General features: G+C 33.2%; 2 protein-coding genes across 2 annotated transcripts; both read left to right on the plus strand.

Annotated features, from left to right (window-relative positions):
• Window positions 1-23,909: 23,909 nt before the first annotated feature.
• On the plus strand, window positions 23,910-26,145 carry LOC127835480 (complement C1q and tumor necrosis factor-related protein 9A-like). The gene is made up of 2 exons (XM_052361925.1): window positions 23,910-23,991; window positions 25,736-26,145. Exons 1-2 carry the CDS (start codon window positions 23,910-23,912, stop codon window positions 26,143-26,145), a joined length of 492 nt encoding a protein of 163 aa, XP_052217885.1.
• Window positions 26,146-37,657: 11,512 nt separating this feature from the next.
• On the plus strand, window positions 37,658-51,973 carry LOC127835481 (uncharacterized). The gene is made up of 4 exons (XM_052361926.1): window positions 37,658-38,155; window positions 40,750-41,081; window positions 50,595-50,808; window positions 51,921-51,973. Exons 1-4 carry the CDS (start codon window positions 37,729-37,731, stop codon window positions 51,971-51,973), a joined length of 1,026 nt encoding a protein of 341 aa, XP_052217886.1. The 5' UTR covers window positions 37,658-37,728.
• The last annotated feature ends 20,116 nt before the right edge of the window (window positions 51,974-72,089 follow it).

Below are 72,089 nucleotides of genomic sequence, written 5' to 3' on the forward strand. Positions count from 1 at the left end.
TAAGCATGCGGATTAAAACATTTCGATTCAGTTTGCATTCATTCTTCCGATGATTCACATCTTTTATTCATAAGTACTAGTTGAAGTTCCTGTATTTTTGGAATAATAATTGGTTTATGTGTGCAAATATTAACAATGAAGCTCCAGAAAAAAGGATTGTTGCTGTTACTAAATTTGATAGTCGCCGCGGGTGCACGAGAGCCTCTGAGCCCAACATGCATGTTATACGAATACGAGGAACGTCTGTTGGAGAGGGTCCTAAGAAACGAAATCGGTCTGGAAAACACGCTGAAAGACATCATGAAAACGCACGCTAAAGTTATTGATGCATTGCAACATTTAGAAGATGGAAAAGTACTCATAAAATCTACGTTGAAAGCCATAGAAGAAAAACAAGCTACAATGGAATCAACACTGCGTGAGTTCATAGAAAATGTCATGCAACATGTTAATTCAAAAGTGAACACTACTTTGAGTACTTTAGAGAATAAACATGAAGCTATGGTGGTCAAATCGAGGAGTCTGGTCGCTAATGTTATTGTTGATTTGACGGAAAACGTAACGGCGACGATCCAAAGGGTTGAAAATGTACAAGAGGCACTAAAAGGTTAGTGTAGTTATTGCATGTTGTATATCGCCCGATTGTTGCAAAAAATGTACTATGTGACATTCAATTTTAATGCAGATTGTACCTTTTTTTGCTTTAATGGGGCAAATGATTGCAATTAAACAAACTCGTTAAATGTGTTTAACCAAGAATTAAACAAGATATGCACATGATTCTTTATATAAGTAAATTATAAGAATATCACGCATTAACCGGCAAATATCGTGCAACGAGTAAGATCAACTTTACTTTTTTCCAGCTCAATCGATCATCCCTACAATTTACTTCCGCTCTCGCATAACTAACTCGGTGACCCCATCTTCTGGACAGGATGTAATCTTCACAACCGTGGATGTCAACGAAGGACAAGGTTATAATCCTTCAACTGGAAGATTCAATGCTTCCGTTTCTGGAATGTACCTCTTCTCAGTGCAGTATTGTTGTCAAAATTCTCAATATTCGTATTTGCAAATACTGCACACAGGCAATATTGTACAGGCGTCATCCTTCTATGGCAGCAGTTATCCATGCGTGACCATGCAGGCACCAGTACGTCTTGCTATTGGAGACCAAGTGTGGGTGCGAGTCTACTCTACGAGCTATTTGTATACTGATACTGCAAGATATACATCCTTTTCGGGAACATTAATCCACGTGTAAATATGATTGATTTTACAAAACAAAACACAAACAACAAGGCGAGTAATAATACTGATATGATGGACTGCTTACCGTTTAGCATAAACTGTTACAAAAAAACTATTAATATATACGTAATTTGTGCTAGTATTTTCCTTGTATGTTAATATTTTCATTGTGTTATATTACGAAAATTTCATTGTTATGCTCACTGTTTAATGGTTTTATTATATTTATACTGATAATTATTTTCAACGTAAAACACTTATATTACTCAATGAGGTGACAATGGAATTTAATTCCTAACATGACTTGATGCATGTTTCATATTTTAATGCATGTTTGCATGCATGATTCGAATATTACGATGCTTCTGTCCGGATAATGTTACCTTATTGCATATTTATAATAGTTGATGGACAGACTATGACGTTTTCTAATTAGATTGAAGTAGTAGATTACTGTCTGTAATGCATTTTTGCGATTAGACACTGTTAATACATAAATCGTGATTTTCTGAGACATTTGCAAATTTATAACCAGATATATTATGAAAAATGTCATTTTTGTACTCATTGATTAATATTTAATAAAACACACTTAGAAATTGTTACATATAAACTGCATCCGTTTAGCGCAATAGTGATGAACAAAGTAAGTGAGAAACCTGCACGTATACGGTAGATGTAAATTCGTATGTACTGAAAGTTATATAAGTAAACATTTATCAAAAAGCGTCTGACACATTCACCATTAAACAAAGAAATAACAGCACTATATTAATAGTCGTACAGTGTTTAAACACTGTCCTTCCCAGCTCAATATTAGATGTAGATAATGTAGGTTCAAATAACTGATATATGTATATATATATATATATATATATATATATATATATATATATATATATATATATATATATATATATATATATATATATATATATATATATATATATATATATAAACATAAAACATTCGATAGCGGAAATAAAGTTCACAGATTGATGATAAAATAATATTAACAGTAATCATTGAAAGCCTACTTGCAAACGGATAGGAATTTCGGATACGATTGCGTTGGATGTATATGAACTATCGAATTCGAAAACAGAAAGAAAACCAATTATGGTTATATCTATTTTCGAACCAGCCGTGTGTTCGTTGAAATAGGAACTGCATAAATAAATAAGAGCACGTTGCGAAGCTCTTGCATAGCATGTAATGCGGTGCATTATCTGTTGGCGATGACTGCATAAACGAGAAGCTTAATCAAAAGCGCAACTGGGGTAGGGCTATCTTTAGGGCAGTACTTTCGGTCGCCTCAACGACATGCCTGTAGTGCCAGTTTAGAGCTGAGGTTGTAGTTATACTATTGTGCTATATTGCTATATTCCGCCATCTGGCCATTAAATTCCATTTATCTTTTTGTATGAAGATAAAAATGTGTTGACGCAATGTAACGCATGAAAAATTATAATAAAAAGTAACTGCTTTCGTAGTAGCTATTCATCAGTTGTTGCTTTTCGTTAATAAATATGTCGCCAAAGGATCATGGATCCTGTTGAAAAGTAGACGACTGTCACTGAACGTTCATGAGATATACACACGTTAAAATATGGTTGTATTTTGTAATCCGAATAACCGGATGAATGAATCGAATATTCGTTATAAAATGGGGTACTGAGCTGCTTCCTGAAAAATGTTGTTCATTATTGGTGCAATACTGAACATTTTACGGACATGCTTCATTTTTTTTTTAATTATAAAACAAAGGAGATAACACACTGTCGAACAAATAAGTTACAATATTGCGTTGATTCACGTTTTAGTGACACCTTAACCGACGACGATATCAAGTCGAACTTGCATGCAGACTTCTACGGAAGCGTATATGGTACACCACAATAATATGGTCATGCCGGATTAATTTATATCGACTTACGGTGAAATAACATGGTATGTCGACATAGTTTTGTAGCTTTTTCTATGAAAGCGTATATGGTACACCCTGATGCTGAGATGATGTCAACATTATATGACGGCATGATAGGAAAAAGGTTTCATGGCGTAAAAATAACTCATCGCGTCGACTAAAACTATGATGGCAAGTCATTTTCACATGAGCATGACGCCAAAAATTATGTTGATTTGTCGACTTAGATCATGTCGACCAAATACTTTTTCGGGCAAAGCCGGATAAATTTACGTCGAGACTTTAATTGAATGTCGTGATGGCGAGTGAAATTAAGAGGGCAAAATACGGAAGCGTATATGGTACACCCAAATAATATGGTCATGCCGGATTAATTTATGTCGACTAACTGTGATATAACAATATATGTCGACATAGTTTTGCAGCTTTTTCCCACTTAACTTTACTATCAAACGCTCAACTTACGGTGACAGCAGTAATGACTACCCATGTACTGCTATGCAGGTTAAAACATTGGTTGCCTTGGGAGACGAAACCTGGGTGCGGGTCGTATCTTATGTAATGTTACATTGATAAGGTCGTTCGCTGTGACATAGTGCCGGTGTATATCGTCGTTATACTTTTAATTGAAAAATTTACGGCGTTCGTCTCTGGATTTAATTTGATGTTCAAATATTTTTTCAATATGAAAACAATTCCTTTCTTGAAATACGGTATCAAGATTAAACCCTGAAACTCTCAAAAAACTATTATAGCAGTAACAATTATCAAGGTATGGCTATGCTGATTTAACACCGGCTGCCATAGGCGATGATGATAGGTCTTATGTTACAAATACTACGTCGTTGTTTACAGATTCGAACAGATATATTTCATTTTTGGGTACATTGTTCCATTCATATATATCTAATGCTGAAAATTATAATGCTTAAAATTGAAGTCATCGGATTAAAATAGCAACAACTTCTATACTCATTACCCGAAACGATGCTCTTCTTTAGAAATTTCATTTACATAATACCTTTATATAACATATCTTTACTATAAATAGTAAGAAAATCTCGTCATGGGCGCGCTTTTTTCGTATCCAGCGAGCCAATATGATCATATCTGTCCCGGATCGATTTATTTTATCTGAACAGAATCGGATCGCCTTGATCTTTTTGTTCAGACCAACAGAAATTCATCAAAATAAGCCAAATATCAACGAAATAATTGACAATGAAACTTAATATTAACAAAGTACTAACTTGGGATATTGAACATATCGATTGCATCTGAAACTGTTCTATATATTAGATAAATAATTTTGTTTGAGTTTTTAACAGGAGTCACCAAACTAAATTTAGTTAACAAAACGCTGCCTCAATAACACATATTTAATCAAAAGCTCGTAACAATGATATTACCTTGGTATAAAGCTCCATTTCATGATCTTCCCACCCTTTTTATACTTATTTTATACAATACTATTTTTTTACCTTTCGTATCGAATGTTTCTGACCAAAAACAGGATAAACGACATCGAATGACTTGTAGGAGTGATATATTTTATTCCTTTCAAAGTTTCCTATCATGCATTACAATCACACACTCCGAATAAATGTCTTGTGTTCGTTCGATGCTCTAAAAAAATATATTTCTGGAAAAAAAACATGACCGAATGATAGACCCTAAAACTAGCTTTAACAAGTGGGATTTGTAACAGACAAAAAATACGTCAAATGAGATACTTCATAAATATCGTTATCAGAGGAATGGAAAGCTGGTTCGGGAATGATTATGTAATATAAACGATAACACAATGAAGAGCTGGACCGAATGTCCATACATTATCAATTCTAGTCGTATAACGGCTCTTGGGTCAAATGCCCTCGGGCCGTTATATGGGAAGAGGGCTGATTATAGACAGCCGGACAAGCTCTGCCCTATGTTATTGTCTAAATATATCAGCTACTTTTTTGTGTCAAACAGAGATATCATAATACATACGAATAAAGAAGGTTGCAAGTTAGTATGAATGAATGCTAAATAAAGTAGGTCTTCTTTAAATATTACATGTATGTTTACCTTTCAATACATTTTAAAAGCCTTTAGCAATTTAGCAAGCAATACAGAAGCTCAAACGGTTAAAGGCCCTATCAAAAATAGAATGTATAAATGTAAATAAATGTAACGTGTCCTAGTGGATTCAGTATTACGAAATATAAACGTTCACAAAACGTGTGACCTCTGATAAAAAAAACGAATTGTACTATTTGACTCATAATGGCATTTAGTGTAATGAAATTAGTTTAGAGTCACCTTGCCCTTTACATCTTGGGTGCACATGTGTTATTTTAAACATGCACACGGGCAGATCTCCACCTGTGTACGCAAACATTTTAATAAGTTCACATAAGAATGTCCACTTATAGCATGGAATGAAGAAATTGTATTCACAGTCCGCAGTTATTTGAAAAAATTACCTCAGTTGTCCCAACCATGCCACAGTAAATTGATTAATTGATTGATTACTTTCTGAAAGAATTTCGTAGCACAAAGTAATGGTTGCAATGAGTGTATACAACAACGGATTTAAATGACAGTTCTATTGAGTGCCTGGTCGATATGATTTTTTCTCTGATTCACAGTTGTTGTGGAAAACGTTCGTATTTACTGAAATTCAACACTGAAATTCTCAATATGTATTGTGTCGATCAAAAGAAAAAACATCACGGCTCTGACTCTATTTCAATAATGGTTATCATCTTTGTACAACTAAATAAGATCCATATGTATAACAAGCTTGGTTGTTTTTCAAGGAGCTCTTTCAAACGAATACGCCAAAGGTCAAATATACTTCAACTGTATATATCATACTAACGAAAACATTGCATCCTGTCAAATTAAACGGAACCAAATTGGAAACATGGGTATGCGGCAAAACGGTTTTCACACGAACCACGCGCACATTAATTAGTGTACCACATCTCCGTGCAATCTTGAAGACATGAGTGGCCAAAATGTCCATCTTGTTTTAACTGCATGCTTCAGTGTCTGTTTTTATTTTTAAGAGAGAAGTCGAACACTTTGGATCAAAAGGAACCTTCGAATTTCATAGAGCACGGAAGTCAATGCGCAACAAAATGGATACTCAAAAGAGTTTATGTTTGCTATTGAACGTGATTGTTGCCTCTTGTGCACGAGGGCCATCTAGCCCGATATGCTTAAAATATGACTACGAAGAGCGCTTATTAGAAAGAGTCCTTAGAAACGGGCTGGCTCTGGAAACCACTCTTAGTGAAATCGTAAAAGCGAACTCAAAAGTGGTGGATACACGTAAACAGATAGAAGATGGAAAAGCAAAAGTTGAGTCGACGTTGGCAATAATGAAAAAGAAACAAATAGATATGGAATCTAGACTGAGTGATTATATTAACAATGCCCTTAACAATATGAACTCGACGTTGGCTGCAAATGTGGGCACAATGGCTAAAGCTGTTTTAGACATGAAAGCAAATTAAACTGTGACGGCGCAGCAACTCGTGAATCAAGTCCACATCCTCAAGGGTACGTATAACAATCAGGTTTATACCATATATGAGATGGGCTGGTTTTAATTCAAGATATTAATGACTATTGCTCTAAGATGGGTTATTTTTTTGTTAAGTTGCTTTCGGTGTATGATCAAATTTTATTTCACGAGTGGATATGTTAAACAATTGTTTGTAGTGAAAATAGATCCTTGTCTACAACTTAACTAAAACATTTATCGAATGCTTAAGCATAATAAAAAAGAAAATACGCGAGTGACTGTAAAACGTAACACGTTTTTTTCACGATGTTGTTTTTGAAAAATTATGCAACTTTTCTGATATTTTCGGTGTATCGGGGGTATTACCTGTATTTTCCGATATCGATTTTTAGTCCTAAAAATCAAAATGTGGGACAACCGGGAGTAAACAACTAGACCCTTCCCGCGTTGTGCTTAACTTTGGCCAAACCTTAAACCGCTCAACAATCAACATTTGCTTATTTATTCATCAAACGTAGTTTTATAACAAGATAATAGTTTTGAATGATTAGCTTTGTTTTCAACCAGCAGATAAGTGGTTTTTTCCGAACGCTAGTTCATTCCGGGATACTGCTATTCGATTCATTTTAGAGGCATGAATCAGCATATTGTTTAAGCAACGTATAATTGTTTTTATACAATTTTGTTTAGGTATTTGTCATTGAAACTTATTTAAAAAAAAATAATATATTCGTAAAAATATGAAATATGCGCTGTTTTAATATGTGTTCATATTTCATTTCGATATGACATTAAAAGTACCGGGTATATACATTATTTAATACTAATGTGCAAACCATTCTTCTCCGTTAGCCTGATTTAAATAAATTTATTGGGATTGGGTCATTAACAAATAAAGTGTGGTATTCGGGTCTATTCATTATATTTACTAATTAAAATATGCACACACATTTTTAGTCCCGTATAATAATAATACGTCGTATAGAAGGTCAATTTTGACATTTGTATTTGCATTTTTTTATCTTGATATAAAACTAATAAGCAATATATGTTTTTTTCAAAATTATTATTATATAATGAATTTCATTTACTTTAAAGCGAAACGGTACTTTACTGAACAAATTACAATGTTACATTCAAGAGCTCTGTTAAAATCCCATTTACAAAACTCATATGTACTTTTACATTTTTTAATAAAAATACATGTATTTTGTGTATTACAGATAGGTAAAAAGTCCCTACAATTTCCTTTCGTGCGCGCATAACGACCAGCCCCACAGACCTATCAAGTGGCCACGATGTTGTCTTCCCAACAGTAGAGGTCAACGAAGGTTATGATACTGCAACTGGAAAGTTCACTGCTGCCATCCCTGGAATGTATCTGTTCAGTGTTCAGTATTGTGTGAATAGCAAGGGAAACGTTCATCTTGAAATCGTGCACAAAGGGAAGATATTACAGAGGTAAACTTTCTTTGACCAACAAGGTCTTTATCCATGTGTTACTATGCAGGTATCATCATCGGTTGCCATGGGAGACATTTCTGGGTGCGCGCAAAAGGATCGAGTTCGTTGTACGCAGATCCGGACGAATATACTTCATTCTCTTGCACATTAATCCATGTTTAACAACACGATGAAGTAATTCAGATCCCTACACGTCGTGACTCTATTTAATTTTAATTTGTAAAATTAAGGTTTTCAAGCATATATGCAATAACAATTTTCCTTTGATAAAATAACAATATCAGTTAACAATAGTATACAACGCATGTATTATTCAATGCATTTTTCTTTGAAATAATATTGATATATATCGCTGGAAAAGGTGTTGCTATATATATCATTGTATTGTATTTCAATAGTTTAAGGTTATCGGTATTTCTCGTTTGGATATTTTTGCAGCAAAGTATAAAAAGCTTTTCACCAAATATCAATTAACAACGAATTATCAAATGAATACTCACTAAAAGGTAAAGTTATTCTTTTCTGTGCTTTAAAAAGACTGTTAAGTAATATTACATGTATATATGTTTATTATCTTATGATTTCTTTTCATGTTATTATTGTAGATATATTACTATTTTTCTTGTAGATATTCTGACTTAGTAATGTGTAAGCATTTATAGAAATGTCAAACCTATCTGAAAAACATGTTTGTTACAACACTCATATAATTCGTTTGTTTTGAATATGATATTTAGTTAGACTGTAATTATACAAGACCTGGTATTTGCAAACAAATTCTATTGGATTGTTTAATATACATATAATAATACCGTTATACAATGTCGGCATGTTAAGTTACCCACACTAAACTATAAATACCGAATCGGTGATACATCTTGCATGCAGACATTATATCTGAATAATATTGTTAAACCAAAGAACAAAAGTAAAAATATAGTAAAATATTGCTAATGTGAAATATATATAATGTTTGTTTCTCGCTTTGCTTGGTTGCATTATCATTTTCGTCAGATCATTTCTTTCAAAAATAAATTGTGTAGTGCAATACGAGTCTTCTTTTATGTGACCCACGTGATTGGAGTTGTGTAAGTACGGTCCTTCCAAGAGCTTTGTGGGCACGGTTTTGGGCGCGATTGAAGCTAAGGAATATAGGGGTCGCGATTGTGGTTGGGTCGGGACGGTTTCCCCTAATGATGAGATTTTGTTAATGTTGTTTTAATTCAAGGCTTTCCTGTAGTTTTTATACTGAACTTAACGATTAAGCAAACATTGTTTAAATTCAATATTTAAAATTTTAAACAATACAATAGCTGCATTTAAAAATTAATGGAAGAACATGTTATCCAGATTTTTCTCCGCGGATCGCCTTTGCTTGTCGGTGACGACACCACGTCTATAGTCATTGTTGTTAAGCGACATTACTAAATTACCAATCCGACGAGTCAAAAATGTAAAACAATAAGCTGTGAAGAAAGACCCTTATTTCAACAGAAAAGGATCACTTGCTTAAATAAGCCGATAATCGATAAGATAAGGGTTACTTGTTACCCAGAGCTAACTGATACCGTAGCTCAGATATTTCAGATAACTCAGAGTGTATTATGACGTCATATTTAAAAATGTGATTCTTTTTTTAAACCTCTTTATTTAAGCTCGATTGCATAACAAGCCTAAGCTTATATGAAACGCTTTCGAGTCCGTTTCCTTGGTGTCTATGGGGGAGATCGAAAGATGTAATACTTACTTTGTGTTATATGTTTACATAAGCATCATTCTGGCTTTATGATTAAACGAAAGTTAGTGAAAAAAACACAAAATCTTTTAAATGAGTAAAGTTAGAAATATTTCCATTTTACATGGTCGTGATGGAGTAACCTAGTGAAGTGTAGTAGATGGAAAATCGATGATAGTAAAGTTTTATCAGATGCTATGTTATTTTGTTTTTGAAGAAGAATAAACAAAATTATTTCGGGACTTGTTATTGATGTAAACGCCGTTTTTCTTGCGATAAGGCAAAACGGATAGCGTAAAAACACTTTAAATTGTACTCATATTTCACCATGAAGGTCTTAAAACGTGAAATTTGTAAATACCATTATCAGGGAACACCACCCCCAAGCTCATTCAATAGTAGCAGTGGCCTCAATCTAACTGAAACGGCGGTCATACTTTCGAAACAGCCACTGACCAGCGATAATGCCTCATAAGTTGATATTCGCTCAACTCAAACAAATGGAGACGGGGTCGCGACTCCTGCAGCCACTGATTCTACGCGCCTGTTATTATATGATATTCAAATGATATCCTTATAGACAAAAGACCGCAATTAGCGTTTAAAACCTATTTATACATTCAGAAATGAGTATTTGACTTAAACAAATTACACAATGTATAGTTTACATTTAAAGTGCACACAAGCTTATCAAATCATGTTAGTAGCGAGAATTTTTGTATTATCGTTATGTTTATTTCACGGCTTTTATGTTAAGTTGCTTTTTTACTAAAACTGTTGATTTTACACCATACAGAAACACTTGCAACATCATTTTAGCAAAAGAGTGTTTATACATGAAGGTACACACTTGCACAATCAAGTATATGTCGTGCAATTTTTGAAACCGATTTAAGATGGACTGTAGATAAAATATGATCGATGAACATTTCTACTCATCCTTTGACAAATCGAAGTTTTAGACGCCAATACTGATTTTCGAATAAAGGACAGGAGACAATATGCAAATACGTTTAGTATGTAAACAAATTCACTAAGTGGTTACGTGAGGATTACAAAACAGGACTATATACATATTCTCCGTATTGCAAATTAAAGAAAATAACAGTACTTGCCTTCGATGAATGAATAGTTGCGTTAAGTATTTGCCACGTGAGTTGTAGATGTGCTTGAAAATTTGAATGTTGGCAACCTCACAAGCTGTTAAATAGTGTTTGAAGCCAAAACAACAAATGATTGACGTTCATTCATTTTATTATTTTGTCAGACATTTAACACCCGGTGTATCAATGAAATGACACATACTTTTGTTTTTGGCATGTTTATATCGTTTGTTGTTCGTTTGTGAAACAGAAATGTAAAAAGAATAAAGTCGTTTTTTATATCACAATAACACGGTAATTCGGTTAACAGGTTTTAAATATAGGTGTTTGGGATATTGACACAACAAATAAACATGTTTAAATGATTTTTTGTATTTTCTAAGAATTTCCGTGGTCGGAAACTTCACTGCTTGTTGATTTGCTCGCAAGTTAAGCCCTATCAGCCAACGCCGTTACGGTGGGAAACTATAACTAAATAACATTTCTCAATATATTTAAACGATGATTCAAATATAAATTTGCTTTGTTTACATAAAGATAGATTATAAAGATTTAAAGGGTGCAATTGTAAGTTTTTAATGAATTTAATTTCGAGATAAAACCGTGGAAATGCATTTTTTTATCGAATCAAAATTTTAAAGACGTAAAATGTTAACATTATAGAACGTTGCAAACTGTGAGACTGACATTCATGTAAAAAGAGAATTTGAAATGTTTGCTTATTTCATTTCTACTCAAAAACACACTGTAAAAATTAAGAAATCGAAATAGCAAACAGACAACATGAGTTGAGCTTAAGTCATATCTGCACAACATTACCCGTAGTACCAAGCGGCTATACTCGCATGCGCTCATCGAGGAGTAATTGGGTCAGTCTGTTTGTTTGTATATCTGTTGTTTTAAAGAAATTTGAATCGCAATGCTTTCATATCTTTAAAAAAATAAATCTACAACCAAGAAGCTTTCAATGGAGTTTTAAGTGTTAAATTCTCTCTAAGCAGCGGTGCTTACCGATGATTTTAATCGCTCTGTCAGTGCCATTTTGGATATTTCTTTGATACAGATCTTTGTATTTCATATATGAAACGAAGAACAATTCTTCAATTGGCGTTTGGGCTGAGAGAACAGTGCGCCAAATGTCTCGAGTAAAATATTTGAGAAGTGTTTGTGAAACACTATGTAGCCCCCACCCATATATTTGACCTTTGACCATGAAGCATGACCTCGACCTTGACCGTTTACCACTTAAAATGTGCAGCTTCTTGAGATACACATGCATGCCAAATATCAAGTTGCTATAATCAATATTTCAAAAGCTATGGCCAATGTTAAAGTTTGACGCAAACAAACCAACAAAAAACAACAAACAGACAGCACAAAAAGAATATGTCCCCCAGTATAGACTGCGGGACATAAAAACGCAATCACTAAAAAAACTATCACGATAACACACACGTGTCATCCTATCAATATTTTTTGTATTAATAAATGTTGCATGGGTTGCAGTATCTATTCTTTAAATGAGGTTTTTTATCAGAGCCATGTAATTTATCCTGATTTTTCTATTTATTATAAGATATTTTGCTAGACTAAGAAGAGTTTACTTTTACTCTTATATACTTGTTCGTAGAAAATATATTATTTCATTTAAACCATTAATACATTAACATATGTGTTCAGTATAGTGATGTCAAAATGTTATTGATAAGTGAAAACATGTACAAATGTATATCTACTTTGATGAACACGTTACTCGTTTAAAAAAGTATTAAAGATAATACACGTTTGCCGTAACACATGCAACCTCTTGTTTATATTGTATTGGAAAGGCGTTATATATGATTGTGTTGAATCAACCAGTTTTGTATTACCTTTCCATTTAATTATTTAAGTTGTTACAGTTACACGAGTTTCTATATAAGAACAGTACAATACGAACAGTAAAATGTTAGATTCGTTAAGCCGGACGAGTATTGGAACATATATTGGTGTAATAATGCATGTCAGTGTGCTTATTATCTGAATGGATTATTTGTTAAGGATATAACTATTTTCAAAACTATTTACCACGATCTTCAATGAGCGCATGAAAACTTTTTTCAATGCAGACTCTGTTATTTCGGACACGATGTCGGATTTAGGAAAGTGTATTCAATGCTGATGTTGTTTATATATTGATGTCAAATGTAATAAGTTATTAAAATGAAAATACAGATCTGTATGTTATATACGTCGAAGTCATTTAATCGTATGCTGGTACTTACCTCAATGCATTGTGGTAAGAAATAATAAGTCTTCTATAGAAGGAAAATTGCTTACAATAGTGAAGAATATGTATGTGAGTGTTTATCATGTACGTCTTATTAAGATTATTTAAGTTATGTGGATGGACTGGGGAAATGGGAGGTAGAGTCGCCGAAAACATAATCAAATCCATAATTATTCAACATTTTCTTGACATTCAAGACACAAAATGTGTCACCTTTTTTGCACTTGTTTAAATCAATATTTTTGAATTTTAATGTCAACCTAATTATACAAAAAAAGCACCATTAATTTTTTTGTATTAACCCATATCAAAATGTTCAATGCGTACGTTTAATATCATCTAACTGTGTTTGCTTTTGAAGCATAATTCAATACAGAGAGTCAAACAATTGACTGTCAAATCTTTTTTAACAAGAATGTATGAATGACGCTATAGGCTTTATCAACCACATGTTCCTGGTTTGAATTAAATCTTCCGGTTAAATTCAACAATGCCCCCAAATAGTTAAAGATATAAACAACTTCAATATCGTTACCATTGTATGTCTATTGTATTTTCGATTTTACAGTGTTAACCAAGAAGACGGAGTCCCCAAGAATTGTCAAATTAACATAAATTATTGAAACGTGAATGAACATCAGCAGTCAACTAGCCTACAATAACAATTCTTTCCGCAAATAAAGGTACAATCAACACAATGTCATCTATATTAAAACTGTAGTAAATGTTATCTAGCATGTAATGTCTTCAACAAATAGAAAAAGCGAACATTGCCCGATACTTTTTTATTTGTGAGTTAAATATAAACTTTTGACAATTTTAAACAAGAGTGGTATAGTAAATTGAATAACAGTTCTGTATAAGATATGTAAAAACTTTTTAGAATATGAAATATTTTTATACTAATACTTCGCTCATTTTTGTAAGATTAAGAGTATCTGCACTCTCGTTGAATATCCAAACTGGAATATATGCTCATAATTACATTTCCCAAAATGATCGTGATTGATTATATTGTAATACATTTAACGAGTGCTTATTTATGAAAAAATATGATGACATATTTTATGTTAACCAATCTATATACAAATTCCAAAAGTTATAAGTTTAATGTGGCATATATCAATAATGCCTTATGCATGTAGCTATATCAAAGAAGCTTTTGTTATTAGAAAGACGATCCTAAATTAACATTATTTGGATACAATTTATTAACGCCTACATAGAACTTAACTTTTGTTGATATTGATCGTGTTGATTTGTATTCTTAAATGACTTGTTTATGTTTTAAATGCCTGTCTGTTTGTCTGTCTGTTTGCCTGTCTGTCTGTCTGTCTGTCTGTCTGTCTGTCTGTCTGTCTGTCTGTCTGTCTGTCTGTCTGTCTGTCTGTCTGTCATTATGGCTGCCAGCCTTCCTGACCGACCGCCCTCCCGCCCGCCCGCCCGCCCGCCCGCCGACCCGTGTCTTTATTAAAATTAAAGTTCTCCTCGATAGAGAGAGCGCAAGTTGTTTGCTACGCTGAAGGTTTGTCGTTGTAGGTCAATCGTGGCAAAACTTAAATTGAGATCGTGTGTATGAGGGATTCTTAATATTTATATAATGTTTTAATATATTTTCATTGTTTATGTCCGACCAATTATAACCTGTCAAAGTAATGTATTTAAACCTATTACAAGCTCATATTGAGATTTTTTTGTGGCCAAGGAGCTCTAGATCATGTTTAAAATTTTACTTACATTTACACTCTCGGTTTTCAATGTGATGGCTAAAAGTATGTTTGTATACATATATCTGAAAGACACCAGTCAGCAAAATTAATACTGGAAGATGATGGATAAATCCGGATTTGTCTGCCAATCTTACATCAATTTGTATTTTTTCTAATAGACACAATAAAACATTAAGATTTACATTGACCACTTCAAAGATGGAGCCTAAATGTGTTCTCCAAATGATATGACCATTATTGCATTTTAATACCTTTTTGTAGTCCATTTGTGACATGTGTAGGCGCAAAAATGCTGATGAATGCTTATCTGTTTAGGCACAGAATAACATAACTTTTTTATGTCACTAGCACGTTCGGGATTACATCGTTAATTAATTATAATTTCGACTCTAGATGAACAGATAATTCGAGGCATACATTAAATATGACAGCATTGTAGCCAAGCAGTAACGATAACGGTAATGCATGTTACATTACTGGACATTTCAAATCGCGTTGATCTACCCTTTTAAAATATATAAACCGAACTGCGTTTATTTGATACAATTTCACTGCGTATCAATGTACTTAATATTACCATATCACAATACAAAATACATGCGTGAAAGACTTTATAGATTCAAAACAAAGAACTTGAAATGATTTTGAATATGTCGCGAGAACGTTAGAACTGCTCAAATACACAGTACACAATTAAGTTTGTTTCATGGAAAAATGTCCGTTTGATATATCATTAAAAACATATTGCTTTTAATATTTTGACCTTATTTACTGAGGGGATAAGAGAAAAGTATTATATTAGTAGTTCTTTGCAGAGGTGCTATAATATCTCAACCTGTCCTACCTCATCAGCTATCCACGAGCACCTGGAGGCATGTATTTTGACGTGCGTTATCTCGTTTACTGTCAGATTTATCAAGCATCAGATCACATTACCTGGTGTATTAATGTCGTTGAATCTACATTAACTTAAGTCAAGAGTTATCGTGCGCATGTATACGTATGTGTTCTATCTGTATTATCTGGGCGTTGTTGACGTGTTCTTATCGGAATTATTTTCTGAAAATGAAGGCAAAAATCGGGCAGCATAAAACGACGTATGATGGTTAAAAAGCGTTGCACTTTGTGATAGATGTTTGCAATATTGCCAAGAAAACATCTGATGGTACTTTTTGTTTTACATTTTCCAGAAATTCTAATGTCGGTATTTTAGATGTGTGCTTTTTGTATACACACTTTGAATTGTACACGGTTCGACGGGTCATTCAACCAATTGAAATCCCAGGTGACCCCAGCTTTGATCATTTTTTATGTTGATGCATAGCCCTGCACTGTAATGGCATTTGATCTCATGCCAAAAGTTAAACTACATCGTGGTTAAAAGAATTTATCCCATGTTATGTTTCTGGAGTTTCATTATTCCTACATAATCAATGAGCTTGTGTATTTTTGTCTGAGTATTCCATTGCAGTAACTTAATAAGAAATGTACTCACGTTCGCTTTTTTCATGATAGATTTATGTTTCATTGCAGAGCGTTTAACTTTAGAATTTATACTGCTATTGGGAGGAAAATTATATAGCAGTTTATGTATTGTTACATCTATTTTTTGTCGGTTATTTTACATCAGTTAAAAGTCTCTTTATATCTGAATCTCGGTTCAATATTGTTCTTTGCACGCGATATATGCGCACTTTAAAATGTTGCATCGAGAAAAATCGTTACAACACTCAACCTTGTATCGAAAAAAATATTCGCTATCAATTTACTACTAAACAACAATCAGCACTACTTGCTTTGGAGTCTCATTAATGGCAAAAATAATGTTAACGAATATACATAATATTCTGTTACAATGATCCAAGTAAAACAGGCTGAATACTCGTTGCATTTCAATGCGCGTAGTATGAGAATTCTGAGTGTTTTCTACACGTTAAAGCTTTCTAAGGTACGCTTGAATTTAGTACTATTCATTCTTATTAAACACATATGCATCGAGTATTTTCAATAACGGGCTAATGGGCTAAACTTTCTCCCGTTCCTACTGGAGCAAAGAAGATTATATTACAATATCGCACCTGATACAACATGTCTTCTACGACAATATTGCAGTAAAGCATTTTAATAATATAAAAGCATTTAAGTACGGCTATTCTGTCACATTTAACCGCCATATTTGTAAACTGCATTGTACATGACGGTTATACCATCAATATTTTAATTTCGTATAATTTCTGTATATGGTTTAAGAAATCCATGTTAATCAACATCAAACTTCGTTAGCTAAATAAACATTTTGTTTTGCATATTAGTTTATCTCCAGACACCGTGTCAGAATTTCATTTTAATTACATAATATACTGTCACCAGAGCCGTTGGTCTGCCTATATTTTCGTTTCGAATATTTAGCAAGCACAGGCTAATGCTGTTGTTTCATGCATGAGCTTGAGTTGACATGTTTTATAGTACAGCTAACTGTAAGAAAACAATTTTATCACATGCCATGCCCGTTTCCCATGTAATATAACCATTACGAATAGTTTTATCTTACACATGTGTAATATTGTTTTGAAGCGTTTTCATTGGCTTAGTTTTCGTTCGATTGACCAATCGCATTTTGTTATTTTGTTGAAATGACGTTGCAACGTCAAATGACGTCACGAAATGTAAACAACATTCGGGATTTATCATTATGTTTGCGTAAATATTTATTTTATTTGCTCATTTAAAAGCATAAAAAGATCCGACACTCGTTGTCATTTATACCAAATTTTATTAAACTCGTCCAGGAAATTCGTTAGTAAGCTCGCCAAAGGCTCGCTTACTAACAAAATTCCTGAACTCGTTTAATAAAATATGGAATGATATGATAACTCGTGCCAGATCCTATATGTATTACTATAAAATATTGTTCTATTACTATCAAACATAGACATACTGTTGTGTATACTAGCAACACAAGCAGGTGTCTCATGAAATAAATTTTGTCAATATGGGTAAGTACAATGTATAATTATTATTAAAAGTGTTCATATTTAGACCAGATTGATGTTAACTACAATATACTTGCTATATTGTTGTAATTAATTAGCTTCGTAACAATTGTACGAAACTAAACATGTTTAATTATTGATATACAAATGAAAGTTATTTATAAAATATTAAATAATACATGTACGTATTGTTATGATGAAACGTATCATTACTTTGTATAGTCATGATCATTTTTGTAAACATTGTACGCTTATTTGTTTCACTTGGCGTAAGTCTTTTGGATGTTTTGTAAAAACAACTTGAAACAATTAGTGCGTGTTTTTTTTATTATAAAATTGAAATATCAGTAGGCCTTCCCAATGAGAGAATATGCATACATATGCTATTGTAAATATGTTGTACAGCTACCAGTGTTTGTGTTTATGGGCGCTCATCACAAAACAGATTAAACCTTTATCCACAACCAATGAATGCCACTTGTGTGCATCAAGAAAAATTTGAGATGATGGGCTTTATGTTGATATTTCTAGACTTTCTTAGAAACTATAAACGTGCATTTTCGATTAGCACACTATGTATGTATTTTATTATTAAAAGGTTTAGTGCAAAAGGTGTTTAATGTTTCTCCGACGTGTCCATTAAAACAGCATGTATAGCCGATTTGTAACCAAGGATGCGCACACAACACTAATGCATTCGGACATTCGCCCTTCCATTGAAGTTTTGATATAAAAATAATAATTTCAACAGATATACTGCTTAAAATGAGCCGGATTGATTTTTTTCAAATCAGTCCCAATTATATAACAAACTTTTCAAACATGCGTTGTCATATCGCTGATAGACGTTATCTGGAATGGGCGAGATTTTTAAAAGAAAACTTAATCTGTAGAAGCAATCACAGATAACACATTTGACATCTTTCAAACAAAAAGACCTATCAAATGTTTATATTTAAAAGCAGCTCTCAGCTCTGGATAAAATTTATCAGTTGTGTTTGTTCCCACATATTAATGGGGTCTTCCAAAGTTGTGGATATCCGGATAACACCTATTTGATGAACATGAGCTAATGCACTTTACTTTGCTGTAAGACAAATTTGAAAAAATTATGGAAAATAACGTATATAATATATTCATATTTGTTTTGAAATCGGCATCAAATAATTTTGAATTTTTTTATGAATAAATTACAAATTTTGACTATAAACTGACCTTTGTTAAAACAGGGACACTAACATAATGTGTATTGCAATTATAGGAACATGAACATGAACAATTCAAATGTTTAGACACACATTACATCGTTATTTAACTAAAAAATAACAACCTTACACTAAATAGTTTACCTGGTCAAGTCGCTGACAATTAGTTTCTTTGAACTAAGGGTAACTCATTTGGGACATAATAGCCCTCGTGCCAGCAGTTTGTTTAATCTGTTTCAAGTTTTTGTGTTTATATTTAGTGGGTGATGCTTGTGTAAAAGACGTGAGCCCCAACTCCGCTGATATGGCTCAAAACCAATCCAGTCTTCTTGCATATTTTGTATGCGTTTGGTCACTACATGACACTGCCTTATGTCGACCTCACCTTTTTATTATTATATTTACGAGCAGTTTGTTCTCATAAAACCCCATCCAAGCAAGATGTAAAAACGTGCATGTTTGTGTTGCTTTCATCATCAACGCAACTGTATACATATATCAAAGAAGAAACATTGGATAAATTACATACAATTACCATAACGCTGACGGCAGATATTGAAAACAGTTTTACGATAAACGACATAATAAATTGAGGCTGAGCAGCAGATTATTCCAAAAGTATTTGTAAAACTGAATAAAGATATTACCTAATCAAACACACATGATATATATTGTATCACTGACTGCATACGATAACTCAAATATAGATAATACATGGGTGGTGAATGACAGGTATGCGCTGGACAATTTGTTGACGCTCCACTGTGGGCTTGACCTTGAATCTAGGGACAAGATGTTTGTGTGTGTCAATTGGTGACACACTTATTGTCATTTTGTTTATTTGAAAACCCGTCAATACTGGACAAAGAAATGCACCCTAATAAATGTCAGTGTTTATTTAAATATATGAAATTGGGCCTTGATCTCTTTTGCCTCATACAAACCATACCATCATGCTCATAGTGTCTGCGATGATTAAAAATTGTTCCATGTTTGACAAAGTTAATCCACGGAGAGTCTGCTTTGAATGAATTGCTTAAATTGACCATGAACCGGAGCCCTGAGCGTGCGACAAGATACTCCGTTCATAATGCTTGTCACTTCTACTACCTGATTTAAGAAAATGGACAAAGTTATGATCAGGACAAGGAGTGTGCGGGCATCTTTCCATATTTTACTTAGAATTTCCACCTTGATATAAAAACGAAAGACTTGGTTTCAGGTTCTTGCGCTGGACGTTCTGCCTTCTCACGTTTATCACTTCATCTTAATAGTTTGAAATATATCTTTAGTGGCTATAGCCATGTTTTGTATGAATTACTGTGGAAGAAGTTTTGTATATGTTTGTGCCCTTGAATTAGGTTCCATGGTCTATCACGCTACGCACGCCTACCATGTTCTTTATCGTGTCAATATCAAACTAAATATTGCATGTTTCCTTACAAACCAGAAGAGTTTTATAGCGTTATGTATGCATTTCTACTTTCATTTCATCGGATGTCATCAGTTTCGAGTACCCGCTCGGGGTTTCAATATGCATATTGTTAAAGATTGTTCATTCTTTATTGCGTTTTGCATTTTCTTAATTAATCTTTATTTAACTTTAAATAGAATTATATCATATATCTATCACTTATAGTGCATATGAAACACATTTTCCACAATCATAGTTCCTTTAAAACTTTTTAAATCATAGTAGACTTAATATTAGATTAACTATTGCGTATTGTATATAGACTCATGTTCCGTGTCATAAGTTGTTAGAACATAAATTTCTGTTGCGAAAACAATAGGATCGAGGAAAATGTTCAAAATTGCTGCACGATTTCCTCAAATATTGTTGAGATTTAATTTACGTACATTAAGTCAATATACATAAATTGAATACTAATATGAAATGGAGCTTACTGCGTTTTATAACATCTTTATTGGTTGCTTGCCATGTTTGAAATATCAACGAAATATCAAAACGTGTGGCGTTTAACCGCCGTAACATATTTTTTATTTATTTAGTGCACGTTATTATTCGGTGAATGATCGATTATTTATTGTATTTGCGGTGTTAGAAATACGATATATTTTCACAAAACTCGTAATTTGTTATGGTAACCACTCAATTAAATTTTATCATACACCGAAAACAAAAAACTTACATAGGTAATCTGAAACCATGCTTGTAATTTTCGACGACATATTTTATGTAATTTTTGGCAATTTTACTTAAAATATGTCTAGCAGCAAAATGAATTGCCGATCGAATTGATGAACACGCGTTATTTCTGAGCAGTTTCACACCCTAGTACCAACAGGTTCTCATCGATTTAAGGACAGGTACGCAAAGACGAAAAAACATACTGTAGGTGTGTTTATTTTGGTTTGAATGCAATACGTTCAGATAAAATCAAGATTTATTACATAATATGTGAAATATTCCATTAGTCTATAACAGACTGCAATAGCCAGACTAGATTGTTGAAGTTGTTCGAATCAAATATCCATTTTATCGTTTGTGAAGTAAGCTTATTAAGCATATTTTACAGATTTGATATCTGTTTTATGAAGGAAGAAACACGCAGCCTATTTAGTATTTTTAGCATGTATATTCAATGTGATAACATACACAGCCTGTTTAGGCTAATTAGTCTTAATATCTTAAATAATCTAACTTCAAACACATTCGATTTTGTTAAATGTGCTGTAACTTTGCCACTGACATTTCGCTACTGTAAGGTCAAGTAAATATGACTTATCAATCTTCATATAAATTTGCCGCATAGTTTCTGCAGTAGCCTATCGCTAGGCCGATGCCAGTTTATTCCCTATCCTTTCAGCGCGTTATACATATTAATTGATAAATGTTTGTGTGCTTGTATTATCTATTTATTAAATGATTGTTTCAATCACACCTTAGTCGTGTAATTAATTTAATAGTGTTCGGTTTAAATTACTATTTAATAATTTTGCTAGTGAAGTTTACTTGACTTCCATATCACAGTTTTAAGACAGGGTCTTTTTTAATTTAACGACACATATTTTACTCTATATTCGATATGCTTATGTAAATAATAAAATTGAAAAGTTATGAGTTATCTTATACATGTGCGGGATGAAACGATTTCTGTATTTAACATTGCCTAAAATATATTACGTGTTTGCATTACAATAAAAATGCACAGTCTGCATTTAATATATGTAACGTGTAGTCCTCATATAGTCCTGCTATTATTATTCGGTATGGTAAATGATAAAAATGGTGGGCAGGAAAAATACTGGTTTAATTTGCTACATACAATACTATCGAAAATAAGATCAAAGTTGTGTTTATGTATACAGATGTTCGTATACTGTTGTTTTCATTAATTTGTTTAAAACACTATATTTTGTTTGAATGAGTTAAGACAGAATTCATATGGTTTTCCATACGCGCATTTGGTGTTGTTGTATTGAGAATGCTTTTATATAAAAGTACACGATATGACGGACAAAGAATATAAGCAATACACGAAGTTTTAGCGTATGGGTTACGTTTATAGATACACAAAAAACTGTAAATTATTTGCAAAATATCCTTGCTAATCATGCATCGTATAGACATAAAAGTGAAAATAAAAAATTGAAGTTTCAGTTTTGCATTAAATTATGATAGGGAACATGTGTCCATGCCGGCTGTATATCCCAGATAAAATTTGAATCAAACACTGCGTCGCTGTTCTTCGAAAACCGCGTAAGTACATTTTTACAACTTTTTGGTAGGCAAAAAAACATTTTTAAAATATAATAATTTAGAAAAAAAGGAACCAAATATTAAAGAGAAAACTGCGTATGGTCATTTTTAGAATTAAAATGACAACTACAGGCTTTTATATTTTCATAAATAAAAAGTATGCCCATTTTGACTTAGACTATCTAAATTAATATATTTTAAAACTTCAAAAAATATTTAAAAAAAGTCTTGTGAAAAGTTGGAAAAATTGACTTACGCAATTTTTGCAGAAACAATTAGTGCACCAATAGGTGTTCAGGATTTTCTCACGTGCTCATAACTATGCCTTCCAATTGGATATGAAATCCAGTATTTTCGCATAAAATGACCCGTGAACCAGCCGTTCTTATAAAAACAAATAACAATTTGCGCCAAATTTGACTTACGCGGTTTTCGAAGAACAGCGACGCACTGTGCTGTGAACTATTTCATAACTATTAATGTTTACGCAAACGCCCAAAACATGTCATGGATGTTAATAATGATTTCGTGATAAAGAGCTTAATTCCTATATGTAGTATGCAAATACTCCAGTAGTATAAAGTACAGACATATGCTACATATATAAATTGCGTAGTTCGGAGTCGTTTAACACACATCTAACTTGCAGCTTCAGAAGAAGAGTGTGTGCCTGCTTTTGAATGTGATTGTCGCGATTTGTGCACGAGAGCCCTCGAGCCCAATATGCTCGAGATATGACTATGAAGAGCGTCTACTGGAACGAGTCCTTAGAAACGAACTGGCTCTAGAAACAACTCTGAATGATATACTGAAAACGAACGCTTAAGTTGTGGATGCGTTAAAACAATTAGAAGATGGGAAAGCAAAAGTGAATTTTATGTTGGCAGTTATTGAAAAGAAACAAATCGAAATAGAATCTAAACTAAGTGATTTTGTTAACAATGCCTCCCACAATATGAACGCGACATTGGCTGCAAATGTGGGCGCAATGGTTATAACTGCTTCAGATATCAAAGCAAATACAACTCTGACGGTGCAGCAACTCGTAAACCAAGTCAACATCCTCAAAGGTACGTGTACCAATCAGGTTTATACCATATATGAGATGGGCGGGTTTTAATTGAAGATCTTAATGAGCATTGCTCAAAAGAGGTTATTTGTTGTTTTTTTGCTTTCGGCGTTTGATGAAAATTTGTTTCAAGAGTGGTAACATTAAAATTGTTTGTACTGAAAATAGATCCTTTATCTACAACCACAACTAAAATATTCATTGAACGCCTAAGTACAATTACAAAGAAAATATGCGAGAGACTGTAGATCGTAACACGTTTTTGTTACAATGTTGCTTATAAAAAATCATGGCATTTTTCGAATATTTTCATTTAAGCAAAACATAAAACCAATGTCATGTTTTCGCTTATATTTAAATAAAATTAAATATTTCACTCAAAAGCATATAATAATACTAAATATCCGCATAGATCGATAGAGACACAGATTTTCGATTGTCAAATTATGGCAGTATTCTTATTAAATTGCTTGAAGATCGTATGATATTGACATTTTCCAGGACCCGAACATTTAAATTACAATACCGATTTCGTGTTAAGTTTGAACTTTTGAAATAAGGTTTGGTTCAAAATGCGAAATATTAATTTCTTACAATCTTACAATAGACACTCCTCGTTCAACGTTAGCGTTTCTGTTTTTTGTATACTGAGATAAAAATACCGCGACACAATTAAGTCACTGCGGCGTAGTCTTGTTTGCATTGGTTTACTCAAATCATGAATCGAAGGAATTCACAGAGTCAATTGCCATGTTGGAATTTGAACTCACTAAATCAACATGAACAGTCCCCTCACTTTATCAGCTGGGTCCAGATGTCATTGCATTAAAAGAAAACACTTCACGGTGATACAATTATGATTTTTGAAAAATATTGATGAATGCAGTTTTAAGAAACGCAACTTGTTGACAATATTAAAATATCACTGTTTTTAAAGAAACAATATATCGTAGTGAACAATGTAGTTTTATTTCTACGTATTGGTATTGTCATACTTCATTGAAGAGCGCGATTTTTGTATTCATCAATAAGAGTTTAATAAAAAAAGGTGTTAAGGTATGTGGTTTGAAAGGATTTATTGGTAAGCCTTGTTTTCTACCAGCATATTAGTGATGTTTTCCAAGCGCTATTTTTCCGGGACACTTCTATTCGATTCATGTTAGGGGCATGAATCAGTGCATTGTTTTAGAAACGCATATTTGTGTTTATACATTTTGTTTAAGTATTCGTCATTGTTATTAAATAAAGAAGATAAATATATTCGTAAAAATAGGAAATATGCGCTGTTTGAATGCGTTTCCATGTTCAATTTTGATTGGACATTAAAAGTACCGGGTATATACATTATGTTATACTAATAGGCAAACCGAACTTCTCCGTTAGCCTGATTTAAGTAAATTTATTTTGATTGGGTCATTAACAAATAAAGTGTAGTTTAAGGGCTTTTATCATTCTATTTACTAATTAAAATATGCACACACACATTTTAAGTTCAGTATTAGAATATTACGTCATATAATAGATCAATTTTGATATTTGTAATTGCGTTTTTATTTTGATATAAAACTAATACGCAATGACTGTTTCTTTTCCCAATGATTATTACATTATGAATTTCCTTCACTTTAAAATGCAACGAATACTTTACTGGACAAATTAAAATGTTACATCTGAGAGCTATGTTAAAACCTATGTACTTTTACATTTTTTTTGTAATGAATATACATTCTTTTTATTTATTTCAGATGAATTAAAAGTCCCTACACTTTACTTTTGTGCGCGAATTACGTCCAGCCCCACAGACCTAACAAGTGACCAGGATGTAGTCTTTCCGAGAGTAGAGGTCAACGAAGGTCGAGGTTATGATCCTTCAACTGGAAAGTTCACAGCTTCCATCCCTGGAATGTATCTGTTTAGTGTTCAGTATTGTGTAAATAAGGTGAAAAATGTTCATCTTGAAATCGTGCTCAAAGGAAAGATATTACAGAGGTCAACTTTCTTTGACAAACACGGTCTTAATCCATGTGTTACTATGCAGGTATCATCATCGGTTGCCATGGGAGACCAGGTCTGGGTGCGCTCAACAGGATCGAGTTCGTTGTACGCAGATGAGGACGAATATACTTCATTTTCTGGCACATTGATCCATGCTTAACAATACGATGAAGAAATTCAGCACCCTGCACGACGTGAAGATGCATACACCAGCTGTATACCTTCTTCGAAGACTAGTTTTCTTTGTTCAGACTATTTAATTTGTATTGGTCAAATTAAGGTAAGCATATATGCATGACATTTGTTCCTTTGATAAAATAACAATACCAGCAAACAATAGTATACAACGCATGTATTATACAATGTATTTTCTTTGAAATGGTATTGCTATATATCGCTGGAAATGGTATTGCTATATATCATTGTATTGTTTTTCAATAGTTTAAGGTTATGTGTATTTCTTGCTGGGATATTTGTGCAGCAAAGAATAAATACATTTTTGCCAAATAACAATTTACAACGAAGAATCATATGAATACTCACTAAAAGGTGGATTAATTATATTTTGTGCTTTGAAAAGACTGATAAGTCATATAACATGTATGTATGGTTACACTTCTGATGTATTTATTTTATAATTGTAGATCTATTACTATATTTCTTGTAGATATTCTGACTTACTAATGCGCTTTTATCGAAATGTCAAAACTATCTGAAAAACATGTTTGTTATAACACTTATATAAGTCGTTTGTTTTTAATATGATATTAAGTTAGACTGCAATTATACAAGAACTTGCATTTGCAAAAATGTCTCTAAGACTATTTTATTATTTAATATACATAATAATACCGTTATACAATGTCTGCATGTTAAGTAACCCACATTAAACTATAAAAACAAAGTCGGGTTTTTACAATATGCACTACATTATACATCTGGAATGCGACATTATATCTGAATAATATTGTTACACCAAAGAAAAGAGAAAATTAATTTTTAATGTGTTATAATTACCACTTCTGTCACATTCATATGAATGTTGCATTCTGATTGGATAATTTGTTCACGTGAGCGGTTTTTCATTTTCCGATGAAACCACTTCGTATGCAAATTTAAACATGAATATTTATGGCGCTACTTGCTGGTCATAAACAAGTTGCCAAAATGACGTGATGTTTTTGCACGAAACTTAATGACGTTGTTTTTTAATGTTGATAGCGAAATGACGTTTTATTTTTGCGCGAATTTCAACGATATACCCGTTTGATGGAGATAAAACCGAAACTGAAAATAGATTCATACGCTAGATTAAAAAGGACTTTTATGACCTTTACCACGATAGAAGTTCAGCTTTAGGACAATTTTGTGTTGTAATTATAAGAATTGAATAGCTTTGTCTGCATTTCATCGGTGTATGAAATGTCCTGAAAAATACACCTAATTTTTAGGCGTTATTTTCCCGCAGTTCATTCTTCGATGACATGGAGAAAAATGCTATTCATTTCTTAAATATGTGTAACATTTGTTTCGCGCTTTCCTGGGTTGCATTATCATTTTCGTTAGAGCATTTCTTTCCATAATAAATTTTGTAGTTAAATACGAGTCTTGGTTTTCTTTGACCCATGTGATTGGAGTTGTGTAAGTACGGTCCTTCCAAGAGCTGTATGGACACGGACTTTGGGCGCGATTGAAGCTAAGGAATAGAGGTGTCGCGGATGTGGTTGGTTCTTGACTGTTTCCCCTCATGATGAGATTTTGTTAATGTTGTTATAATTCAATGCTTTCCTGCGGTTTTTTATACTGAACTACACGATTAAGGAAACATTGTTTAAATTAAATATTTAAAGGTCAGATACGCTCTTGAATTGTATGAAGACGGAGGGAATACAAATAGTTTAAAGTCATAATATAACATGATAAAGTTATAATATAGCATATTTGTTAATAAACTTTACATTTTCTAATTTTGCTTGGAATATCTATTAAAGTGGAACTCTTTTTTTTTAAATTTGAAAGCATACAATAGCTTCATTTAAAATTTAATGGAAGAACATTTTATCCAGATTTTTCCCCGCATGTCGTTTTTGCTAGTTGCTGATGACATCACGTCTATAGTCATTGTTGTTTTGCGACTAAATTAGCAATCCGACGGGTCAAAAAGGTAAAACAATAAACTTTGAAGAAACCCGTATTTCAACAGGAAGGGATCAATTGTTTAAATAGGCCGATAATCGATAAGGGTTACTCGATAGCCGGAGCTAATTGATTCCATAGCAGATAACTCAGAGTGTATTATGACGTCACATTTATTATTTACAAAAGCAACATTCTGGTTTTATGATAAAACGAAAAAGAGTGAAGAATCACAATCTCCATTTAATGAGCAAAGTTAGAAATATTTCCATTTTACATGGTCGTAATAAAGTAAGTGAAGTGTAGCAACTGGAAAATCGATGGTTGAAATGTTTTTCAGATGTTATGTTATTTTGTATGAATAAGAATGAACGAAATTATTTCGGGACTTGGTATTGATGTTATCGCCGTTTTTCTTGCGATTAAGTCAAACACATAGTGTAAAGTAACATTATTAATTGTACTCAGATTTCACCGTTAAGGTCTTCAACCGTGAAGTTTTTAAATAGCATGATCAGGGGACACCACTCCCAAGCTCAAGTAATAGTAACCGTGGCCTCAATCTAACTAAAGCGGCGGGCATACTTCCATACCAATCACTTACCAGCGCTTATGCCTCCTAAGTTATGATGATATTCGATCAACCTAAACAAATGGAGACGGGTCCGCGACTCATGCAGCCACTGATTCTACGCGCCTGTTGTAATATGATATTCAAATGATATCATTATAGACAAATAAAGCAATTAGCGTTTAAAACCTATTTATAAATGCAGAAATGAGCATTGAACTTACAAAAAATCACACAATGTATAGTTTACCTTTAAAATGCACACAAGCTTATCAAATCATGTTAGTAGCGAGAGTTTTAACATTTTTTTCACGGCTTTTATGTTTAATTGCTTTTTTGACAGAGACATGTTGATTATACAACATACAGACACACTTGAAACATGATTTAAGCAAAGAAAGGATTCAATATGCGCATTGAAGGTACACACTTGCACAATCAAATATGTCATAGTACGCCGCATGCAGCTGAATTCAGTTAATCGAAAATCGATATTTTGACAACATAACGCAAGCAAATGAGACGATATAGTGTAACACACAACTACTTGCAATTTATAAAATCGATTTTAAATGGACTGTTGATAAATATGATCGTTGGACATTTCTACTTATTCTTTAAAGAAACGAAGTTGTGCACGCCAATACTAGTTTTCGAATAAAGGACAGGAGACAAAATACAAATACGTTTGGTCTGTAAACCCATTGCACCAAGTGGTAACGTGAGGTTTACACAAACAGGACTATACACATATTCTCCGTATTGCACTTTTAAGCAAATAACAGTACTTGCCTTCGTTGATTGTATAGCAGCGTTACATAGTTGTCACGGACAGTACATGGGTTGTAGAGGTGCTTGAAAATCTTAAAGTTGGCAATATCTCACAAGCTGTTAACTGGTGTTTGAAGTCAAAACAACACTTGATTGACGTTCATTCATTTTATTATTTTGTCTGATATTTTACGCCCGGTGTACCTATGTAATGAAACACACCTTTGTTGTTGGGCATGTGTATATCGTTTGTTATTAGTTTGTGCAACAGAAACGTATTAAGAATGAAGTCGTGTTTGATATCACATTAACACAGGGAAATCGGTTAACAGGCTTTAGAAACAGGTGTTTGGAAAATTGACAAAAATCCTAAACATGTTAAAATGTTTTCTGTATTTTCTAAGAATGTCCGTGGTCGGAAAGTTCACTGCTTGTTTATTTGCAAACAAGTTTAAACCTAGCAGCCAGCGCCGTAACGGTGGGAAAATGTAACATAAACATATTTTGTACAATATTTAAACGATGATTCTAATATAAGTTTACTTTGTTCATATTAAGATTATATAAAGATAATAAAGATTTAAAGGGTTAAATATTGATTTTTTTATTTATTGAATTTTGAGATAAAACCGTGAAAATGTATTATTTATCGAATCAAAATTTTGAAGACGTAAAATGTAAACATTAAAGATTGTTTCTCTTTAAACAATAGGCTAAAACAAAGTACACGTTTGCCAAAACAAACACAACATATTGCTTATATTTTATTGGAAACGCGTTATTTAATATTAACATATGTTTAAACAATGTGTTTCGTATCATCTTTTATTTAAATTTGTGTAAGTTGCAACTATTAGAATATGAGTTTCTTTCAAAGGACAGTAAAATGTTAAAATAGTTTTGCAAAACGAGAATTTGAACATATGTGGGTGTAATAATGCATGTCAGTATTCTATTATGTTTAAAAGAAAAGACTAATTTTTATTTTCAAAACTACATACCACGATTTTCAATGAGCGCATGAAAACTTATTGCAATGAAAACACAACTATTTCGGAAACGCAGTTTGGTTTTAGGAAAGTGCATTAAATGCTGATGCAGTTTATAAATTGATGACAATGTTATTAAAATGAAAATACAGATTTGTATGTTATATAAGTCGAAGTCATAAAATCTGTTGATGTTACATACCGCATTGCACTGTGGTTTGAAATATTAAAGACTTTTATACAAGGAAAATTGAATACAATATTGAAGGATATGTATGTGAGTGTTTTTCATGTACGTCTTATTAAGATTATTTTAGTTACGTGGATTGACTGAGGATATGGGAGATAAAGTCGTTGAAAACATAAACAAATCCATAATTATTCAACATTTTCTTGACATTCAAGACACAATATGTGTAACCTTTATTGCACTCGTTTAAATAAATATTTTTGAATTTTAATTTCAGCCTAATTATACATAAAAAAGCACCATTAAATGTTTTTGTATTAACCCATATCAAAATGTTGAATGCGTGCGTTTAATATAATCAGACTTTATTAAACCCCCAAGCTTTTGAGGCATATAATGAAATACAGAACCCTACAAAGAGTCAAACAACTGACTGTCAAATTAATTGTATTTAAACAAAAATACTTTCATGGCACTACGGTCTTTAACAATCATATGTTCCTGATTTAAATTTAATATTCATGTATAATAATTCAACAATTATTTCAATGAATAGTTAAAGATATAAACATCCTCAATATCGTAACCATTGTATGCATATTCTATTTTCGATTTTGCAGTGTTAACATTAAGTCGTCAAGAAATATAATATTAATTTATTATTAATAAATAAATGAAGATTAGCATTTGCATTAGCATTACATTCCGCGAAATGAACCTGATTTTCATTTTGTATATTGTAATGATATTGATGAAGAAAACGAAAATTATTTAAAATAAACTTTGTAAATGCATATTTGATATTATCTCACCTGAATATAAATTCCACAAGTTGTTTGTTTCATGTCCCATATCAATAATTGTTAATATATGTACATTTATCAAATAAGATTTTGTAATCAGAACTACGATCCAAAATAATATTGTTTGCATAAAATTCATGAATGCCTCGACTGAAATTATGTTTTTTTGGCTACCGATTGTGTCAATTTGTATTCTTGAATAACAATCCTATATTTTTTAATGTATTTTGTAGTACCTATTTACTATAAAGAATCTTATGTCTATATGCAAATAGGGAAACGATGTTCTGTCTGACCGTCCGTCCGTCCTCCGTCCGTCCGCTCGACCGACCGCCGGCAGGATAAACCATTTGCACACAAATCTAAAACAGTATTAATAAAATACAATTTGTGGCATTTTGAAATCGTGGTATTAATAGCGGATTCGTGTCTTTAATAAAATGCTACATCTCGTTGCAATAACGCCATTATATATTTGATTGAACGGACGCAAGTTGTTTTCTACGCTGAAGGTTTGTCGTTGGTCAATCCCTGCAAAAATCATCAAACATATTGAGATAGGGTGTGTAAGGGATTGTAAATATCTATATAATATATTCATCTATTTCCATTTTTACATCCGACCAATTTGAACCAGTCATTTAGTGTATTAAAAACTAGCACAAGCATACATTTTGATATTTGGTGCAAAGGAGCTCTAGATAATGTTTACAATTTTACTAACATTTACAAGTTCTGTGTCTAATGTGTTGGCTGAAAGTGAATCTGGATACATATTTCTGAAAGGCACAAGTAATACTTAAAAACAATCAAAAAGTATTAAGGCTGAGTTTTCTGCCTAATATGACATCATTGTCATTTGTTGCGAAAAGACTCAAACAAACATTATGATTTGCATTGACCACTTCCAAGTCGGCGCCGATAAGTATTCTCCAGATGCATGGTAGTTATGGCATTTAAATAACTATTTGTAGTTCAATTGTGACATGTGTAGGCGCAAATATGTTTATGAATGCTTAGTTGTAAATATACAAAATAACACAACTTTTTAAATTGCACTAGCACGTTCGGTATTACATCGTTAATTAAAGATCGACTACAGATGCACAGTTTATTCGAGACATGTGACATATTTGTTTCCAGAAAGAATAACTGTGCAATTATGTTATATTACTGGACATATCGCTTTAATTCTATATCGCGTTGGTCTACCTGTTTTAAATATAAAACCGAACAGCTTTTATTTGATACAGTTTTATTTTGTATCATTTTGCTTGATGTTACTATAGTCAGTAAGAAATCAAGAACTAATCACATATGCATTCTAATGACTGGCAAAAATGGCATTCAGCGTGTATGTTCCAGCAAGACATTTTTATATTTCAAAGATGACGCTACCGAAAGAAGTCAAGAAACTTCAACAAGTGCGTTAAAATCAGTAATAATCAACAAATGAATGAACATTGCAAAACAGGTGCTTAAGTTGTAATGCGATTCGTAAATATCAATCGAAGTGACAAGTTCAAGACATGTTTATAATAGACTTTTGATATATTAGAATATATTGTTGAATGCTTACAAGCATCATATCCAAACTCATACATTGGTGACATCTTATTCATTTCCTTAATATTTACTCAATATTTATTGAAGAGTCTGAGACTCCATTTGTACATTTGTACAACTGAATTTATAGATAGTATTGCCTTTGCATTTGGCTATATGTCAGAGAAAAGCATTCTATTAGTAGATCTTTGCAGAGGTGCTTAGGTTATATCTAAACGTTGCCTACCTCATCAGCTATCTACGAGAATCTGAAGGCAAAACCACGTGTTTTGACGTGCGTTATCTCGTTTTACAGTCAGATATATCAAACATCAGATCACATGACAAGGCGTATTAATATCGTGTCATGTTCATTAACCTAAGTAAAGATTTATATTGCGCATTTTTACGTATGTGTCCTATCATTATTATCTGGGCGTTGTTGACGTGTTCCTATCGTATTTATTTTCTGAAACTGATGATAAAAAACCGAGCAGCATAAAGCGATGCATGATGGTTAAAACGCGGTGCATTCGGTGATAGATGTTTGAAATCTTTCCAAGAAAACAACCTTCCGTACTTTTTGTTTAACATTTTCCAGACATTCTTACGGTCGGTTTTTTAGATGTGCGCTTTTGTAAACAAACTTTGAATTGTGCAAGGTGCGACGCGTCATTCACGCGGTTAAATTCCATAATGCTGAGCATTAACTGTAAAGGCAATAAGTAATATTTCCTTAAATTAAAGTAAAGAAACATTTTCTCCTGAAAATGTTTCATTATTCCTACATTATCAGTGAGCTTGTGCATTTTTGTCATTTTGTTTTCTTGCAAAAACTTAATGACGAATGTCCTAACGTTTGCTTTTTTTCTTGATAGATTTCATTTTTGTTTTAATTTTGTTTTAATTGGTACTGAAACATTATTGGACTGAAACTTATAAAGCAGTTATTGTCTTTTGACATCTTGTTCTTGTTGGTTATTTAAGATCAGCTGAAAGTCTCTATGTATCTGTATATCGGTTCAATATTGCCTTATGTTCGCAAAAAATGCGTACTTTAAAAGTGTGCATCGAGAGAAATGGTTACATTCGTCAAATAAGTATGGAAACAACACTGGTCATTCATGTTCTACTTACTTAACAGCTATCAACACTTGTTGTAATTCGAGCTCGTTGTTTGCTAAAATCAAATGTTTACAATTATAATGAATTTTCTGGCACACTTATGAAACTATAACAAACTGAATAAGCAGGGCAAAACCATGATCTAAGCATGAGAAATCGGTAGTGTTTTTTTCACTTGAAAGCATTCTACCTTACGCTGGAATTTAGTTATATTTATGGTTAGTAACATTCTATTAGTATATATATATCTAATACAAGTTTGTATTATGAAATTTTTACATCAGAAGACGTATACAACGGTGCAGATGCATACATTAACTTTATATAATTGTACATATATTATAAAGTTTACGAATCTTTATTTGACATAGTTAGTGTTGTTGAATATCTTTTCAAAAACAATTTTTATTATTGTTGTGTTACCATTATGCGTTTCTGGGTAAATCTGATAAAATGATTTATTATAAACATATGAATGCCAATTATGTGCATTTAGATTTATATGGTTGTGCAATTATGTCGATATCTCCTATCCTGACTTTCTTAGCAAATGAACACTATTTATGCAATACATTATAAAACTTGTTGAACTATCATTTTTTGACAAGTGTATCGTGTCTCGCTCAAGATGAGTATATTTCAGCTCTTATTGACTGCTACATTGATTTTTGTGACGTCATCGCTTTTATAATGCTTCATGCCACATACTTTAACTATTTTAATCTACATTCATAGGTCATTGAGTTTAAAACGTTCAATTTTAATTATATTTTCTCTCTAACAGGCGTTTCTTGTTTGATTTATTTTTTTGCAGTCACATAAACAACCAAGCTATGCAATAATGATCTTTTACACCCATTATTGCTGCTTCTTCCTGTATGTGCGCGATGCTGATCTGAAATATTAACCTCATGACGCTATATTCTAGAATCTTTTTCTATAAAGAAGGAATGTAGTTGATACTTGTTCGTAGTTTCATTTAATCGTTCCTCGAAAAGTTGTAACTCTGTTGCTCTGGTATCTTTCCTACTATTGATTAATTAAATAGTAATTAAATTGAATGCGTTTTAATTCCCCTGTATTATTGTTAAATTTGAGTTACAATGCTATGAGGTTTAAATATATTCACACGTAAATGTATCATGAATATTGCTGGGCCAAGTGTGAGGTTGAGCGCTCCAAGGCGGTGACCCCAGCGTTATTCTTATATGTGTTAATGTTGTTTTGAATTGTGCTGTTTTGTGCTGTTTTGTACTGTTTGGGCAATCGGTCACTTGCCATAAATAAAGGACCAACTAATTGTTTATAATAAGAATTCAATACTGCTCCAGCAGATTGAGTTTCACTTCTTGATATTATATATATATATCGGAAAATCATATGTGCGGTGTGTTAAATCATTCATCTTGGTAGTTTTTTGTTCAATTTCGCATTAACAAAGACTGCACTAAAACTAAGAATAATTCTTTTGATGTACCACTATTTTATCACAGTATGGTTCAATGGCTTTCGACAGTTTAAAATGTATATTCAGTACATTCCTACATTAAATAACACGTGACTGACTGAAAGGAAACGAGTAATATTACTATAAAATACTAATCAATACTAATCGCTTAGGATGGTGCGAGATTTATACAAGCAGTGTCGTCTATATATATATATATATATATATATATATGATATATATTAATTCCCATGCAGGATAGACGATTATTTCTATACATAAATTGTCAATTACAGAATTGTTTCAACTCTCAGTTACTATTATGGTACAACATAGTGATATATCTTCCTTTTTTTCCATTCAAGCAAGTGAAGAATTGACAGTCCACACGATTTAATGATCCCAAATTACTTTATGCAGACCTTATCAGTAACCCTTTCATAACACTTTATTGGTTCAATAGAAGTGGTTTAGATTAATATGTTGACAATACTATAGTTCCAATAAATTATTAACATTTCGAGTTACAGGCCATAATCATCAAGAGTTATCAAATGCAGCAATAATGTTGCGTAAAGTTCATAAGTGTTTTTTTATTGTCAACAAATAATGTTTTTTTTATGATTGTATATTACATTTTTTATAATTTGAAACTGAACACTATTTTATTATTTCCATCATCCATTGTAAATATTTGTGTTTAACAGATACTAATATTTTTAATATTAAAAAAATGTTATCTTGGACATGTACTTAATTATTAATGCTGGACAACGTTGATCTACGGATGGCGGACTGTGGATGAATTACTTACATTGTCCATGAACCGTAGCCCTAATTGTGCGACAAGATACTCCGTACATTATGTGTTACTTCTGCTTTGTAGTTTTATCCTATCATGCCGGGCATTTTTATGGCCCGGGCAAGGAGAGTGTGAGATTTATTGTATTATCTTTTAACTTGAATTGACACCTTGACCTTAGACCTAAAGGCCTGGTTCCTGGTTCTTACGCTCGGCATACTGCCTTCTGGTATTAATCACTTCAGCTAATCGGTTTGAAATACATGTGTAGTGGACATAACAATGTTAACGATGCAGTACTTTGGATAAATTTCTTATATTTTATATTTTACCTTACTATATGACCTTGTATTACGCTCCTGGATATATCGCGATACACACGTCTTCCATTGTTTTATTTTGTCAGTTTAAACTTTATATTATATTTTATAAGGTTTCCTTACAACGAATAAGAGCGCAGTTTGTTATAGTGTTATGAATGCATTCCTACGTCCATTCATTTCATGTCTTCATGTTTGGATACCTGCTCGTGGTTTGCTAAGCATACTTTCTAAAGATTGTTCAGTCTTTTGTCGCATTTTTCATTTTTATTAATTATTCTTTATTTATATATAAATCGCCTTATAGCATATTTTTCTATCATTGAGACCATATAGTGCATACAGAAAACCATTTTTCGCAATTATAAGTCCTTTAAAAGTTTTTATTTAAATTCATAGCCCGGCTTAATATTACATTAACAATAACTAATTGCAAATACATTTTAGTTCCTTCCGTGTTTTCAAATAATTAAGTCTTCAGGCAATAACAATCGGATCGAGGAAAAAAAGTTAGCAAATTCACCATTTCCCCAAAATGTGTTCTAATTTAATGTATGTGCATTTAAATAAAATGAACCGTTTTGATAACACATCTCACATTAACCAAACACAATCTCGTTCAATCTGAATTTAAGTCAAATTAAGATAATCAATGTTCCTTGATATACTGAGTTTTCTGTGTGTTATTAAATCTTTATTGGTTGCTTGCGGTGTTCTAAATCTCAACGATGTGTGGTCTTTCATATTTTATTTGAGTACAGTTATTGAAAAAAAATATATATATAAAATAAATGAAACATGTCAGATTACATAAAGATAAAGTTTGAAATGTGCGATAGCGAAAATTGATGTGAATGTTTCACAGGAATCCATCGAAAACATGTTGATAAACACTTGAATGTAATGTGCGTAACAGATGAGAAAACAAACCATAAATACCAGAGTATACAGCATTAGAGTCCAGACAGCACCCGATCATTCAAGGCTTCACTTGCAAAGGAATAGAATTCAACTTTTTTGAAATTATAGAAGCAGATATTCACTATGCATCTACAGAAAAAAGGCTTGATTGCTTTACTACAAATTATTGTCGCCACTTGTGCACGAGAGCCCTCGAGCCCGATTTGCTCGAGATATGACTATGAAGAGCGGTTGTTAGAAAGAGTCCTTAGAAACGAGTTGGCTCTAGAAACCACTCTGAATGAAATAGTGAAAACGAACGCCAAAGTTCTGGATGCGTTAACACAGTTAGAAGATGCAAAGACAAAAGTAGACTCTACGTTGACAGTTATGGAAAAGAAACAAATCGAAATGAAATCACAACTTGCTGATTTTATTTCGAATGCATCTTATATTATGAACTCAACGTTAGTTGCAAATGTGGGCGCACTGGTTGAAGCTTCATCACAGATAAAAGAAAATGCTTCAGTGACGGTACAGCAACTTGTAAAGGAAGTCAATATTCTTAAAGGTACGTGTGTCGATCGAGCCATGTGCTATACGTGTATTTTGTTTGATACATTTATTGAATGTTTAATGTATCTACTTTAGGTAATATGCTATATGCTAAAAACTTTTCGAAACATTCAACATATAGTAAGTGTTTAACACAGAGATCAGAGAAATTGGTTGATTTTTGTGTCAGATTGTTTTTATTTATTAGAATTAATAAATATCAAGCATCGGTCGGCACATGAGAAATACATTTTTCCAAATTAAATTAGATCACTCGAGATAATAAAATGTGTAACAGTTCGTGTACGCAGCATAAATGACAATTCTTTATTTAAGTAACAAAGATTGGGTAGGGGAAAAATGTAGTTTGGCACCTGTTCCTAAAATTGTTCACGTTTTAAATTTTTTATTATTTATTGTGCTCAGCACTGTACTCATTGGTATTCGTCTTTGCGCAATTCGCGGGAAAATAGTTCGTGCTTTACATTGTTTTGATTATTTGTATGATTATATCCGTCCGACAGCATGGTTTGTTACTCGAGGTTTTATTGGCAGGAAAATAATGTCGAGGAAGTATTTACATTCAAATAACTGAACAGGTAAATTAACTGATGCTTTATTCAATATTTGATATGTAATTTGGTATTTAAAAGACAGCACTTGGAGGATATTGACCAAATAGATGACAGTTCTTTAGATTTCCCCCATAGACACCAAGTACTGGTTCTAGTCCCAGGAAACGGACTCGAGAGCGTTTCAAATAAGCCTAAGACTTTCTATGCAATCGAGCTAAAATAAATATGTTTAAACTAAACTAAACTAAGTGAAATAGAAAAATACTTGCAAAAACGTGATAAGATAATATTTATTTTTAGTCATCATATCATTATTATTACCAAGCTTATTAGGATTATATTTGTGCAAGTTGTGGTCTGTTTATGATAACATACTTATGGACATTTCATGGTTTATGTCTAAGTATCCCCGATCCAACAGTATCCCTTGAAAATAATTTGTCTACATGTGTTAGTAAATTTGTGTATGTAGACATGTTATCAATTTGTTCTGATGAGTATTTTTATAATGCAATAACAAACGTAAAAGTATTTTTTTACAAGGTTGTTTTTTAATTGTCGTACTATTAAACACCGAAGTTGAAAAAACATACATATTTAACTATTTTAATACCAAATCTTTCAGTTGTGATGGAAAATAGAACAGTTTTTATCTCTTTAACTTGCGATTTATTGTTTTCATTTATTGCAAACTTCAAATTTAATAACAAATCGGAACTATTTTTTTGACGGTGATACATTTTGCTTGTTTGCATTTATCTTCTCTAGAAACAAGAAAACATGAAAACAAAGCACTTGAGAAATTTCTAGTAAATCATTGGCGTAACTGAGTTGAATGAATAGGTTTCTGTGTTTTGTTGTATTTCTATTACATTAAATAGTTGCAGTGTACTTACTGAGAAATAACTGTAGGGTCCCAAATGACTATGTTAAGGGTATGATTATTGATCCACGTATTTAATATAATTTATGTTTATGATTCTTGTATTCCACCTTACCTTTTCTAAATAACAATATTAATTTCGGTTACGAAGCTCTATCGTTATTTGTTAAATTACGACATGCGCTAAAGCAAGAGGACGCAATGTTATCTTTTTTACAATATGCATGTCTCCCGAATTTACAAAGCCACTCGTTAAGTCTTATTGTTTCACGTCAAATATATGTAAATCTTATTTCGAAGCCGACAAATGGTTGTCTATCGGCCAATAAGAGACGATATCCAGGTTAATGTGTAGACGTAGAGTCACTGACACATGCTTGTTTGTATAAGTATGTAAAACATGAATTTAAAAACCATTTCGTTTCGTGCATAGTCTTCTAAAATATGTTTTCCTAATATATTTCCGAATGGAAACTATTGTTTCTGTAGTTTTTTGATAGCTAAACGATAATATTCAGTGTTTTGTTAATAGAAAAATCCGACATTATACTGACGATATGTGTAAAACTGAACCGAATAACATTCAAATGTTGATACAAAAAAATGCAAAACAGAAATCGACTCAATGGTGCACCTGATATTCCAACCAGAATTATTTTTGACTGTTAAATAAGAAAAATAGACGAAAGAGTTATTTCTTTTACTAATTCTTAATATTGTTATCAACATTTATGAAACATAAATATAACTAAGAGGACTTCTAATGATCACGATCATGTATTTAGAAAACGTTTAACTTATAAGGAAAAATCTGTTATGATACTCTGCAAAAAAGGTCATCGTCTGATTAATCCTTTTGTTTTAATTTGCAGTATACAGTAAAGTTTTGTTAACTTAATCGATATTTTATTTAATTAAGTACAGATGCGTTTTGTGCACACGTTGAGGCCGATACTATGCAAACAACTGTTTGTTTGCTAATTTGTTATAGCATAATCAGTAGTTTTATTTTTAAGCGCAACAATTATTTTACTAAAACAAATCAACATTTGAAATATATTGCAGATTTTTCAAATCCCAAATACAAAAAAAATATATATATATATATGTGCCTGTACTGTTTTTGTAAAGAATATATTTTCTTTATTTAAGATCAGTTAAACGTCCCGACAATTTACTTCCGTGCGCGCATTACGGCTCAAATCACAGTTCTATCAAGTGGTCAGGATGTAGTCTTTCCGACTGTGGACGTAAACGAAGGGCAAGGTTATAATCCTTCAACAGGAAAATTCACAGCCTCCATCCCTGGAATGTATCTGTTCAGTGTCCAGTATTGTGTCTACACTAGCCTGAACTATGTTTACCTTGAAATCGTGCATGGCGACAAGGCATTACAGAGGTCAACTCACTATGATAATACCGGTTCGGCTCCATGTGTGACTATGCAGGTATCAGCAGCGGTTGCCATGGGGGATATGGTCTGGGTGCGCGCAACAGGATCGAGCTCGTTGTATGCAAATACACAGAGATATAGTTCATTTGCAGGAACATTGATCCATGTATAACCACAATATAATGCAATGCAGCACACTGCACTTCGTGAGGAAGAAGACGCCAATTATGTGCTTTCTTAGCACAAAAGTTGTATGTATTTCGACTGTATTTAAATATTTGTACCGTATATTCGTTTGTTAAATTAAGGTTATTCATGCATATCTGCATGACATATATGAAGAAGGTTTGCTACAAAAAAACATCGGTTTAAATGGTATATAATGCATGTTTTATGTGTTTTTGTTTTCTTTTGAATGCCGTTGCTATATATTGTTGTACTGTATTTAAATAGCTCTCGGTTATAGGTATGTCTCGCTGAGTTTATTAAATATATGATAAATAACTAATTAAATGCCAACAATTTAAAACGAAATATCAAATGAACACTAACTAAAAAGTAAATTTATTCTGTTTCATTTTCAAACGACTTTCAATATTACATGTGCATATATGTACAATTCTAACGTTTTTTTTTATATGACTGGCTCAATTTTGTTGGTCACTATTTTTTAGTGCAGTTAGTTTGACTTACTTATGTACATATATGCTTTTTTGAAATGTCAATATCTATCTGACAAGCGTGTTTTGTATATCACTTTAAAATGTATAAGTCGTTTTGATCAATATCAAATTTAGTTAGACTGTACATACACACGAAAGTAAATGTTTTCACTACAAATATTTGAAAATGTAATATATATGCAATACCGTTACTATATGTAGTAACCCACATTAACCCTTAGTAAACTACAAGAACTAGTCGGGTTCTTACTGTATACACTGTATGAAACAAATGGAATGCATAACTTATATCTGAATACACTTGTTAAAACAAAGTATCTACATAAGTCAAAATAGAATTTATTCATTGATAATTTACCATATTTGGCATGCTTGTTTAACACTTTCCGTGCTTGCATTTTCATTTTCGGAACTGCATTTATTTGCATAATTAAGTTTGTAGTGCGATACGAGTCTTGTTTTCGACGACCTAGATGATCGGGGTTGTGTAAGTATGGTCCTTATAAGAGCTATAGTGGTACACATTTAAGGCACGTATCAAGCAAAAAAACATCGATTGGGTTAATGCGTTCACCTGTTATGTGAATTTTTATGATAAGAATTACATAATTTATATCGGGACCTATTATTGATGTGAACGCGCAAACTGTAATTATTTTGTTTTGCCAGTACGTCGAATAAATAGTATAAAAACAGTGTTTATTATTCTACAGATTTCCCCATAAAGGTCTTCACAGTTTTTAAATACCATTATCAGGGGACACCACTACCAAACCCAAGCGTTTGCAGCCGTGGCCTCAATCTAACTAAAGCGGTGGGCATACATTCGTAACAGTCACTGACCAGCGATTATAACTCATAAGTTATGATTTCCTAAAATATTTGTGTTCGCAATTCAAACATTTGGAGAACGGCCGAGGCTCCTGCAGCCCCTGCTCCTTCTCACCCGTTATTACACGATACTTGCGTTAAATTTTGAAAGACAAAGAACGCAATAAGCGTTGAAAATCAATTTGCAAATGCAGAAATTAGTCCTAAACTTTAACAAATCACAAATAAAAATGTCGATATAAGATCGTACAAACAAGTTTTGAAATGTACTTCAGGAAAATGTTACTCAATATGCGCACTGAAGGTACACACTGCACAAATCATATACGTCCCAGCTCGTTGCAAACACCTGAATTCCTTTGATCGAAACGAGACACTAGAATTAACCATAGTATATGTTTAGTGTTAAAGATTTATAATGTTTCGCCAATGAATGTCCTTTAACAACTTGCACAGCTTGTGTCTCACCTTTCGTGCGTATTATATTAACCGCACTAACGCATGCGCCTATTCCCACAATCAATTATTGTTTTATTGGTGTGTATTTGTCAATTATAATCCTTATTATCACATAATTCCTTAAAATGATATCGGAGGAATTTTGAAATCTTCTTGTTTTAAAGCGGACAAACATTTTTAAGAATATCTCTCACAAGGACGTTGACTGTAACCTAATCCGAAATTGGCTCGAGTGTTGAAAATAATAAAGATTACGTATTTAAAATCATTTCAAATCACATGCAGTGTCCAAAGTGAGTATTTAAGCGCATTAACCATGCGTAGACAAAATGGGTCTGCATAGTTCGTACCGACGAATTTTATGCTTTTTTACCATGTTTTAAAATGCGGATACGCATATGTGCAAGTAATTTGGTGTCTTTGTATGGCCATTTTGTTTTGACAAATCCCGGCATATGCTTATATTTTATTTTAAAAAACCTTTTAACAAATATCGCTACAATTTATTGCATTTATAAAACATGATTAAGTCCAAGGTTAAGATACACATTATTTCTGGATATAGTTCATTATAATTAACCTGACACTGAACCTAAACCATTGAATTCCCGTTATGATAAATAGATCATTGTTTGTACTCGAATCGGGTTAAATAGATGCAAGGATACATGATTGCCGTATGGGTATTCTGCCACTAACCTCGTCACACACGATTGTAAATTAAAATAATAATAATTAATTTGTTTAAAATTTAATTAAAAATTTATGCCGATTTGGTATTAATTGTATAGTTGAACATGTGTGGGTGTCAATTTCGGTGCTTACCACCTCTTCAGTTCAAGTTCTCCGGCGGATAAGGGGCATTCTGGTCTGTCAAATACGTATCGCAAACCAACTATTCAAGGTCTGGAGGTCAGTTGTTTTTCTCGGTCAACCACGTTGTGCCCAAAGGTAAAGGCCGTTTCATATGCGTAGTCAATTTTATTTTAACTTTGATATAACTTAGCCATTGTAATGTCACCTCATGATAAAGGACCAGTTAGTTTTGATTTATTACACTTTTACTTGTGAACTTAATTTTCCCAGATCCTTATACCCGATGCTAGGGAGTGAATAAAACCAAGAGCCTTTTATTTATTTAGCTGCAGCCGAGCCTATTTGAACCATCTCGAACACAAACATTCGACCGCTCGTTCTGATAGATCTAATCACAAAATCACCGAAACTTGTTTACTTACCAAAACGATGTATGAAAACATACATGAAAAAGCATTGCTTCACAACCGAACTAGCGCTCAGCAGCGAAAAACACATTTATTAACATAAACAGGAAAATTGGAGTCATTTAATTATGAGAGCCAATGCTCTAAGGCGCTCATTTTCAGCATCGGGCGCGAAACAAATGCTCGGAGCAAATATCATGACGGCTGCTTGCAAACTCGGCCGATATAGGTTTTGGAAAAAAAGAAATTATCCGATTCTCATGAATTAATGGCAATAAATTTGCCATAAGATTGGTTACATAGAAAAGCTTGACGACGGACGATAAACGACGGACGTCGAACGAAGGACAAACATACGTCACTGAAGGTCATCACAAGCACGGCAAATCACGTCGGAAAAATAAGGAGATATCTTTACAGCAAGACGATGTTCTCATTGTTATCTTGAAATTAATACCGACTTTATGTTTTTGTATTTTGGGAAAAAATATATGCCCTGGACTGAATTGCTTTAATGATTACGAACTAAAACAATTCGCGGGTGTTTGTGAATTATAACGAGGGGAGATCTAACTATAAGGGCAGTCTATCAAACCTGGGTAATATACACACTTTTAAATTATTAAAAGAATATGAATAATGTCATTTAAAAACAGAAAACAGAATATTTCCAGGAAGACGTTTCGGCTGCCGATCAGTATTGCATCTCCCCGACGTACGCATGTACAATAACCACATCGTAACAGGTAGAACTCAATTAAAAAGAAAATGCATATTTAATTTGCCATGTTTGTCATGTTCATTAAAATCTGTCATTATTTTCTACAATAATAAAACTAAACACATAAACACGCTTACCGGAAACCCGATTGAAACTACTTGCGCTGTACACTTTTTAATGATGAGATCATTAATATGGCTTCTGACTTGTTTTGTAACCCACATAGCCCAAAATGTATCTAAATTAAAACACTATTCATCCCCAAGTAAATTAAATATTGCTTTTAATGACTATTTTGATAACCGATAGTATTATCCATTTTGTTAGAGAAACGTAAAAAAGTCAAGGAAATTAGATGCCATACAAGTGTTACTTGGGTTATAGGAGGAAAATTGTTACATTACATATACTTGGCGAGTATTTTGTCTAATGTACAAAAACCATTTTTATTAAATATGCGTTTAATAATAAGAAATTAGGTTATGTGAATATTTCATTATCATTGGGTAAAATGTAACCTATTAATGTGTTCCATATAGACATACCCCATTAAAAAGATTACATTTCTAAAGGACTCTAACCGTTTTCTCAGATAGCCGTCTTTTTTTCAACGGGCCTGGATTATTATTTTTACTTAGCCTAGACTTTAAATTAACAAATATTCCGAGAAGCTTTAAGTGTTAATTTGGCTAAACTAGTGACTAAAACATGTCAACAAGCGTGTTCTTCAATATGACCAGACTAATTATTTGTTGAACCCACGTGGACCAGTTTCGAACGAGATATCATTAGAATAAATGTTGTGGACAATAGTCATTGTGATTGCACAATAAATATAGTCTCTGGAGTGTTCACAAGTTTTGACAATAGGCATAATGAATGTCATATAACGCAAATTGCAACATACCCCGTGCTAAAATGTTTTTAACGGAACAGAATCAATTGTTTTTATATTAAATTATTATACAGCAATAAATGGGTAAGCTTCATAAACATTTGGTCAAGAGTTATTCAAAACAATCTAAGTAAATTAAATAAACAATAACAATAACTTTTTAAAATAAATTAAGGCAAGTATGAACTGCTTTTTAAATTCATGTTAAAAAGACTTCTCAAGTGTAAAAAGATATGACTTAAGCAATAAAAGAAAAATATGCCGCCTTTTTTTCAACGAATTTGAACCAAGTTCAAAATCAGTCAACATATCATTACACGCAAATATGGGCAAACGTCATATTAGTTGGCTTCTTAATTATCTAAATCATCAAACTCTAAAGCCTAATGACCTACATTTTGACAAACCATAGCACATTACTGTTTTTTCTACTCGGTCAAAATATCATTATGCTCCCCCTACATAGGGTGGCACGTAGTAAGCCGATAGTCAGTCCTCCTGTCTGACCATCCGTCCCTTATTCCATTCCGCTTCTCTTGTGGAGCATAATCAGTTTATATAATGAAAGGGTTCACAAACAACAACTGCATAAAACGGATTTACATAGTAATTGGCTTTAAGTCATTTTTCTTTTAGCGGAGCATAACTTTCTAAGTATTAAATGTCATAACATAACAAAGTGTGCATCACTATAGACATTGAGAGAAAATGCACAATTCGAGAACCACGAGAAGTTTTTCACGAGTACGTGTTGTATTTGTGGAATTATTGCCCATGCCCAAGTTTTTTTATAGTGTGGAGAATATCTACGAAGAAGTGATCGTCTTCAATCAATTAATTTTCACATACTGGCTTAAAACAAGACATCGTTAAAGGCAATACCTACATTTGAAGTATATTAAGCGTAATCGCCCTTTGTTAATTTTAAATCTGTTATGTATGCATCATTGTTAAAGAAAAAACAAATAAAACGTCTTAATTTGATTGAAGACATTTAGAAGACGTGAAGTGTGCACATAATAAAACTATTCATAAAGTTGTTTTTAGTTATTGCCCTTCATTAATTTGTTTTTGCCCAATATAACTTATGTTTATTCGCTTCGGAACAAAGCATTTTATCCAACGCAAGCTATTTTAACTATATTGATATTATACGAGTTATCCGTCATACAAACAAAATATTATGAAACATAATTATTTCGCATGGGGCGCTGAACCATAGTTTATACTGGGCTGCAAGACCCTGTTGTCTTATTGCTGAGTAAGTGGCATTCATTTCTTATTTCGAAATTTATTTTGAAAAATTATTTTTTTTAATAAAAAAGTTGCTTTGACGTTTGTGTTTATTCAATAATAATTTATCGCATGGTAAATTGTAGTTACTTTTACTTTTTATCCAGTTTTGTCAATTTTTAATCCTGTTAGAGAGATAAAAATAAATTACACAGCACGTGGTTTTGTAAATCTGTAAATGTGCTAGTTCTAATTTTCGGTTCTGAATTTGTTTTTGTTTGCAACGATGCGAACACAATATATATATATATATATATATATATATATATATATATATATATATATATATTTACAAAATTTAGATTTATTTAAAAAAAAAACACGTGGTCACCACGGAGGCACGTAACCGTATTTGTTTTGATATTAGGCATAAGATTTAAGTTAATACAATGTGTGTTTTTTCACCATTTTGGGAATGGGGCCGGGTCCCTATGGATTGGGAACACTTGTGGAGTTTTTATTTAAATTTGGAAATTAGTGTTGCTGTTGTTTTGCTACAAAATGTTTCAAAATTGAGAATACAAGTGTTTTCAGTATTATATTTACTTACGTTGCACTTATATGGGTTGGATTTGAACAAAATATTGAGATATAAAAAAATTATAAAAAAATGGGAAATCTTCCGTTTTTAATTGTAAGCTCCCATTTGGGAAAAATATATAATTTTTTTCCATTGGGAATGGGGCCGATTAGCGGACACAATTTTGAATGAAAAAAACACACACGATAATATAACCTTTGCTTATAATACTAATTATGAACGAACAAATTATGCCAAAAAAAATGCGTACGAAACAAAATTTGGGTACGAAAAAAAATGGGTACGAAAAAAAATTGGGTACAACGGAAAAAAATGGGTAGAAAAAAAATTGCGTACACAAAAATTGGGTACAAAAAAATTGGGTACGAACAAAATTTGGGTACGAACAAAAAAAGGGGTACGAAAAAGAATTTGGGTGCGATAAAATTTGGGCACAAAAAAAAATTAGGTAAGAAGAAAATTTGGGTACGAAACAAATGTGGGAACTTTTTTGGTTTGATCCTATTATAACACATCCTTCCGGTGTCGGAGGAAATAAGCTATCATAATTTTATAATATTATTTGTGTTCGTGTATTATTTGTTTGAAGAAATTACTATGCATTTGATGTTAAAATTCAGCCTTGACAGATATGTTGCCAAACATGATAATAAATTAATTCCAAACTTATTGTGCTTGTCGTTGGATAATAACGTTTTGGAATTTTCTTGAGAAATTGATAATTTGAAAACTAAGTTTTATATGCACGTGGCATCTGAACGGTTCAGAGGAAAATATTGACGACGGAAGGCATACGAAGTTGTTACTAAATGCAACGTATGTTGTTGTTGTTTTTTCGGACTCAGTTTTTGTTTTAAAAAAATATTATCGTTTCTATATGTCTATTGTAAAAAAGATATGAAAGTAAATTTGCAGCAGCAAGAGAAGATTGCAATCCGTATTATTGGAGGGAATTCACTGAATAAAACTGTATGTTAAGTATATATTTGAAGTAGCAACCGAGCATTTATCGTCATAAAATGTTTATAATAAGGAATTTACAAGTTAATTTATACATTCTTTACAGCGTTTCACTCAGGGAATTGCATTGGGGTGTCGGGTCCATCTAGGTTGGGTTTTTGATCCGTCTCTTATCTACACGGTCTAAGAAAAAAAACATTATGGTGCAATGTTTGGGTATACTTTATAGTTTTTGTATACTATTTGTTTTATTGCAAAACACACGTTGAAATATGAAGGCATGATTAACATAACTTATTTGTCCCGAAATAAATGCTTTTATTCTTTAAAATATTTTAATAAATTCACACAGCAATTAACAAATCTTTAAACATCCATTTGCCAGTTTTTACACTTTGCTCCACCCAGAAAATGATAAGTAGTAATTTGTCTGACATATTAAAATTGTTGATATTGTGAATATATTCGAATCGTTAAAAAGCAAATTTTGCTCAAAAATAATGTATGTATACCACACATACTAGTTCAATTTTTTAAAGTGAAATTATAATAGCGTGTAACATTCAAACTGTTTATTTATATTGCTTCTTTGAAAATAAATTTCATACGTCGTGTATGCACAAACAATAACAGATACATACAGTCTATAACCTTATGCTTATGCTTATGCTATGCTTATGCAAATTATCAACGATTACTTTATAGTCTCAAACAGATGCAACTCTTAATGGAATAGATAAACTTTGACAAGCAAGTGGCAATCAACCAATCGATTTCAGAGCTATTTCATAACAAGCGAGCATCTTTCGTCGAAATGAGATTTTTAGGGATTTCTTTACATGTATGACACGTCGTTGGCTAATTTAAGGGACCTTTTCAGTGATTTTGTCATGTGTTGAAGTTTGCTATTAAATGCTTTTTATTGATAAATGTAAACATTTGAACTAAAATGTTCCAGTAAAAGAAAAAGAAGTAATACTCAACTGGGCACGAACCACTGACCCTTGGAGTAAAGGTCTAGCATTTAAACCACCCGACCATCCGTTCTTATACAGTCAGGGTCGTATTTAATACTTTATATAAGCAATGTTCGTATTGTCACAACATATAATTATAACAACAGAACTCTCTAAATTATTATATCGTTTAGCGTTTGATACGCTTCATAATTTTTTGGTTTTAAACCGTCAAAAGATGCAAAGCATGGATAATTTAGGGCATGGTAAATGTTCAGTATTACTGTTTCATGACTTAAACGAAAATGTGATAATCTGCAACAATTATTTTTAAATGTTGTCATTTTACCAAAAAGTGAAAGGCCCCTTTAAGGCAGTCAAGTCCAATAAACACACAGTGTCGCTAGACCACACTGGATTGAAAAATGGATATCAGCATCGACACGTCAGTATGACTGGGGAAAACTCTAATTCTAGAATACACAAACGAACAGGAGTAAAAAGACGCACATCAAAATAAAATCTTTGGGGGAGATGTTTATGTAAAAGGATGGTTTGATATATGTGTTTGTAGAAAATCCAAAAGCAATTAACCTGTCGTGATTGAAAAAGATGAAGAGACTAACAGTTTATTTATCAAATTAAAAAAAACATCCAGATCACAGAAGATGCAGATAATTTATCACTCAAGACTTAAGAATAAAATCCAAACTTCTTAGGTAAGTTTTATTACAATGTCTTTTCATTCTGAAAAGGCGAATTTAAAACACTTGTGCAAATAGTTCACATAAAACATCAAAGAAAGATTTCCATTCAAGACTAACAATGTTTGACATCGTAAAGATCCGTGCTGAAGAGTAAATTTATTAATACTTTGATGTAACGTGGACTGTAACCTTGTAGTACATATAAATGTGAGAAAACTAAGAGTTTTGTGATAGTTCATTGAATAACATTTGCTGTTGTGTGTGCATATACACCGGACTCATTTAATTAACTAAAGTGTTTAACAGAGACATATTTGCTCGTATTTACCATGCAGCTTAAGAAGACAAGTATGTGGTTATTACTGAGCTTGATTGTCTTCACATGTGCGCGAGAGCCATCGAGCCCGATATGCTCGAGATATGACTATGAAGAACGTTTACTTGAACGAGTCCTTAGAAACGAACTGGCTCTTGAAAACACTCTGAATGAAATACGGAAAATGAACGCCAAAGTTGTGGATGCTTTAAAACAGATAGAAGATGCAAAAGGTAAGTATTCCAATCAGTTTTATACCATGTATGCGGTAGGCGGTTTTTAATTTTGAATGTTACTTACAATTATTTTCGCGTCAAATTAAGTGTATAGTGTTTGACATTTATGATTTGCTTATTTCAGTGTAAACCCGTATTATATTGGATGTGAATGTATAGATCTATACTCTTATGAGTAAATGGTCATTTAAAAATATGTTTTGTTATGAATTCGGGAGAATGTATGAAGTTTTTTAATAGAAAGAGGATATATTTGCTATTTGCGTTCGGTGTATGATCTGATCAAATTTTTTTTATGAGTGGTTACTTAAAAAATTAGTTCCTAAGTGTAGTTAAAAAATATTCATTTTCTGCAACCGCAACAAAAGAGAAAATATTCGAGCTTTCATCGAATACAATATTAACAGCAATCAAAATACGCGAGAGACAATTAAACTTCACACGTTCTTTTGTATAATAAAGTCATCAAAATGACGTTATAAATGTGGCAAACATGTTTAAATCTACTTGTGTGATGGGATTTTTTTTATAGTTTTGTTTGTTTTTTTATGCATTTTTATAAACACATTTTTTTGAATATTCTTCACTTAATTTTACCCGTTAAAAAGAGTAACGGACACTTTTATGTTGAAGTTGAAAAAGTATTGCATTTATATGCTGGTTTTCACTCAAGTTAAACAATCTTATTTTTTCCCTTAAAAAGATTTTTCTAACTATACAACGTTCAAATAATATAGATCTTCGATGCAACGTATATTATAATACTAAATCTTCACATACATCGACTGAGGCACAGATTGTTAAATTTAGGGGATTATTCTTATTGAATTCCTGGAAGATCTTATAAGGGTCGCATTCTTCAAGATATGTACACTGACATAACTAGTAAACAACAAAACAGATTATTATAAATATGCGGAATAATGTTCTAAGTTTTACATTTTAAAAATGCGTTTTGTGTGTGGGCAACATTATTTGTACAATCTTACTGTATACACTCTTCCCACTTTTCTTTCTGTTTATTATGTACTTTGATAAACACATAGGTACACGATATTGTCGAAGCGTCTTAGTATTCTACACACTGATTTTGTCTAATCTTATGACAGATTCTTTCAAGTATGTTGCCATGTTGGGACTCCGTCTCACAAACCAGCATTAACAGTCTCCTCACTCTATCAGTTGAGGTAGCCGGGCCCGGATGAAATTGCATTCCACCAACACTTAACGGTGATATAATGATGCGAATTATTTGGCAAAACAAAAGCAATGATGTTATTTTGAAGGCAAAATGTTGAAAATATTCAAAAAATGATCTCGTAGTAGGCATTGTAACATAATATAAACTTATTAATATAAAGCTTATTCGTGGAAGAGCGCGATTTTTCTAAGCGTAAATAGTCCTTTCCCTGGTTGTGCTAAACTTTGGGAAAACCGAGATAACCTCGGAACAGCCAACACCTGCCTATTTTTGTGATCACTCGTAGTTGCATTCAAATAATAACGATTGATATGCTAAGTGATTTAAACGGATTATATTAGTGTTAGCATTGTGTTGTTTGTTTTTTTAAACTGCTAGTTCATTACTCAATCGATATATACGAAAATTCTACCCTACTCCTTTAAGATGAATTTATCGAAACACATTGTTTTAACATCGTATACCATTTCCCTAATGCATTTTGTCAATGTGCCATAGTAACTAAAGAAATATATTGGTAAACATCTTTAAAAAAAGATATTCGGCGAATATCCTGATTATGAAATAAAGTTAGAAAATTGACGTTTCTAAATAATACATTGAAAACGTTAATATTAGTGTGTGTTTTCACTTGATAGTCGCATATCCGCCGCATGGAATGTGTGTTATTAAGTGCATATTCAAACCAAACAATAGTGTTCGTAGACAAAAAGTATACTACCGGAGATGATACAATATGTGTCCTCAAACGGCTTATAATGAGTTTATGTGTTCACCACCAAAATATCGGGTATGATAATATTTGATTAACAGTAGTTTCTTTTTACACATTTATAACATTTTATGCCAACATAATTTTTTTTATGTCATTGACCTCCCCACTCTCTATTTTATATTAGCCGGGTATTTTCTGAAGGGAAATTGCATTTAACCATAAAGTTTATAAAAACATTGTGTTGCCAGATTGTTTACATTAACACACTCTGTTGAAAGAGCATACATTTTACCATGCTATTGTTTATACTGCAGCAAATTGAGTTCATGAATAGATGTTTGACATTTAAAAAGCTGTTAGAATAAGCTTTGATAGACTAGCAGTTTTGGAACTTTCGAGAAGCCAGTCTTTGCATAATTCTGGACGTGAGTAGTTTCACGTCAAATTTCACTGATTTAAAACTTGTACTTATTATATGTCAAATAAAAGGTTATAATTTTACGTATTATTTTGAACTCTGGTATAAGGAATACTTTGCATATCAACTTTTGGGACGGCGACCCCGTTTTCTACAGAAAATTTGAGTGAAAATGTGGGATCAGTCACGATGGCGTGGTGTACACAAACAAAAGAATTTCGGAACAAAGAACATTCACTTCCGGTAAAGATGGCTGTGGTCAAGGGCCTCAAAGTGCAACTTTTTGGTCATTCTTTTGTCAAAAGGCTAAAGGACTACATTAAAATGACAGCTCACAGCGTCACGATTTAAACTTGCAAGGAAATGTTCTTGTCCAATATTCCGGATTCCCGGGCGCTACAGTAAAGGAATTGAGGAGACATCTGGAAGTTGTTAGTGATTTTAGCCCAGACAATCTTGTGCTGATCATTGGGACTATCGACATCTACAATTCGGATGTTACTCCGGAAAGTGTTGCTCGGGATATTGAGAATTTAATAGACACTCTTTTGTTTGTGATTGGAGTAGGAAAAGTCATAGTGTTACAAGTTTTACACAGAGAGGTTCCGTTATCTCATACAAGATATCCAGTCGACATGGATGGGTTCAATGCACGTGTTGACGATCTGAATTCCCATCTGATAGAGATGCTCAATCGCACTGGTCATGGTCGTTCATGTCTATGGCGTATGAATGGGTTTTGGTGTCCTGCTTTCAAACAACACAATTTTGCAGACGATGGTTGTCACCTGTCCAGTGCCGGTCAGCTCCGCCTGATTACAAATGTCAGAGCTGCTGTGGTCGCCGCCCAGAAGGGTTCTATTTGCCATTCATAAGATACGTATGATATAATCTTTCCTTTTCGCAGATATAGATAATTTCAAAAGAAAATTATCTATTCATTATATATAATTATATTTATATTATGTATATTATATATATATATATCTATATACAAATACATAGCGCATGTGGCTATATTACAATGTTCTTAATTACATTTGAAGTGTTCTTGCTTTTTTAATTTTATGCAAGAATTGCTGTAACGTTTGTGTCCTTATTTATTAGTGAATCTCATTTATTAAAGAGTTCACACTCAAATTAATACCAACAATGTCAGTACGGTGTGATTTGGTCTTCATTTCACACTAATTCTGTACATATTTTATTTTCACAATCAATCTATGCGTACTTTCATAGCCAACGCCTTACTTTATATCATAGATAACGTTGATCAGCTTTGCTGACTATGATTGTGTGATTTAGTTTACACATTACACGAAAATTACAAATACATGGTCTAGTGTTATATTCCATGTAGGCGTGCTTCTTTTCATAGCTCACGCTTAACATTCTTTCATAGATTAGCTTGCCCAGCTTTGCTGGCTATGATTGTGTGATTTACATCACACGAAAATTATAATTACATGGTTTAGTCTTATATTCCATGAAAGCGTGCTTAGCTTCATAGCTCACGCTTACTTTTGTATCATAGATTAGCTTGCCCAGCTTTGCTGGCTATGATTGTGTGATTTACATCACACGGAAATTATAATTACATGGTTTAGTCTTATATTCCATGAAAGCATGCTTAGCTTCATAGCTCACGCTTACTTTTGCATCATAGATTAGCTTGACCAGCTTTGCTGGCTATGATTGTGTGATTTAGTTTACACATCACGCGCAAATTACGAACACATGTTTAGTGTTATTCTCCACGTATGCTTGCTTAGTTTCATAACTCACGCTTTACTATCATGGTTTAGCTTTGCTGGCCATGTTTATGAGTGTTATTTTATACATCACACAGCATGTGTAGATACATGGTTTATTGTATATGCCTACATGCAATTTATGTTACGCAGAGCGTTTATGGTTTAGTTTTACATACCATGAAGGTGTGAATTTTACATATGTTGTTTACACGACAATTCACTTACTTTAATTTATTTTTTGACATGATAATTAGCGTCAGATTTATTATTTTAAAGTTAACGCCTTTGTTGTAATCATACGGCTAGTTTTCGGATTCCGCAACACACAATATCAAGGTCAAAAGTAGTCTTGTGAATTAACACTTCAATTTAATTTTATGTTTTTCTTACAAACAAGACTATAATGCATTCAAGGGATTATGCCCTCGAAATAGTTTCATACCTTACAGTTAATCATGCATTCATTTCAGATCATGAAACGTACCAGCCGTCCTAAGAAGGGTATGCATTTGGCGTGTACCTGTTGTTCCGGACAAAAACAAGCACACAAGCGCAAAAACAATGATGCCCCAACCTCAACAAAAGGCAAAGGCCCGAAAAAACAAAAGACTCACAACCTTCTGCCCCTGGATGCCAATCTAGATGACGATGTGAATGACAACTTCAGCAGTGATGAAGAAACATCGGTTCGTGTGCCAGCTGCTCCAAGTACAGCAACAACCCTTGGTGTACAAACATCCTGATCTGCGAGTCCTCACATGCCAGCAGTTCCCCCGCATCTACCAGTAGAATCAAACTCTTCTTCAAACTCCGATTCGGATTAAGACGATCACTATCTGTTCCCAAGCTTACAACAGGCCGTGTCTCAACACACAAATTCCTTGGCAGGTAATGGCATTCAGTTCGCAGAACCCATCGGCACTCCAATCATTAATCAAATTAAAAGTAAGACGCGAAAACTTATTTGGAAAAATAAGTTTGTGGATATGGCGTTTCTGCTGCCGTCATTGCAAAATCCGTCCACTCCGCAATTTACACTCCAACTGGACGACCAACACAATTTTACCGTTAACCCAACTTCACGTAGCAAAAAAATCAATACCATTGAAGCATGGACCACAGCATTCATTAGATTCATGGCCGTTTACCTACACAAATACCCCTTTGAGGCCCAACAGCTCCTGAAATATATGGAGATTGTACGCGACATTGCCAGGCGCCGCCCCGGGGTGGCCTTTCTCTATTACGACACGCAGTTTCGCTTGCTGCGCGAGTCAGTTCTTATGCCCTGGGACCGTATTCATACGGAATATTGGTTAATGGCCTGCATGTCTTTCCAACAACCCTAGCAGCCCTTTCGGCCCAAGCAACCACCAAACAGGTCATACAGTACTGGACCCCCCCTCCAACGGTTTCTCGAAAAAACCTGCTGGCATTTCAATAAGCGGATCTCTTGTCGTAACCCAAAATGCACACAGCCCCACATCTGTGGCTTTTGTAGAGGTCCACATGCAGCATACAACTGCAAATTCAGCAACAAAAAACAGGCAACCAAATCCCAGTCTCAATCAAACATCGAATCTGCTAAGTCAACAAAGTAACAATCTTGTAGTTACCCCAATTAAAGTCTCTGCACTAACACCATTTTTTCAGGACTATCCATTAGCACAATATCTGATTCTAGGTTTTACACATGGCTTTAAATTGGGTTAAACAGGTCAACACAAGGCTTCCACATCCCCAAATCTGAAGTCTTGTGATGAGAACCCTGACATAGTGCAAAGTAAACTTCAGGCAGAACTAAATTCAGGTCGTGTAAAAGGCCCCTTTACGTCCCCTCCTTTCGAAAACTTCCGGGTAAGTCCCATTGGCCTTGTTCCCAAGAAAACACCGGGACAATTTAGGTTGATTCATCATCTAAGTTACCCAAGCGGAAATTCCGTGAACGATTTTATAGATCCTAACTTATCTAGTGTTAACTACAGTTCCTTTGATGATGCAGTCAACAAACTACTGGAACTGGGTACAGGAACCTTATTCTGTAAAACGGACATAGATTCTGCTTTTCGTTTAATTCCTATTCATTCAAACGATCATCACTTATTAGGGTTCTAATTTAGGAGTCAGTATCATTTTGATACGTGTCTTCCAATGGGAGCGTCCTCATCATGTGCAATTTTTGAACGTTTTAGTTGTAGCCTTCAACACATTTCGGAAAATATCTTAAAAATTAAACACATGGTACACATTCTCGATGGTTTTCTCATATTAGGCCCTGCAAACTCAAACAGCTGTCAAAATGATCTTAACAAATTCCTTAATTTCTGTTCAAAAATAGGCGTTCCGATTAAAGAGGAAAAAACAGGTATGCTCGAACTGTTATCATTTTTATGGGTCTTGAACTAGATTCTAATATGATGGAAGCCCGCTTGCCTCAAGACAAATTGGAAAAACTGAGGATGCAACTTGCCTCATTAGCAAAGCATCGCAAGGTCACCCTTAAAGAATTACAATCCCTTCTAGGTTTGTTAAATTTCTGCTGCCAGGTAGTAACACCTGGTCGGTGTTTTTTTTTATTTTTGCGTCGCCTAATAGATCTTACTCAAAAGTAACACACCCACACCATAGAATAACACTAAATAAGGAAAGTCGGAAAGATATCCGTGCTTGGCAATTGTTTGTTGATCATTTCAATGGTAAACAACTTCTTCTACACAAACGTTGGCTCACCTCAGATACATTACACTTACACACAGATGCCTCAGGCTCTCTAGGTTTCGCTGCAATTTTTCAGTCCCATTGGTTTTATGGTACATGGATTACGATGTGGTCTCCCTACGACATAACATTCAAAGAGCTTTTACCCATCACTCTTTCATTAGAAATTTGGGGTTTTAAGATGAGAAATCAATGTATAGTACTTCATACAGATAATGGAGCAGTTGTACACATTATCAATAAACAGACTTGTAAAGTACAACATGTACCTAACATCATGGCCCTAGTCCGCCGTCTTGTGTTAGCCGGCATGAAGTATAATATATTGCTGAGGGCTGAACACAGCCCGGGTATATACAATATATTATGCTTTCTATTATATTTACGCATATCACCACCCAGTAATGGCCAGCTATTTAGAGACAATAACAATCAACCAGTTTCTACCACGTATTTCAGATCGGTCTTACGTTTGTGTGTTCTAGCAAACAACATGGATCCAAAGTTCTTTACAGCCCATTCATTTCGCATTGGTGGTGCTACTCATGCTCACAATTCCAATATGTCCGTATCACAAATACAGAAGCTAGGTCGCTGGAAGACCAACGCATACCTAAAATATATCCGTCCCTCGGCTCTCCCTATATAAATCAAGATAAAGTCGCAACAATACTCTGCTAACATATTTCAATCTTTAATCTTAATTTTTCTGATGATCTGACGGTCATAGGCAGCAGATCATTTTTTTCATAATTTTGACCACATGAAAATTCATTGATGTTTTTTAAGATCTGTCGGTTTTAGGCAGCAGGTCTTTTTAAACAATATCATAAGAGAACTGAATGTCATTGCCAACCTTCTCAGTGCTGTCGGTCAACGCCGCAGCCATGATATTGACGTTCAATGATTGTCACATTATAACGTCCAGAACATAGCTGATGGTTTAAGGCCACAGTTGAAACATTTGCTTAAGCTGATGGTTGTAGGCCACAGTTTTGAAATTTGACCTGGCTGATGGTTTAAGGCCACAGTAACTGCTGTGTAATTTGTTTTGGCTGATGGTTTAAGGCCACAGTCACGAAATTTGTCTTAAATGATGTCAGTTTGAAGCCGCAATTGTACAAACTCTAGTATTATATCACAGTAAAGAAGTGCGGGTACCAGTGACAGTCAATGTAAATATGATTATTTGTTAAAAATGTGCTTGCATAATACGAACAATTGATAGCAGAATGGTCCGCAGTTGTCGTTATCATGTGTCATTGTTATACAGCTGTATATTATTTTACTGTCAGTATTTTTTGTAATTCGTATATTTCGTCTCCAAAGTTGTTAGCAATAACCACTTATGTAACATATGTGGTCTTTGTCATGGATGGGCAAGTCCTTTATCTATATTTATGATCATTTACATTGCCTTCTGTCTACTAGTATTGACCATTTATTCTGTATAGGTTGTACATGTATAGATTTAGATAATTAATGCCCTTTACATGTATCATCCACGTGTTTGATGATATGCTGAAATCTACTTTTAAGTATTGTTTTTATACGTGTATATGATAAGAGGCTGCAGAGTCTTTTTTATATGTAGGTCAATGCAAATATGATGATCCATTTCTAATTGTCTGGCTTCATATTATATCTGTCCACGGTCGAGCTCGTTCCAGTCTTAAGTCTCCCTGGGCGGCGGTTCCCTTTTGGCGGTGTTTTGCCTCCCAGTTATGTACATTAGGGAAACATTTATAATATGTTTGCTTTGATTATGTATTACGTAATCATGTATTTGTCAGTTTAGGGCATTTATAATAAATGCCCAGTTTTCATTCAAACATAGTTTTCTGTTTTCCCTTTTTCCCATAATCGAGTTCGACCTAGACTGTTATCTCTCCCCCGACTTTGGGCAATACATAAATAACATTTTATGCCAACATAATTTTTTTTATGTCATTGACCTCCCCTCTCTCTATTTTATATTAGCCGGGTATGTTCTGAAGGGAAATTGCATTTAACCATAAAGTTTATAAAAACATTGTGTTGCCAGATTGTTTACATTATCACACTCTGTTGAAAGAGCATTAATTTTACCATGCTATTGTTTATACTGCAGCAAATTGAGTTCATGAATAGATGTTTGACTTTTAAAAAGCTGTAAGAATAAGCTTTGACAGACTAGCAGTTTTGGAACTTTCGAGAAGCCAGTCATTGCATAATTCTGGACGTGAGTAGTTTCACGTCAATTTTCACTGATTTAAAATCCACCTCCTCCCATGCCTCCTCCTCTTAGTTTATCATGCTTACATTCTAGCTATTTTAGTTATATGTGTTTTACAGAGTTGCAAGATAGTTAAATGATTCACTTTGCTTTACATTATAGCCTTTTTAGTTCTATTGCTTTATTTGATTTGCAATTATGCCATTCTAGTCTTCAAAGTTGCCAATTTTGATTGAATACATGAATGATTCTAGTCTTTGGGTCGGCGGTTTTTTGCCTCCCAGTTATGTACATTAGGGAAAACATTTATAATATGTTTGCTTTGATTATGTATTACGTAATCATGCATTTGTCAGTTTATGGCATTTATAATAAATGCCCAGTTTTCATTCAAACATAGTTTTCTGTTTTCCCTTTATCCAATAATCGAATTCGACCTAGACTGTTATCTCTCCCCCGACCTTGGGCAATACATAAAAATCACACTTGAAATCATACTCGCGTCACGTATTGTTATACAAATTTGGACAGTTTTGTGTACAAAACATTATAATTGGTTAAAATAACGCATCCATAAATTAAACCTTATTTTCTGATTGATGAAGCGTTAACATCTGCAAAGCATTTATTTATAATATCTTTTAATTGTGTGCTTGTTTAACCTCTAGAATTCAAAGAGAGTTTGGTGGCTGTGGCGTAGTAAATATGGTGTCCGCTTAGTGACTTGACGGACTCGGTATTGATCCTTTAAGTGGTAGCGTTCTTTAGATCACAATAAAGATACCTAATACTGGTCCTACCCAGGAAACAAGTTTTTTGTATCATGTATCAATGCAACTTAAGCTGGATAAAGCTGGTGATTCTATCATAAACTGATTTAGCATGGGTAATCAAAATAATGTGTCAATCAAATTTTGATTGTCTATGTATAATAATATGGAACTGAAGGACAGCATACTTGTTTTGCATTGAAATATTAAAAACATATTTGCAACTCACGGGGTTTTAATTTTCTTTCGCAAGCTTTTGTCGCCTAGTTTAAAATCTGTCGCAACTGCAAAACTAGTAATTGTGTAGCAATTCATAAATCACACTCGAAACTGCAAACACTTAGTTTGTAGCTGTATATTAAAGAGTTGAATGAAAACAAACATAATGTTATATCATCCATATGGTTTTATTTATACATTCAAGCAATACGTGGGGCAAACAAAGATATATCAGTATTCATATGAGCTTATTTATATATCAGTTATTGTCTTTCGCATTGTGGTTCTAGGCTCAGCCACTAGCAGAAGCATGCAAATGATGTAAGTTTATTCTGTAGATATATAAAAAGTGTATGGTATAGAAAGGCGATACAAAATACTATAATTCAATTATTTGCAAGTAAAAAATAGTAACACAATACGTAGTACTAAATCACTGTCATCAACTTACAAGAAAATGTACGTACAAGTGCTTAACAAGTGATATTCTCTTTTAAACAATTGTGGAATCAATTAATTATGTTTTATGAACCATTCAGTGCATGTATGAAAAACAAGTATAATACTGCATAGTATGCAGTTTGTTCAATTCAATATCAAATAAGTAAAATTGTATTACCTTTAAAAATAATCAATGCTGCTTTTTACTAGCGTATTATTATACATGTATCATTGAACAACAAGTAACAGCCAAGTTATTAATAACACAATAAACAGCAAATCATAGTAATGAATTAATAAAACAAGTTTCTACTGTACACTATCAAACTAAAAATGATCACAACCTAGTGGTTAAGGTACTGCAGGCACTGGTCGACATACAGACTAAATTAACATGGAAACAGTCGTTTTTCCTCAACATGATTATTGTCCTCAAATCGTTAATTTAATAACCCGTTACAATGTTTGCACATCTGATCTTTATAATTCCATAGCTTATTTTTGTTTACAGACATAGAGATAAAAGCTCTTTAAAGTTTTATGAAAGTTTACATATGTCCCATCGAAGTAAAGCAACAGAACGAATTAATAACACTTGTTAATAAATGTATTACTTGTTGATGTATGGAAACCAAATCTGTCAGTTTTGCTCAACATACTTGCTTGAGTGATGTCCAGCTCTATTCGGAACAGCTTCTAAAAATGAAGAACAAACACAAATCTTAAAATTTGATAAATGATGCAGACGTTTCTTAAATATTAAGATTTATATTGATTTTGAACTATCCGGAAGATTTTGGTACGCAAATCAAACAGTATTTACCTTAGCGGTTATTTGCCTTATCTTTATATATTGAAATATTAGAGAATCAGCAAAGTGACACCAGACGAAATGTAAAAAAGATACAAATACGCTAAAATACTAAAAAGTTAATTCGGAATATTAATAAATTTTGTAAATAATCGTGTTTCTGTTGGATTTAAACTCACCACACTATCGCTAATGATCACATGTAAACTGCTTCTCAGAGCGAATGGAATTTGGGTCACACAATCTGACATGTAAACAGACCGTAGGGAGGGCGCAATGTTTTTCCAGATCCTTTTATTTACAAGCGATAATGGATTTATGAGGATAATAATAGCAATAAGATCTTGAATAAATTAATTAAAGAAAATCTGTTCAAAAGACATCGGCATTCATGCAAAACATTTTAGGCGGGCTGTATTTACCCAAATTGTTTTTTCAAAATGTTTTTCTCGTAAACAGTTCTGCGACTAAGGCTTATTCCCTTTAGGCCGGAAAACAGAAAACAGGAAGCAAATCAAATTATAGCAAAAACGTCTTTTTTGAGGCTAAAACATATAATACATTGAGAACAATTTGCGACAAAATAATGACTTTCCTGTCGTATTTTTTCTTTATAAAGCATTTGTTGCAGTCTCTATGTAGCTTAAGTGGTCTATGATTTTGCATAGCGAAAATATAAGACGCAGGCATACATTATTTAGGCTAATAGGTATGGCTATATGTATGTTAGAACAGTGATAAAAATAGCGGTCAACGCCCGCTGCGGCGGACTTTTGCCTGTATAAAACGGCGGAAAGGTGGCAGGGGATATATCAGTGAAAGACTTATGAAAATTACATATCTTAAGGGTAGGGATTACCTATGGTCTTTTAAAATCAATTAGGTATTTATAAGGTGTATTTCTTGTGTAAGTTTGAAGAAAGAATGTCTAAAAATTTTGGAAAAAAAACCATTAAAACTAGCCACAGCTCCCTAGCAAGAAAATTTTGAATCTTCAAAAAGGAGGTTTTCACTTTTGGCGGAAGTCAATATTTCACGTTGCAAAAACAGAACAAAACTTTGAAGGTAAATTGTGAAAAATCTAAACGTATGGGAGACACTTTTCTAGGTAAATACACAAAGCACAGGGATGAAATTAATGAGTGATGTAGCCAAAACTAGGATTGCATTCTGTTTGAATGTTCTGTGCATGCCATGCAATGGGTCAAATTTCTCAATTTTTCATTAAAAATGAGGTGGGTGGGGGGGGAAAGATCAAGGGCCATAGTTTCACAAGTGAAGAAGCCAGCCTTGTCTTTGGTTGTATTTTCAATGTATATTGCCTATGTTATGACACTGAAACAAAAAGGCTTTCTGTGTCACTTTCTGTTTTGATGAAATGGATTTGACTGTTTGCGGCCTTTCAGAACTCGAAATTTGGTCAAAATATATCCACTGCTCCCTTAATAGCAAAACGCAAAATTTTAAAATTGTGTATATCATACAAAAATTGATACATGTGATACATTCCACAAATGTGTTGCAGTAACAAATCAAACATAATTTTGCATATATCTTTTAACCGCTTTGGTTTAGATTATGGAAAACAAAGGGAGGTAATAATGCTAAAACCATTGCGAATTTTAGGAAAATTTCACGTGTGCTGGTATCGCACTGGACAACAATGTTTAAACTCATATCTGTGTACTAGCATCTACATTTGCACATTTCCTCAGCTTGAATACTAAAATAAACAAGATAAGTCTGCAGTTTTGTAGAAAAAGTTGGTAAAAATAGTAAAATTATGCAAAAAAGTGGTTTGTAACATGCCGCAAACATAAATTCATTTTTTTCTTATTTGAAGTCATTATGGCAACATATTTCTTCATGTGAAACCTAACAGATGAAGAAAGACTTAGATTGAAGCATTTATTTGATAATAAATACAAAATAATAAATGAATGCCACATCTGGAAGGGGACGTGCACTCCAAGCGGCTATGGTGTTCTGCGGTGTAGTTTCCGCGGCAAAAGGCTAAGGCTTAAAGCTCACCGTGCACTTTATTATCTGGAAAATTAACATGCCATGTCATTAAAAATGCATGTGTCGCATTTATGCCACAGTAAACTTTGTGTCAACATCAAGCTCTTAAGTTATGAGCTTCAAAGCATTAACAACAGAAAAACATGTGCTCATGAAGGTTCCCTATGCACTTGAAAATGTTTCCAAGCTGTGTCTTGATTACAATGATGTTCTCATAGTCAGATACATTTGCCCACTGTTTCCAATTGTAGCACTTTGATTTTTAGACTGTGGTACTGTTTGACGTGGTCACAGTTTAAAAGGGAGAACGAGTGGACTCCGAGAACGGTAACACGCATTCAAGACATCGTTAGCCACAGAATCACCCAATCGCACGACACTTTCCAGGTCAGGGTCTGAATTCAACGGAATAGAATCTTGAACTTGTTTCTTTACACAGGGCACATGACTGCATAAACTTTATAGTTGGAAATACTCCTTTTTTGAAAAGTGCACCATTGTTTTTCCTAGCGCGATTGTTTTTATAACTGTGCTGTGATTTCTTATGGAGTTATCTCATTTTGAATGGTATTTTAATGAATGAATATCAATATTTGGTGCATGTATTATGTAATCATAATTATGGAAATATACATTTGTAAGACTGATTGATATTGTCAATAATCATTTTAAACATTTGACATATAACTTGTGCTTCTCTACCAAATAGAGTCCAATGTTGTGAATAGGAACACTATTTTTTGGATTATTACTGTTCGGGTTGTTCCCCTTGAATTGTGTGAAATTTTGGAATTACTATAAAATTCAAACAAAACACAGGATACAGTTCAGAAATGTTGCATTTAATTCATTAAACATTATATTTCAATATAACAAAAGCTTTTTTGTTTTATAATGCATACATTAAAAAACTTAAGGTGGCAGGGGATATATCAGTGAAAGGGGGGTCCATGAAAATTACATATCTTTAGGGTAGGGGTTACATATGGTCTTTAAAAATCAATTAGGTATGTATAAGGTGTATTTCTTTTGTTAAGTTGTAGAAAGAATGTCTCAAAATGTTGGAAAAAAACATTAAAACTAGCCACAGCTCCCTAGCAAGACAATTTTGACTCTTCAAAAAGGAGGTGTTCACTTTTCGCGGAAGTCAATATTTCGAGCTGCAGAAACAGAACAAAACTTTGAAGGTAAATTGTGAACAATCTCAACGTATGGGAGACACTTTTCTAGGTAAATAAACAAAGCACAGGGATGAAATTAATGAGTGATGTAGCCAAAACTAGGATTGCATTCTGTTTGAATGTTCTGTGCATGGTATGCAATGGGTCAAATTTCTCAATTTTTCATTAAAAATGAGGTGGGTGGGGGGGGGGGGGGAAAGATCAAGGGCCATAGTTTCACAAGTGAAGAAGCCAGCCTTGTCTTTAGTTGTATTTTCAATGTATATTGCCTATGTTATGACACTGACACAAAAAGGCTTTTTTGTGTCACTTTCTGTTTTGATGAAATGGATTTGACTGTTTGCGGCCTTTTGGAACTCGAAATGTGGTCAAAACTATATCCCCTGCCCCCAAAATACCTGTCTCGGTACGGACGTCGCCATCTTGACTACCACGTGATAACCCCTCTAAGTACTTCAGCAGACGATTTAATGCACAAACCTATCTTGCGGAGGACTCTCGATTGAGTACTGATCCTGAAGTTCTTCAAGATGGATTTTAACGCGTAATTGTAACTGGGTAGAAATTCGTGCCTATGTGTTTTATGAACATGCAGCGAGTAGTCCGGATTTCCTTACACTGAACAATATTACATTTGATATGCTGTTCACCGACGCAGTGACGTGGCCAAAGTTCTAAGGAGTGTCTCTCAAATAAGCCAATCAAATAGTATAATGTATTTAGTCGGGCTACATTATCTTGCCTATTGGTATTCAAAATATGATCACATTACAAGATCCGTATAAATTCAAATATTACATCGTTTAAGAGGTCGATGTTAACATTTGTGTTTACATTATGTGCAGTTGATAATTAAATATTGTTTATTTGTGAAGAAAACATTTTCTTCATTTCAGATTCGCTAAAAGTCCCTACACTTTATTTCCGTGCGCGCATTACGGCCAGCACCACAGACTTTTCAAGTGGCCAGGATCTAGTCTTCCCGTCAGTGGAGGTCAACGAAGGTAAAGGTTATGATTCTTCAACTGGAAAGTTCACGGCCTCCATCACTGGAATGTATCTGTTCAGTGTTCAGTGTTGTGTTCATTATCAGAAATATGGTTACATTGAAATCGTCCACCAAGACAAGACATTACAGAGGTCAACTCACTATGATTCAACTGGTGCAGGATCATGTGTAACTATGCAGGTATCCACACCGGTTTCGATGGGGCACCAGGTCTGGGTGCGCGCCACAGGATCGAGCTCGTTGTATGCAGATTCTTCGCATAGATATACTTCATTTTGTGGCACATTGATCCACATGTAACAACACGATGAACAAATGCAGCACACTGCGCCCCGTGAATAAGGAGACTGTTTGCCTTCTTCGAATAAAAGTGCGTTATGTTTATTTTCTATGGAAATGTTTCAACTTGGTTTTAATTTGCCAAATGTAGTGTATAGTATGGTGTAATGCCATCGGCGGATACCCACGTTTGACCCATTCCGTTACTCTCCAATTATCGAATGCTGGAGAGTAACGGAATGAATTAGTCGTGACCATCCGACGATGGGTGTAATGCATGTTTTGTACAGGTTTAATTTTGTTGACGTGGTGCTGCTTTATATCGTTGTACTGTATTTGCATAGATTTTGTTTGGTTATCGGTATACCACGGTGTGCTCGCTGGGTGGTTTCTTCAATACATGATAAATAACTTTTTATTACCAACAATTAACAACAAAATATCAAATAAATACTAACTCAAAAGTACATTCCTTCTGTTTTATGTTAAAAATACTTTTAAGAAATAGTACATGAACAAAAAATTACACTTGTAATGTATTCCATTATATGATTGTAGATCTGTTACTATTTTTTATTGCAGTAAGTCTGACTTACTTATGTATATTCTTTAATAAAAATGTCAATATCTATCTGAAAAGCATGGTTGATCTATCACTTTAAATTTATATGTCGTTTGTTTTGAATGTCGTATTTAGGAAGACTCTACTCACACACGTAACATTACTAATATTTGATCATATAATATATATGCAATGTTGAAATGTGTAGTAAACTACATGTACCCGTATTAAACTATAAACATTAGTCGGGTTCTTACTATATGCACTGCATTATACATCCGAAATGCAGACATTATATCAGAATACACTTGTTAAATCAAAGTATATATATTTGTCATACGAGAATATATTCATTGATAATTTGTCATATTGGTCATGCTTGTTTAGCGCTTTTCATGCTTGTATTTTCATTTTCGGAAGCGAATTTCTTTACATAATAAATTTTGTAGTGCACTACGAGTCTTGTTTTTCGACGACCTATGTGATTGGAGTGTGTAAGTACGGTTCTTCCAAGAGCTATAGTAGCATATATTTTTGGCTCGTAAGAAGCTAAACACATAAGTTCCCCGTATGGGGTTGGTACGGGAGGAGTATTAACGCCTGACGTAATTCTTTTTAAGTTAAACTTTTGAGTTTAACAAGACTTTTCTTTTTTAACTCAGCGATACATAATACATAGTTTATGTTCCATATTTCAAAATCAGACACGTTCTTGAATAATTCGAAAACGCAGGATTAACGCACAACTGGGGAACATTGTTTTTCATAATGAAACAGCAAAAAAGCTGCATGATAAATTTAATGAACGAACATTTATCCAGGGTTTTCTCCCAAGGAAGTCATGGCTTGTCGCTGTCGATTTTGTTTGGCCATAACGTCAAACTAATAGTACAAAAACCTACGCAAAAGTAGCAGTGGCCTCAATCAAATTGCAGCTGCTGACATATTGTCTTAACAGTCTCAGACTAGCGATAATGCCTCATAAGTTATGATGATGTTCGAATATGTTTTGTACGCAACTCAAACAATTGATGACGAGGCCGCGACTTGTGCAAATCCTTCTTCTACGCGCCTTTTTTTTACATGATATTCAAATGATTTTCTAATAGAAACATATCGCAATTAGAGTTTAACACCTGTTTAGACCGTACAAGCACATTTGATACGTCATTCCACGAAAAAAGTAATTCAGCATGCACATTGAAGGTACAGACTACCAAACTCTAATATGTCCCAGTACGTCGCATGTACTGAATAGCTGAATTCAGTTAATTGAACGTGGATAATCTGAGAACATAACGCTGGCATGTGTGACAATATAGTTTAAGACAACACGATGGAATGAATACATAATATCGTGGTGCTGGGCCTTTTAACTTATATTTGAAGCAACGATGAATTTGTGATGTATTTGTTTAGTTATGGACGCCAATTCTGATTATCCAATGTAGGACAGGAGACAACATACGAAGTGAAATATAAGATCTTATTAGTGTTGGCGATGTCAAAATTGATTCGCATTTCTTTTTTTTTAATTATACTTTCTCAAGCTTTATGCAAACAAAAAACTGCAAATGCATGTAGTTTAAAACTTATTGAAAATATCAGGGATTGTCATTAAAACATTTGGCAAAGCTTATTTATTTTGTAAAAAATATCGTTGTTAGCTCCTCGAAAAAAAGTTAATCAAACATATTGCTTTTGGTATTTTAAAATATTTAAAGTGCTCGCGTGATGTGTTTATGACTAGAATTTACTTATTTAACGTTTACGGCACGTTTACAGAGAGTAATATTTTTTTCTTATATTGATGTCATGCGTCAGCGATAAGCATTTGTCAGGAACAGTCTATGAGTATTTGCAGAAGTGCTTGAACATCTTAACGTTGTGTAACTAATCAGCTTTCCTAGAGTATCTGACGCCAAAGCAACATGTGTTTTTTACTTAACTTAAGTTATCTTAAGTTATCTCGTCGGATTTATCAAGCTTTCCTTGATTTATTACAATATCTCAGTTAATGTTAGACAAGCAATCGCATGCGTATTTGTTTACATCATTTTTATCTGGGCTTGGTTGTTCTTGGTGGACATGTTCGTAACGTTCGTAGATTACAGAAATAAAACGTGGTGCTTTATGGTTATGGAACGCCATAGATATCTTACGTTGTTACATTTCTTTCTGTCTTCTTTAGAAGGTGTCTTTTTATGTCAAACCGTCGTGATATTTTGTCAATATGTGGTGTTGACTTGTCAAAATATAGTTTTTATTATGTCAAACAGTCGTGTAATCATGTTCAAATGTGTTGTTAACTTGTCAAAATGCGGTCCTGTTATGTAAAACCGTCGTATTATCTTGTCTATATTTGATGCTGACTTGTCAAAATAAGTCCTGTTATGTCAAACCGTCGTGTTATCTTGTCCAAATGTGGTGTTGACATGTCAAACCGTCATGTTATCTTGTCCGAATCTGGAGTTGACATGTCAAAACACAGTCTTATTATGCCAAACAGATTTGGACAGGATAACACGACTTTTTGATATAATAAGACTGTATGTTGACAAGTTGATATCACATTTGGACAAGATAACACGACAGTTTTACATAGTAGAACTGTATTTTGACAAGTCAGCACCAGATTTGGACAAGATAACACGAATGTTTGACATAATAAGACTGTATTTTGACAAGTCAACATCACATTTAGACAAGATAACACGACGTTTCGACATAATAGGACTGTATGTTGACAGTCAGTATCCGATTTGGACAAGATGACACGACTGTTTGACATAATTGGACTGTGCTTTGATAAGTCAACATCTCATTTGAACAAGATAACACGACGGTTTGACATAATAAGACTGTATTTTGACAAGTCAGCACCAGATTTGAACAAAAAAAAACTCGACGGTTTGACATAAAAGAACTGTGTTTTGACAAGTCAACATCACATTTGATCAAGATAACACGACGGTTTGACATAATAGGACAGTATTTTTACAAGTCAGCACCAGATTTGGACAATATATCTCTACTGTTTCACATAAAACGAATGCATTTTGGCAAGTCAACATCACATTTGAACAAGATAACACGACGGTTCGATAAAATAGGACTGTATTTTGACAAGTCAGCACCAGATTTGGACAAGATAACACGACTGTTTGACATAATAATACTGTGTTTTGACAAGTCACCATCGCATTTGGACAAGATAACACGACGTATTGACATAATAAGACTTATTTTGACAAGTCAGCACCAGATTTGGACATGATAACACGACGGTTTGACATAAAAGAACTGTGTTCTGACAAGTCAACAACACATTTGGACAAGATTACTGTTTGACATAATAAGACTGTGTTTTGACAAGTCAACATCACATTTGGAAAAGATAACACGACGGTTTGACATAATAAGACTGTGTTTTGACAAGTCAATATCTCATTTGGACAAGATAACACGACGGTTCGACATACTAAGATTGTACATTGTATTTAGACAAGTCAGCACCACATTCAGACAAGATTACATGACGGTTTGACATAATACGACTGTGTTTTGACAAGACAACAACAAATATGGACAAGATATCTCGACGGTTTGACATAATAAATCACCTTAAGAAGACAGAAAGAACTGTAACAACGTAAGACAGCTATGACGTTCCATATATGGTGAACACTATTGGGGCATTCGGTTGATATGTGTTTGTGATATTACTAAGCAATTTTTTAAAGATGTGTTTTTTTTAAATGAGGTTTGTCATAACGCGTTTGTCTTTTATGTCCTTGTGGTTTTAAAAAAAGCTTTTTTCAGGTTACATGTATTTGTTCATAATATTCTTAGGTTATTTTAAACGCTATAATTACATATACTGGCAAAGTCGATATCGTTAAAATAACGTTTACATAACGATCATTGATTTATTGTATCTATGACAAAGTGTTATTGTACAACACGTTTCTTTCGTTCAGTTCTGATCTGATGAACGTATGTATTTATTTGTGTATCGTTTCAATATTGTCTTATGCACGCAACAATGCTTATTTTAAAATTGTTCAGCAATAACAAACGCTCAACATAATATGAAAGCTGTCAAATCGCCTTGAACTTTCTGTTCACACCAACAGTGATTCCTCAAACTAAGCCAAATATCAACAAAATAATATAAAAATGAAAAGAAATAAACATATCAAACAAATGGGATATTGACCATATCGATTGCAACTGAAAGATTTCTATAGATACGATTGATGACATTTTTTCAGTTTTTAACAGAAGTCATCAAACAAAGTTTACTTAACAACAAGCTTGCCTAAATGACACATTTAATAAGAAGCGTGTAACAAGACATTACATTGGTATAAATTTCCAGTAATTGTTCATGTTCTTCCATCCCTTTTTACACTTATTTTATACAATACTATTTCCGGTTCGAATGTTTCTGACCCAAAACAAGATTTACGACATCGATTCACTTGTAGGAGCGATTTATATTATTCGTATCGGAGTTTCCTATTATGAATAACAATCACACAATCCGAAAATTGTTTTGTACTGGCTTAAACTGTGTAACAGACGAAAATTAAGTAAAAAATACGTTATCAGATAAATAGAAATAAAACTTTGGAAAGCTGGTTCGGAAATAAAAATACGACGATTATGTTATATAAACGAAAAGACAATGAAGAGCTAGGCCGTATGTCCACACTTAATCAACCCTAGCCGTATAGTGGCTCTCATGTTAAAGGCTTTCGGGCCGATCTATGGGCAACGGACCGATTATAGACATCCGGACAAGCTCTTCAATATGTTATTGTCTAAATATATCAGCTACGTGTGTGTGTAAAACAACGATATCATAATACATTTATAAATAAATAAGGTAGCAAATTAGTATGGCTAAATGCTATATATACGAGGGCTTTTTTTTAATAGTACACGTTATTTATTTTCT

The sequence above is a fragment of the Dreissena polymorpha genome, chromosome 6 (assembly GCF_020536995.1).
Source record: "Dreissena polymorpha isolate Duluth1 chromosome 6, UMN_Dpol_1.0, whole genome shotgun sequence".
Classification (NCBI taxonomy): Eukaryota; Metazoa; Mollusca; class Bivalvia; order Myida; family Dreissenidae; genus Dreissena; species Dreissena polymorpha.

Coding starts and splice junctions, on each gene's coding strand:
- LOC127835481 (XM_052361926.1), top strand. CDS start 37,729: ATGCATCTACAGAAAAAAGGCTTGATTGCTTTACTACAAATTATTGTC. Junction 41,082..50,594: donor CCATGGGGGATATGGTCTGG/GTGCGCGCAACA, acceptor TTTACCATGCAG/CTTAAGAAGACAAGTATGTG. Junction 50,809..51,920: donor ACAGATAGAAGATGCAAAAG/GTAAGTATTCCA, acceptor ATCTTATGACAG/ATTCTTTCAAGTATGTTGCC.
- LOC127835480 (XM_052361925.1), top strand. CDS start 23,910: ATGGTTATAACTGCTTCAGATATCAAAGCAAATACAACTCTGACGGTG. Junction 23,992..25,735: donor CCAAGTCAACATCCTCAAAG/GTACGTGTACCA, acceptor TATTTATTTCAG/ATGAATTAAAAGTCCCTACA.